Source organism: Cryptomeria japonica, chromosome 9, assembly GCF_030272615.1.
Source record: "Cryptomeria japonica chromosome 9, Sugi_1.0, whole genome shotgun sequence".
Classification (NCBI taxonomy): Eukaryota; Viridiplantae; Streptophyta; class Pinopsida; order Cupressales; family Cupressaceae; genus Cryptomeria; species Cryptomeria japonica.
This window is the reverse complement of record NC_081413.1, coordinates 573310337-573382425: the sequence shown is the minus strand read 5'-3', so window position 1 is coordinate 573382425 and position 72089 is coordinate 573310337. Positions and strand designations below refer to the sequence as shown.

The 72089-nt window shown below is 36.2% G+C and overlaps 1 protein-coding gene across 1 annotated transcript; it reads left to right on the top strand.

Annotated features, from left to right (window-relative positions):
• The first annotated feature begins 25728 nt into the window (after window positions 1-25728).
• LOC131062886 (uncharacterized) lies at window positions 25729-63723 on the top strand. Its single transcript, XM_057996623.2, has 10 exons — window positions 25729-26481; window positions 26712-27339; window positions 27612-27677; window positions 28035-28179; window positions 28276-28494; window positions 28593-28782; window positions 28864-29062; window positions 29159-29745; window positions 33769-33859; window positions 63456-63723. The coding sequence occupies exons 1-8, from the start codon at window positions 25956-25958 to the stop codon at window positions 29274-29276; spliced, it is 2091 nt and encodes a 696-aa protein (XP_057852606.2). The 5' UTR covers window positions 25729-25955; the 3' UTR covers window positions 29277-29745; window positions 33769-33859; window positions 63456-63723.
• Window positions 63724-72089: the final 8366 nt, after the last annotated feature.

Here is a 72089-nt window from a genome sequence, read left to right as displayed (position 1 = left end):
TATATTTGCAATATCATATTCAACCTCCCTTAACAAATGTTTGTCAAAAACTATAAACTCTTTTCGTATGCAAGGTGTTCACCTTCCTAACATGTTTTAGATTTTAGTTTAAAAGTCAAAAGTCATTAAGTTGTTAAACAATAAAAAACAATTGTATTCTGATTTTCAAGTTAATTATTAAATACAGAAAAAATACAGTCAAGGGTGTATTTTGATCCTTAGATAGACAATAATGTTCAAAATTGCTCAGCTTAGATCTGTCAGGTACTTTTGTCAGTCAAGACTCAATAGTGTTGATTGCAATAACAGAAAATTATTCATAAGTGCTCAACTAGGACGTCCGATTAGGATATATTTGTGGGTCAAGATTCAAAAGTTTGACTGTAAAATGGATATAAAAGAAACAATAGACGCTCAATTTAGAAATCGGGTATATTTATGAATCACAACTGAAAAATATTGACTCTAAAAGATCATTAAAGACAATTATTCATAAACATTCAACTTAAAAGTCAAATATATTTTTATTAAATTGGATTTTAAGTTTGAAGAGCAGGATTATGCTAGTGAATTGGAATTCAAATCTTCCTAATGCTGAACAATTTTTCCCTATCATTGTTAATCAGAATGTAGAAGTTTGTGCAATCCAATCTTTCTTCATCTTCTATTTGCAGATGACTAAACTATCAGTGAGTCTTTGGAAGTATCTTTCATGGAATCAGAGTCCATTGATTGTGTGTACACTGTACAGTTGATTGAATTGTCTGAAATGATTCATGCTCAATTTTATGAAAACTTTTGTCATGTTTTTTATCAACCTTTTGTGTACTGTAATTTTGAGTAAAGATGGCTAATGAAAGATTTTAAAGAGTTTGGTATGATGTGATTAATGTGTAGGTAATTTATATTATGAATATTTTGAAATATATTTTAAATATTATTTAATAAAAAATAGAAAAAAGTGTCAATGTCTTTAGAAAATTATTGTGTATGGTTATTAAATATTTTTTTAGATTTAATTAATATAGATAAGTGTAAAAAAAGCAAAATCAAATAATTATCAAATTTAAAAATAATAAAATTTGATAATCAAAAAATTATTTTGAGTTAGCAAAAACATATAATGTCTTATATATTTGAGTCTGTAGATTTAGATATAGTGTTGTGGATGATTTTTAACGAGGAATCAAGAGAGTGTGATATTTTAAGGGAAAACAATCATTTGAAGGTTTTCTCTAAGGGTATGGTGAAAAAGACTTTTCAATGCATCTTAGAACCTTTTGACTCAAACTATCTTGATAGAGCTTGTTTTTAGGCTTTTTACCCTTTATTTGTAGTAGTCAACTCTAAGGTACTAAAAATGTTTAAAAAGTTTTTTGTTAAAATTAAAAATTAATTGTTAATAATAAATTAGTTATTATATATTTGTTTTTTATTAGATTAAAATAGGAAACAAGGGTCTCAATCTTATTACAATGCAAGTTTGTAGGTAGAGATAAAAATAATGACCCCCCTTAAGGAAGTAGGCCACAATTATAGTCGAGTAGCAAATCACAAACAAAAGAACCCAAGGGTTTAACCTAAAGAATTCTACACCTAGCCCTATTTAGTCTCGCATAGTTCACTTTTGTATGAGACTAATAGATAGATTCAAAAAGACCTTTCTTTGTTTTTTGTATAACTGTCTATGAAAAAATATCTTCCTAAGTACTTATACCTAGGAGAAGTAGGTGAGGAATCTCCCACATGAAGTCAAATAAAGGGTGGATTACATGTTGAAGACACCACAAGACTAAGAGGGGGATAAATCAATCTTGATCAAAACTTACTTTAGGTACAATTCAAACTTTAAAACCTTAATCTAATTAGTAGCAACAAAAGATAAAGCAATGAACAACTATGCACAAGAGGACACCAGTTTTACATGGAAAACTCAAGAAAGGAAAACTATGGTGAGAGTGAGGCACAAGAGGACACCAGGTTTACATGGAAAACTCAAGAAAAGAAAACCATGGTGAGAGTTGTCTCACAATATAGAATAATATTATAAATTTGTTTTAAGGCTCATTACATGGGGAATCACATGCTCTCGGAAGGACTTGTTGAACTGAAGATCACTACCTTGGGGCAATATACATAAAGGTCTTGCATCTTGAGGTTCACTACTTCAAGGCAAGATACATGAAAATTTGAATTGCAATGAATATGCCTTCAACATCATTGTATCCATCAATCTCCCTTAGAATGTAGTTGAGCTCTCAAGCAACCATTGGATAATTCATCTCCAAAACTCTGACCACACACATAAACAACCTCATTTTTACATCTTTTCAATCCACACAAATCCATAATGATTTATCTTCTGCTTATATCATCTTCATCATCTCAAAACTCCAATTAGGTCAGCTAGAACAAGGGACAAAGAATGATTCCAACAAGTTGGCCACTGAAAAACAATTTTAGTGAAATCAGTTCAATATAGGAGATAAAGATGACCTAAACATCTCAAAACATCATTTAATATTATCCCAAACATCACACATGCTAGTGCACAACCTTTGGTGCAGGAGCACCCTAGAGACCTAGTTTTGGTCCAAAAGGTCAAAATTTGAATTTTATGTTTGTTTTGTGATCTTTCATGAAAATAAGGCCAGTTGAGGCCATTTTGATGTATTGAGACCTAATTTGGAAAATTTGGGGCTCATATGGTTTAAAATTTAAAAGCTGCAAAAAGTTGTCATTATTATCATGACAATTTTTGCAACTTTGAAAGTAACTTTTTGAAATGTGGTTGAAAGTTAGTTTTGAATAGTTTTGAGGTTGTATTCCACTTGGATGGGAATAAATAGGCCCTTATCATGCCATCCAAGGTTGTTCTTTTTGAAATTGAAGAGTTTGCTCAATAAGATTGAAATTTCTTATGCATTTCTAGATGTTGTAGTCTAATTGCTTTCATTTTTCAATATTAAATTCATCATGTTTTGATTAGAAACTAATTGGATGTGTTATATTACTGAACTACCTTAAATTTTTATTTTTTGACATTAAATTTTATTCAAATTTGAAGTAGTTATGATCATTTTATTGACTGCAATTTTTAGATTATTACAATAATAGTCATGTTGCAGCATTTATTTTGAATTGGAGTGGAATAATTGAGCCTAAATACTGAACTCATTTGAAAGGGGGGTGAATGAAATTTCATTTGGCACAAGTTTCATGAATTTTGGTTAAGTTTAGTGCAAATTATAGCATTTTTTATGAAATCTGCCTATGCAAAGCCATTAAAGGAGGGTTTGAAAGTCTAAAATGTAGTGTTTGACCATTCCACCCATTGCATGCCACTTTAACTTCATGGAATGGTTTTATATGATTTAAATTATATGTGTGTGAGCTTGGGAACTAGAGGTGGTTATTTGTGACTCTTTTAAGATGATGCCCTAGTTGAATTTTTGTGCATTTTCAATGCAAATGAAGGTACATAGAAGTTGAGTTTCAGTCAATTGATGTTATGGTTGGCCATGTGAAGGTTTTTTGAGCATGTGCAAGTCTAATGGGAATTTTTACAAGTGGTTGCAAGGGTGTGTGACGTGTGGAGATGATTTTCATTAAATCCTCCTAATTGCAAGGAAAATGAGGGTTTCTTGTTTTAATGTCTTAAAATGCATGACTAACCCAAGAGGTTGTTGATTTAGATGTTTTTATGACATATTGATCTTATATTTTTGAGGCTTTGAGTGAAGCTTACATGATTGAAGGGTAGTTTCTTTGTAAATTGGACCGATTTAGGCCTAGTTCAAGAGGGGACAATCATACAACCCCTTTAGTTTCTGAAACAAGTACTTAATATCTTCTGATGTGTTTGAATGTGCCTTAATGGGTATCAAAAAAACATTTGGGATCATGGGTATGAGGTGTCTTTGAAAATTTATGCCTATTTTTCAAGTTTGGAAGGTTGCTTGGCATTGAGGGTGAGTTGATGTTGGATAGGTTGAATAGGGTTTCATGGTTTGATCCATTGTTGATATTTGATCAATTTGAGTTGGTCTAGAGGTCCACCACTTTGCCTCAGTATCAACCTCCCACTTCAACAACAAGGTAATGTGTAGAAGAACCATGTATCACTTAACCAGTCAGCCCAAAAACACAACTCCCAGATAAATTCACTCAATGTGGATCCTTACAAGGCATAATAGGACCCAAATAAAACTCAACACAATCTCCAATGCTTCTGAAAAACCACAAAGGAATAACATGAGTAAAATAATAAGCCTTGTCAACCAAACAACCATAAATTACTAAGAAAACCAACTCTAGGCACAATGCAACACTAAATAGATCAACCCACATAATGTAGACCACATAGAGACACTCCTTGAACATCCACCAACACCTCCATAATTTTCTTTCATACTGCCAAGACAAAACAAGCTGGAAAAACTAAATTGATACATAGTTCTTCATACTTGAAATGCCAAGAAATATATTCACAAGATAATACATTCTCAAACATACTTGTGAAACACTTCATCGCTTTAAATTTGAACAAATACATTGCACAAACATTATAAGAATATCCACCAAGTTGCAATAGCATATGTATGCTAGAATAGTGGTGTCAGTTGGTAAACTAACTTGGTAAACTAGTTTAAACAAGGAAATCTTTGAAAAAGTGTCTCATTGTTCTCTATCTCATAAGATTCCTGAAGTCAATGGTTGCTCTCAAATCGTTAAGCAACTGACCTTTGGAATGACAACTCCAAGAACGAGTGATAATGGATAAAAATGGTCTATATTCAATGCATTCTAGATCTATAAGATTATAACAAAACTAGCTATGATGAAGATTATGCTATGATAAAGGAACTAGCATGCTATGATATTGATATTAAGCTATGATACTATGCTATGATATGGATATTATGCTAATATAATATATGCTAATGCTAAAATGATCGTAAATGCTTAAGCTTGCAAAGATAGGTGAATGTAAACTCTTGATAGTCAATAACCTAGATGCATAAAACTTGTGATCCTGATAATGAGAGAAATGAGGCCTATTTTATAGAAGAAATGGGCAATCAGATGGTTAAGATTGAGTAGTCTTAACAAGGGCTAGGATTGAATGATCCTCAATCCATGTTACAGTTTCAAACCAATCCTATGTTGACAAGTGTCATCATGAGAAGGCTTGAGAGGAGAGAGAAGAGGCATTAAATGCCTGAGAAGACATGGTGGTTACCTTAGGGGGTATGGTTAGGGTTAGTTTAGTGGATAAAGTTTTTATCAAAGGGATAAAATCTTATGCAAGGGTTAAAGGATAATCATGGTCAAAGCAATGAATACTTGAAGAGACCCATGGGTTAAAAAGGATGGCTAAGTTAGAGAGAAAGTCTCTAACTCAGGGTTGAGTTTGAGTGAACCATAAATGGTTATGTAAGAGCCTTTAATGGTTTGGAATACTTTAGAGGTTAACCATTTGAAGACAAAGCCTTTAATGGTTATTGAAGACTTTGGAGGTTTTTTGAGAAGTGGCCTTTTTCTTAAGGAATGTGCAAATGTTTATGAGGGGGATTAGACTAAAGTGGAAGTGATTAGAAGAATCTAGAAGGGGTTTAGGCATGCAAGTGGATTTTGTAGGAGAATGCAAGTGGGAGGATTTTTAGGATTTAATTAAAATAAAATTTATTTATTTCAAGTATAGGTTGCAACTTACATTTGATAGATTTAAATAAATATTGATTTATTTAAATGTGTGGAAGGTATTTAATTAAATGTGAAGGGGTATTTAATTAAATAAATATGATTTATTAAATTTAATGCTACAATTTGGCTAAATGAATTAAATCAAATAAATTGAATAATTTATTTAATTAATAGCGGAAGAGGGTGAATTAATTAAATATTAATTTAATTATTAGAAATTTGAAGAAAAAAATTAAGTACCTGAGAAAACTATTGGATGAAGGAAGAAAGCAAATGGATGATCTTGATACAAAGCTAAATAGAAAAATAGAGGATTGTACTAAACTTGAGAAAGAAGTGCATAAGCTAAAAAAAGGAATTGGAGGAGGAAAAGGAACAAATTGACAAAAGCTTGAAGCTGAAAAGTGGAAGTGAAGTTATTGATGTTGTACTTAGTGCTTAGAAACAAAGCAAAGACAAAGAAGGTTTAGGATATGAAGAAGGAGAATGTTCTAAAGAGAAAGAAAAGAATAATGATCCTTCGACTCAGAATATCTGGAAGTCTCCTTTTGTTTCTAAAAGGTACACTTTTAAAGCTAATTGTTTCAATTGCAATAAATATGGACATAGAGCTAGTGAATGTAGAAGTCAGATAAGAAATCAACCTATTGTGATAAGATGTTATTCATGCAACAAGTTTGGACATAAAAAAATGAGTGTAGGAACATGATGATTTGGAATGGACACAAATATACAAATGTTGGACAATCATTTCATGGAATATGATACTCCTATAATAGATATGGGCATAAAGCATTTGAATGCAGAACATCTAACAGATCTGAAAGTGATGGAAGGTATGGAAACTATCATTAGAGAAGTCCAATTTTCTACAATTGCATCAAAGTAAGGCATATGGAAAGAGGTTGCAGAAACATATCTAATATGTCCTTCAGATCAACAAAGAAAGTGGACATTAACCTTGAGAAGAAAAATATGAAGAAGATGTGGGTTAAGAAAATTGATGAAAAGACATAGCAGAATACAAAAGTTGTGTTAGCATCGACTGATGGTGCCATTTCCTCTAGAAACTGAATTTTCTTGCTAGACTAAGGGGGAGAATTTTAAAAAAAAAAACAAAAAAACTTATACCCCCTCAAAATTTGGAGTAGTAGGTCAAAAGATAGTTTTCCAATGCTTTGAAATGTTTTTGGTGCTACTAGAAAAAGGAGTAAAAAAGGCAAAGTCTTTTTGGGGAAGTGCACTTTTCATTAATGCCTATTCGCTCGAAAGAAAACCCTAAGTCTTTTTTGGGAAGCACACTTGTCATTTGATAGAACAAAGCCTAAGGAATTTTAGTGTGAAGAGGAGCTTAGTTTGTTGTACAAAGAAAACCCTGATTCTACGATATGTCGATTCTAGTTGTCATTGATCCAAAATTGAAGCATCAGCCAATGTTGAAGTCATATTCATTAATCACGACCCTGACCGATAAGGATGAAGCATTTTCTAAAGTTCCCACTCATTGTCTATATACTAAATATGTATGTGCCTACATCCATGCCAAAATAGAACGGATGAGTCATCTAAAATTCAATGACTTATGGGAAAAAGTAAATGAGAAAGATGGTGTGACTATGAAGAAGGAATACAAAAATATTAAAGTTGGTGGTTTAGATGTTTGGAGAGTATTTCCCAATTTTTCTAATGAGACCAAGTGGATTAGAATAATTTTGAGCCACATTCATGGAGACACAATGTATCTTAACAAACCCTACTAGATTACGAAGGATGTCCTCTGAACCTTGATCGTTCTATGTCAATTGGGAGAAGTTTCGGCTAAGCGATCTATGAAGAATGATACTATTACCACTCCAACAAGAGAAAAATATGATGGAAGAGTAATGAATATTGAGAATATTAATAACCTTGGATTGAAGCTCGCAATAAATTACTTGACGTACAAAATCTACTTTCAAAACTGTGAAGGTATGACTATAGCTATAGCAATTCATACAACCTTCCAAATTGTGGTATGTAATGAATCCTTTGATCTTTGTGAACTTATTTAGAGCGAATTAATGGAGAACCTAAATAAAACAAGGAAGAGCAAGTACCCTTTCAAATTTGGTTCATAAATAATCTGTCGAGCTTTCATGTTTTTGAATGAACTCCCTGGAAGAGGTAATGTTGTATGGGAGAAAACATGTTCGTTGAGAATGCAGATAGGGAATTATGTAAGAAAATGTATGTTCAATGACGAGAAATACCTAAGGAAGTTTAGTGGTTGGTTTAAGGAGTTGTGATCGTCTATGCAATAAAGATATGGGTTTTCATCTTAGTGAACCAATATATAGAGAAACATTTACTTTTGTTATTAGTAGGGACAACTACTATACTATTGCAATGGAACCAAGTGTTGGATGGATTTTGAAGCTGCCCTACGAGGTATATGATGAAATGGCAATAGGGAACATTGAGAAAGTGAGGAATTTGGACAAGGATCCCAACAAGGACCAATTTGGAACTATAGAAGAAAGTGAAGAAAGTATGAGGAAAGAAAAATCTGCAAAGACCTTTAATAAAAGAATGTATGAGATATTCACTAAAATGGGGCTTACAGAAATTGCTCAGAAATATACTTCTCAGATGTCTAAGTTTGCATCCTTTCCGTCTCCTACTAAGCCTAGTATTTTAGAGGTATCTGAAAGTGTGTAAAGTGAAGATATACCCACAAAGAAGAAAAAGAAACCTAGGAGAAAAAAGCATACAGAAAAGAAGAGGAAATTGATGAAAGCACTAATGAGGAGGTATAAAAGGAAATATTTGTAATAAGTCCCTGGAAAGTGAAGTCTGAAGAGACTCCTATGAAAGAAACTTTGGTAAAGAAGCAGAAAAGAGGATTGTCCTCCAGACAAGGAAAGAGAAAGTCTATAGAGAAAGAGGAGAGTTTGAAGGTAGAAATCTTGAACTTGTAAAGTTTGGTTAATGCTTTAGTTGATAGTAAATCTTTGAGCTATGTTTTAGAAACCTATGATTAATTTGAACCCGTGAATAAAAGAATGTTACAAAAAGCTAGGATAAGATATATGATTCTATTTGAGAAAACATTGAATGAAATCAAAGATAAAATTTCAAAAGATCTATATGAAATCTTGGTAGAGAAAAGAAAGGATGTAATGACTAAAGAATCAAATTTTAACAGAAATGTTGCAATGGATAAATTTTGTAGTCCTCTAAGCAAGGAAGCTTTATTAAAGGTTTTGCAAGCATTGAAAACCCATTTTTGTACTAAGGAAATAGTAAATCTCATCATGGTTGATGATCTAGATGACATTAAGAGAATAAGGAGACAAACGAATGGTATAGCTGAGGAACTTGCAGAACAAGTTAAACCATTTCACTATCTTCTCATTCAGAGAAGATCTCTAAGAAAATTGATTTGGGTGAGCCTAGTGGAATTGGCGTTGCTCTGGTATCTGGAGAAGATGTGCTTATAAATAAATAATGATTGCTTCTAGTTATTGTAGATGTTTCTAATACAGAGGAAGAGAAAGAAGAAGAGAAAGAGACTGGGTGGGAGCCTAAGAATGCATTTGAAAACTTGGAAGATTTGTAAGCAGATAATGCCTTTGATTATTTATTAAAGTCATATGGAAGTGCTTCTGAAGGAGAGAATGCAAAGGTAGAAGGAGAAGGAAGACTTGAGGAATAAATGAAAGGAGTAGGGTCTAAAAAGACTATTAATTCTATATGTTGCAGCTCTTGAATCTGATATTTCACCTGAGTTGTTGCATGTTCTCATCTCACAAGGTAAATTAGATTTTTATATGTTATCTCCGTTACAAATGATATTACTTGGTAACTGTTTACTCTGTGAAGCTAGAAACAAGAGTTGTTTTTTGAGAGTTTTAGTTGAGGATATGTTAAAGTCCAGAAGTTAAAGTTGAATCTTAGAATGAGAAAGGGAAAATGAGAAATACATTCAATAAGTTAAAAGTTGGTGCAATGAATTTTGAAGAAAAACTTGCTAGATCTGCTGAATAGAAGATGACATCTCAGAAATTGCAATTACTATAGATCAAGTGCTTAGAATCTCATTTTAGGTTGAAGGAAAAGACAACCTCAATTGATGCTAGCATAGATCATGCAACAGAGATATTTACAGTCATAGTATCTTGGCATAAGGCCACTGAAGACATTCAAAAAAGGATCTTGGATACAAAGCTAACGATATTGGATATTTTGAAGAATTTTGATCCTGAATAGATGAAGACGGTTCTGAAAGGATGAAAATTTATTAGTTAAATAAGGATTTGGAGATATGGATTGTTTAGAAAGAAGTAATTAAGAAATACTTTGACACGGTTAAAAATTCATATATCTTGATTGTTAAAGGTGTTAAAGAATGTAAAAATATTGTATGTTGCTATCTCATCTCCATCAAGTTGTGAGGATGTTGAAAAATGCATTTTAGAAATGGAAAGTCATATCATAGTGCTTGACTCTATAGATATAGACTGGAATGTTGTTCTACAACAATTGTAGACAATGTATGGTGGAGCCATCACTCTGGTTCTTCATAGTGCTTAATTTCTTTCTAGTTGTATATTTAACCTTTGTGTATATGGATTATGTTTCTTAAGGGGAGCCTCTTGTATCCTTTGTCTTTGATGGCAAAGGGGGAGAGAAAGAGCAATTGTTTGGGAGGAATGGATAAGATGTAAAGACAAAAAAAAAAAATTTGATAGATGGATTGGCAAGTTGATTGGTAGGTGTTGCCATCAATGACAAAGGGGTAGATTGTTAGAAATATGAATTTATCTTGTCATTGATGCCAACCCCTTTGATCTAGAAGTAGACCAAAATTTAGAAGTACACCGGAAGCAAAGTTTTAGGTCTGAAAGTTGTGTTTTGGTCTAGTGTATTTTTGTTTTGATCCGGAAGAGTTTTGTGTATAGATATTGTTATTGGAGCGTATTATAAGACCCTTTCATGTATCGGTCAATGATCTAGGTGTTTCTTTTTCGTCCAAAGCTTATTGGTTGGTTTTGTTTTTGGTTTGGATTAAGATCCATACATTTCATATTTTGGGTCCAGTTGTATATTTTAGGTTAGAGGTGTACATACGTGTTTCAACTTTAGAGCATGTAGAGTGTGATCAACATGTTGAGTATGATCAAGCTAGACAAGATCAATAACATGGTGTGGCTCCATCAGGTAAAGATGACCACTCTAATGGGAGGGTGCAGAATTTGTTTTCAATTCAATGACAGTTCATTAAACAATACACATTCAAAGGTGTATAACAGTAAATTAAACAATCATGACACACACAAAGAACACTAGATTTTACGTGAGAAAATTTGTCATGAGAAAACATCCACCACACCAAAGATAGATCACTTGTATTACAACAATAATAAGATTACATACAAGCTCATATCAAACTCAAATGATTCTCTATTCAACAGTATACAGAGCAAGTCATTAGATACTCAACTACTTACTATAGTTTAACAACAACACGATCATACATGTCCAATATCGTTTCAACTCTTTGTCCAATTGATCAACAAATGTACAAATTATCCAACCTTGTTCCCAATTCAATCATAGGTATAAATTATGTTCAAATCGGTTCTCTCTGGTCTCACGCGACTCATTTTGGTTCCCAGAAGTTCAACTATCAACTCCCTTGGTTGTTGAACAGTCATGGTACACTCGACACATTGATCCAATCGCATCCGTACATGTTAGCAGTCCAAATAGGTCAACAATCGCTCAAACGTCCATCTAGGAGATAGGTTACCCCAAAAGTCAATCTCCACGGTGACAGACTTCATCGACATAGGTTACCCCAAATGGATCCTCCAAGCCAAACGACCTCTCATCATAATCATCAACACTATCAACATAACAAAAACTTGCTAAAATGATAGTATAAGTCATTCTGATGACATACTGTCAATCCTCCTCTATCGACATTGGTATGTCGAAACACAATCCCATCGAAATCCCTAAACTATCGAAATTGCACAAAATGGATAAACAGACATTATAGACTTATTCCAATTTAAATGCACATTGGAACACTATCGGTACAACTATACTAATCAAGACTCATCGACCATATTTATACTATTGGAATAGCATGAAAACTTTAAATCAACAGTAGAAACTATTATGATTAGCTGGCCATCGGCAACTTGGTATCCCGATAACTCTTGTCAAGGCAAAAACTAACCATTGATAAATTAACCTGATATGCTTCCACTAAGTCTAGAATAACTTTTCAACGAATAATTTTTAAAAAAAAACTGAAGTATTTCGTCGAAAGTTCGATGAACATAGCTATCGACATATGTTATACCAATAAACAAACTTCCTCAGAGATGACCTTTTTGGCATAGCTGTACCGATCATCAAAAGGATAGTTCTATCATAATAGGTAACACAGTCAATATGACATTTAGAGACCATCCCGATAACACAAGTCATTCTGATAACTTGAAAGGGGTACACCAATTCTCAAAGTTATTTTGATTAGTTATATGCGTCAAAATTTTGACTAACATAGACCGACAAATCACAAAAATTTGCGATGAGGTTGTTGTACATGCGACGTTGTTTTCATCGTAATGACAACAAAGGTTTGCTCCACCTCGTCGAAAAATGGATAATAGTTGGGTCGATTTTCTGATGAACACCACAAACATTTTCCTTGGTGTTGACCGACGATTCTGGGTTGTGCCTCATCGACAAATGGATGACAGTTGGGTCGATTTTGCGATGAACATTGCAAACATTTTCCTTGACAGTGACCGACAATTCTAGGTCGTGGTTTCGACGTATAAGAATTGATCATTATTGCGATGAAATTTAAGCCAAGGTTTTGTCGGTAAGTTGACAATATTTTGTCAATATGTCACCAAACATTCGTCAAAATTTATAGTCAAATATAGTAGTGGAGATAATGAGGGGGAGATGGAAAGATAGAGAGATAAAGATATAAAATATGATATATAGGGAGAGAGAGAGAGAGAGAGAGAGAGAGAGAGAGAGAGAGAGAGAGAGAGAGAGAGAGAGAATGCAAATGAATCTGTTTACTTCTATTAGAGTTTTAGAATCTTCTTTTGTAGATACATTGCTTTATTTTTACATTGTTTCTATGATGAGTTAGTAACTTCTTATATACAAGATAAACCTCAAACAAAACAAACTTAGGTGAAAAATAAATATCTATATATATTTATTATTTAATTATGTATCTATTTTAATATATTAAATGCATACTATATAACTAGACTCAAAATTAGCATATTTCTAACCACCTCTCTAAATAATTCTTGTAGATTTGTATAGATCAATCTAAAATAGATCATAATTTAATATATATTAGATTAAATTAAATAGTATATATTATGTAATATAAAATAATAAATATATTATAATATTTTATATATAATATATAAACTAAACAAGCTTCAGATTATTATTTTTAAAATAAAATTAATAATATACTCTATGTAAAATTTAATCATGATAATATTTTTAAATATAATAATTTACACTATATAAAATAAAATTATTATATAATTTATATTATGTCAAATATTAAATACAATAATAATATAATTCTACTATATATTTTTGAATTTGTATAATATGAAAATATTATATACTAATTATGTATATATTTGATTAAATATTTTTTATTAAAATATAATATTATATTATTTCAATATTTGTATTCTTCTAGATTAGATCATGTAGATATGTTTTCCTAATGATGGATCGCAGAGTTTGATTGAAACTGTAGGCAAAAATATCTACATGATCTAATCCATAAGAAAAAAAATACTCAAATCATAATGAATTATGTAAACTTCATGAATTTGGTATAATATTATTTAAAAACAAAATAATTTTATTAAATATAATTTATATTGTATGAAATATTATTATTATAATTATAATTATATAACCAATTAATTATAATTAAATTATTTTCTAATTATTTATTAAATCTTGTAAATTTGTATAATTAATTTAAATTAATATCATAATTTAATATACCAAACAAAAATTATCATAATTTAATATGTATTAAATTAAATTAAATAATATAATATATAGATAATAAAATATAATTATAAAAATAAATATATATTAATATAATTATAATTACCATAATTAATAAAAAAGTTAAAAAATATTAAATAAAACAAAAATAGTAGAAACACGTCACCCAAAATGTATTAAAAAAATATTCCCGTATCGTAAGTAAAAAAGCATGTTTATATGTGGAAGATATAAATAGCTATAAATACTTAGCTATTTGCAATAAATTTAGTGTAAGGTCCCGAAAAATATCGCACAAAATCATGCAAAGTTAATTTCTGTAATCAAATTTCCCTTTCATCTTGTGGGGATTCAAGAAAGTTTTGATCTTTTTTTTGAAGGGAAAAAGCACGTCGATGGCAGAAAATGACAGTGACGGAATTGAAAAAAACAATGAATGAACAAGATGTCTTTAATCATCTTACATTCTATTTTATATCTATCATATCAAGATTATTACCAATTACTTCTATAAAATGAAAATTTCCATTCAAGTTTCTCAATCTTTCCATAATCATGCATATAATAAGACTTGATTAAAAGCTAGAGTTTTGTCTAAGAAGGTGATCTTTTCTACAACTATACATGACAAAAACTTGATTAAAGAATGTGATTGAATAATTTAGTCAATAAAACATGTCCTTGTTCATATTGCATTGTGAACTTGCAACATGAATTCAAAGGATAATATATAAGACAAATTAAAATCAAACCAAATTTACCTCTTTTCTCATGAACCTTCACTTACAAGTTATACTATAATACGTAAGACAAAATGCAACTCGTAGGAATCAATGGTTTTCTATACAATTAAATTAAAGCATGTTTCAATTACCTTATTTTATCAAAGATCATCACATGCAAACAAAATTGCACTAGTCTTCAAAAATGTAATTTTGAAAGATAATAAAATATATAAGGATAGAAACTATTTTCTCAATATTCTTATCACTTTTTAGAAGCCAACTCATTTTCATCAAACTTGCAACTTGTAATTACAATAAAAAAGACAATAGCAATATTCATGTAAATATATTGGTGCCAATCAAAGCTTTGTTGGGCCTCTCAGATGTTATCTCTCTTTGTCTCTTCCCCACCTATAATACACAAAATAAAATAAAATAATAAACAAAATAGACAAATGATACTCTTCCTATGTCATTAAATTGTGCTCAAAACCCCACTTTACCAATCGATTTGCTAGTTTTTTAAAATGGAACTTCATAGACCAATGGTCACTTGTGTTCTTCCTACTTAAGGCAATAAAACCTCATGTTGTATTTTAAAAGAAACAAATTCAACAATGATTAAATAGAAATTTATCTTTTAACTTGGAAGAACTCTCCCATCGCTTATGGCAAGCAGTTGTTCCGCTGGGTAAACCGAAATTGTTACCCTTGTCTTTGTTATCTCTATTTTGAGTGTGTCGAATGGGCTCGGATGCTTATGCAATGTATGTAGGAACTAGACACAATAAAATGCAAGTGTGATGTTTAGAATTGTGATTCCCGCCCCCATCTTCCGCCCACTTATTTACTACTAAAGTGGACTGCCCTAGTTCTTTAGAATAGTAGAGTTTTTTTTTTAAGAAAAAATAGTGCTACTTATGATGATTAAATAGAAGCTTATCCTTTAACTTGAAAAGGGTCATTCTGCTGAGGGAAAGGCCAAATGTAGTGAGCATAGCAAACTACAAAATCGAGTGAAGGCCATGGAAACCACTTTCTCGCAACGATCGATTTGGAAATAGATGTGAGAAGTGGGAATGGTTACTTTAGGTCGACGATGGGTACCAATGGGCATTCATGGGAAGTGGGTACACCAAGAGAATAAACCCCCAATGTGATAAGTGGGAATCCGATTGGTTATAGTATTTCCAATGTCGTACCAGGACTTCTATTATTTAAATATGAAAAATAAGAGGATTGGTCATATTATGAACGTAATATTGGTCGATGTATATGTTGGCATATGTGCAGAGTATGATGACATGGTCATGTTGTATGTTTCATTGATGTCAATATGTTGAAGAGTGAACCGGTATATTGAAGTAAGCAACTAGCAAGAGAACTGGTATGATGTTGTGAACCGGTATATGTGAAAAAGTGAAGCGGTATGTTTGTCCAAGTGAACCGGTATGTTGGAATGTGAACCGATATATGGAATGTTGTGTATCAAGGTTTCATATGGTGTGACTACCGGTTGGTAGTCTCAGCTTTAGGGTTTTCAGTTGAAGTGTTCCAAGCCTGTGTGATTCAACCGATGACATCGTGTGATGAGCTAGCACTGTAATGAAGAATAGATCATGTTGCCACATCAGCCTTGTGCGCATGAAGGATCTTGCATGAAGGAGATTGATCCTATCTACCTCGGGAATGCACGAAGTCTCTGTAAATGGTGGAGAACGCGTGATGGGTTATCAGCCTCCAAGAAGCGATGAAGAACGAACGATGGAGAACATCTTGAGATCTGTTCAAGACTATTGTATTCAATGCAAGGTGTTCAATGGTCAGGATTAAACCAAGTGAATTGCTTAACCTAAATGTTTAGGGTTTAGGGTTTATGCTACCGACCTATCTGTTTCCTATAAGGTCGATGTTGTTTTTCATGTTGAGGTTGTTGGCAAATGTTGTGTGTGTATCTAAGTGCAAAGATACATGATTCTTGCCAGACTAGATAAGAGAATAGATACCTGCAGAGTGTGATTGCAAAAGAAAGGAACTAAAGCGGATCTGCATTGGCATTGAGTGTTGTTACCAGATCATTGTAATACCCGTTGACCTCTAACCACTTCAACAGTTGGAAAATCCCTTAACAGGGTAGCTTTAATCGGCTTACTGTAAATCCTTTAACAGGGTGACTCAAAATCATTGAGTTCTTAAAATCCTCTAACAAGGTAACCTTTAACAGGGTTTAACCCTTAATAGGGTATTTTATCCATCCCTTAACCGGGTGATCCCTAGCAGGATCGGTTCCTAATAGAACCTATTGTAACAGTCTTTAACCAAACTACGCTCCCAACAGAGCGGACTTGAAAAGGGTTCAAAGAACAACTTGTGGGTATTCATCCTCACCGTGGTTTTTCCCAGTTGGGTTTCCACGTGAAAAATATGTGTGTCATATGTGATGTCTTTTCATGTGATGCTTTGTTATTTTCTGTCAAGTGGGAAATCATGTTGAACTAGCAAGTTATTATATTTCTGATGGTAGAGTACTTGTTTATGTGTAAGGGTATAGTGGAAATGAGGTATTAGGTTGTATGGAAAGCTAAGGGTTACCGGTTTATGTCTTTCACATTCTTACTGTGTTTAACCAGTAGTAATCTAGTTTAGACCGGTGTTATTGCTTGCTAGTCAAGTGCAGTGTTTTCAGTCAAACCGATTCAAGGAAAAGTGTTTTTGTCTGTACTAATTCACCCCCCCTCTCTCAGTACCAGTTTGGTACTAATTGTTCATCATTAATTCATCAATTGGTATCAGAGCGTCCTCCAGGTCCTCTGTGTTGCAAGCTTAACCACTTGAGGGAAAGATCCTATTCTAATGATGAAGAGGGAAGGTCCAAAGTTTAACAGAGATAACTTTAAAATATGGAAGGACAGAATGAAGATATACATCAGAAGCATGGGTGCTCAACACTCGAGCTATGTTGAGAATGCTTATGTTATTCCTACTGGTACTCTCACCGATGATCAAAAGAGAGAGATTCAGGAAAATGAGCAAGTCATGGAAGCCTTAATCAACAGTCTATCTGACATTGAGTTTATTGATGTCCAGGATAAAGACAATCCTAAAGAAGTATGAGATGCTCTTGAGAATATATATGGCGGTGATGAGCATGTGAAACAAGCTAAGGAAGAGAGCCTTAGGGGAAAGTTTGAAGACATGCGGATGGTTGAAGGAGGGACCATTCAACAATATGGAATAAGAATCAAAACCATTGTTGGAGACATCAAGAGTGCAGGAGGCAAAATAGAGGATTCCACTGTTGTTAGCAAAGTCTTGAGATCCTTATTACCGATCTATGCAATAAGGGTTGCTGCTATTCGGGAGTTGAGGTCTATAGACAAGACAAAGGTATCCCTAGACTCCATCATTACAAAGTTGACTGCCTATGAGTTGAATAATTATGATGGCAGTACTCAGAAGACTGAATCAACCTTTAGAGCATCTTCTGCACCATCCAGAAAGGGAAAAGAAGCAAGCACCAGTTGTGAACCAAGACAAAGCAGAGAAATGGATGATAAGGAGATCCTAATGGAATTTGAAGCTCTTCTTGCCAAGAGACTTCCCAAGGGAACTGGTAAATACAGAGGTAAGCTCCCTCTGAAATGCTTCTCTTGCAACTAGATAGGACACATTGTTGTAAACTGTCCTAATGGTGATAATAAGGACAAACAGAAAAAGTTCAAGAAGTTCAAAGGAGGAAACCGGAGAAACTGTTTTGTAGCAGTTGATGAAGGTGTCACTGATGAGGAAACTGAAGATGAAGAAAGTGAAGATATTGTGTTTGTAGCAGTCAAGGAAGATGTGTCAGATAAGAAGGCTCTTGTCTCCCGCTTTGATAATTCCAATGAGCGGATCATTGATAGTGGGTGTTCTCACCATATGACTGGTGACCGGAGTAAGTTTCTATCTTTGGAAGAGTATGATAGTGGTGTGGTCCGTTTTGGTAATGATGCACTATGTATGGTAAAAGGCAGAGGGTCTATCTCTCTAAATGGAAAAAGCAGTGTTGATAATGTGTATTGTGTAGAAGGTCTCAGACACAACCTTTTGAGTGTTGCTCAGCTGAATGACAATGGACTCACTCTGGGATTCAAAAATAGAGTGTGCAGAATCAAAGGAAATAATGGTGAACTGATGGCCACCAGTATGGAGACCAAAGGTAACCTATTTCAGCTAAATGAAAATATCAGTACATGTCTTATGGCTAAGTTTGATGATAGCTGGATATGGCATCGGAGACTCTGCCATGTAAACTTTGATAACATTGTGAACAAGGCAGTTAGAGGATTGCCTGTACTAAGCAAACCGGAAAATCTTGTGTAGAGAGTGTCAACTAGGGAAAATGTCTTCCTCAACCTTCAAAGGTAAATCTTTCACTGCAGACAATTTACTTGATCTTGTGCATACTCATTTGTGTGGTCCTATGAAAACTAGGAGTGTGCAGGGAGATAGGTACTTCATGATTCTTACTAATGATTGCACAAGAATGATGTGGGTCACATTCTTGAAGGACAAGTCTGAAGCCTTTGGAAAGTTCAAAGCCTTCAGAGCACTAGTAGAAAGAGAAAGCGGTAAGAGAATCAAATGCCTTAGAACTGATCAAGGAGGAGAATTCACTTCTGGTGAATTCAACAAATATTGTGAAGAGAATGGCATCAAGAGGCAACTACCAGGCCCCCGGACTCCACAACAGAATGGCCTAGCAGAGAGGAACAACTAAAATGTGGTTGAAGCAGCTAGAAATATGTTGATCCAAGGGAAGGTTGCTCACACCTTTTGGAGAGAAGCGGTGAGAATTGCAGTCTACACAATGAATCGGGTACTCATCAAGAAAGGTAAGGATAAAACTCTTTATGAGTATTGGACCGGTAAGACACCAGTGGTGAGCTACTTTAGAGTGTTTGGTAGCAAATGTTATATCAAGAGGAGTGAACATCAGAGCAAGTTTGATGAAAAATGTGATGAGGGAATATTCCTAGGTTATTCGACCAAGAGTAAAGCTCTCAAATGTTTCAACAATAGGACTCAGAGAATTGTTGAAAGCATCAATGTTAGAGTTGATGAAACCTCTGAGAAACCTGAGGAAACTGACAGTGAGCAAGTAGGAGATGAACTGGTAGTCACTTTCTGAGAACCAGTTGCAAAACAACCCAATACCAATAATTGTGCTCCTACACCGGTAGATGCTGATGTTGATGAAGATGGGGATGAAGAAGAAAAGCAAGAGGAATCTGTTAAGATCATCCCTAGGTATGTTAAATTGAATCGTGATCTAAGGCAGATCATAGGAGATAAGGATGCATGAATTCTTACAGGAAGAAAGGTCAAAGAAAACTCTTGTATGATCTCTCAATTTGAGCCTAAAGCATTTAAAGAGGCACATAAAGATGAAGACTAGATCAAGGCAATGGAAGAGGAACTTGACCAGATAGAAAAGAATGGTACATGGTCTTTGGTACCTAGACCAGAGCATAAAAATGTCATTGGCACCAAATGGGTTTTCAGAAATAAGTTGAATGAAGATGGCTCAATGGTTAGAAACAAAGCCAGACTGGTGTGTAAAGTATATGCCCAAGAAGAAGGAGAAGACTATGGAGAAACCTTTGCTCCTGTAGCCAAATTGGAAGGAGTTCATATGCTTCTTGCATATGTAGCTTTTAAGGGATTCAAAGTATATCAAATGGATGTAAAATCTGCATTCCTAAATGGAGTACTTGAAGAGGAGGTGTATATAGAGCAACCAGATGGGTTTTCCCTATCAGAAGACATTGACATGGTGTGTAGGCTATATAAAGCCTTGTATGGACTAAAGCAGGCACCTAGAGCATGGTATGAACGCCTGCACTCCCATCTTGTGAAAATTGGATTTGAAAGAACAAGTGAAGATAGCAATATCTACTTAAAATCAAAAGGAGATCAGATTTTGATTTGTGAAGTATTTGTTGATGACATAATCTTTGGTGGAGATGACAAGATGAGTCATGATTTTGCCGATGAGATGAAGAAGGAATTTGAGATGTCACTAATAGGGGAGATTAAGTTCTTCATTGGACTATAGATTCAACAAATGAAAGATGGAATCTTTATCACTCAATCCAAGTATGTCAAAGAGGTGTTGAAGACCTTTGGCATGGAAGACAACAAACCGGTTGGTACACCGATGGTGACCAGTTGTAAATTATCAAAAGAGGATGACTCATCGTTGGTAAATGAGAAGGAATATTGATCAATGATTGGTAAGTTGCACTATGTAGTACATAGTAGATCGGACCTTGCACATGCAGTGGGCATTACTGCACGGTTCCAGAAAAGCCCAAGAGAATCCCACTTGGTTGCAGTCAAGCGGATTCTTAGATATCTGAAGGGAACTATTGATTATGGATTGTGGTATCCATACAGTAATGATTTCAACTTGAAAGTGTTTACAAATGTTGATTGGGCTGGTAATGTGGACAACTGAAAGAGCACAATTGGTGGTGCATTCTTTCTTGGTGGTCGACTAGTCTCATGGATGAGTAAGAAACAAAGTTCAATCTCTCAGTCTACAACAGAAGCGGAGTATGTTGCAGCTTTTATGAACTGCACTCAAACAATTTGGATGAAGCATGTATTAAATGGCTTCAAAGTTCCTGTATCTGAATCGATAAGTATATTTTGTGACAATACAAGTGCAATTAACATCTCCAAGGATCCGGTTTTACATTCTAGAACCAAGCACTTTGAGCTTAAGTATCTTTTCTTAAGGAAAAGGTTCAGAACAAAGAGGTTGTATTGGAACATGTTTCCAGTAAGGAGCAATTAGCAGACATATTCACCAAGCCTCTACCGAAGGCTACATTTACCTATTTGAGAGGTGAATTAGGGATGCTGCCACTTTAAGAGGTGAACTAAAGGTGTATTCTCCACATTAGTCAGGTCTTACATTGATATATCTTTTTCAGGATTGGTGTGTTGAAGGATGCTATTCCTCAGGGGGAGCAACATAGTGGAACAGGGAAGCTTGTGCCTCCACTTTGGCATTGTTGTCAAAGGGGGAGAAGATGTGAAGCGGAGAAGATATCTGCAGTATTAGGGGAGAAGATGTGAAGCGGAGAGATATCTTTGTATATTGCCATCAATGCCAAAGGGGGAGATTGTTAGCATATGTGTAGAGTATGATGACATGATGATATTGTATGTTGTCATTGATGTCAATGTGCTGAAGAGTGAACCAGTATATTGAAGTAAGCAACTGGCAAGAGAACCGGTATGATGTTGTGAATCGGTATATGTGAAAAAGTGAAGCGGTATGTTTGTCCAAGTGAACCGGTATGTTGGAATGTGAACCGATATATGGAATGTTGTGTATCAAGGTTTCATATGGTATGACTACTGGTTGGTAGTCTCAGCTTCAGGGTTTCCGGTTGAAGTGTTCCAAGCCCATGTGATTCAATCGATGACATCGTATGATGAGCTAGCACTGTAATGAAGAATAGGTCGTGTTGCCACGTCAACCTTGTGCGCGTGAAGGATCTTGCATGAAGGAGATTGATCCTATCTACCTCAAAAATGTGCGAAGTCTCTGTAAACGATGGAGAACCCGTGATGGGTTATCAACCTCCAAGAAGCGGTGAAGAACAAACGATGGAGAACGTCTTGAGATCTGTTCAAGACTGTTGTATTCAATGCAAGGTGTTCAATGGTTAGGATTGAACCGACTGAATTGCTTAACAGAAATGTTTAGGGTTTATGCTACCGACCTATCTATTTCCTATAAGGTCGATGTTGTTTTTCATGTTGAGGTTGTTGGCAAATGCTGTGTGTGTATCTAAGTGCAGAGATACGTGATTCTTGCCAGACCAGATAAGAGAATAGATACCTGTAGAGTGTGATTGCAGAAGGAAGGAACTAAAGCGGATCTGCATTGACATTGAGTGTTGTTACCAGATCATTGTAATACCTATTGACCTCTAACCACTTCAACAGTTGGAAAATCCCTTAACAAGGTAGCTTTAACCGGCTTGTTGTAAATCCTTTAACAAGGTGACTCAAAATCATTGAGTTCTTAAAATCCTCTAACAAGGCAACCTTTAACAGGGTTTAACCCTTAACTGGGTATTTTAGCCATCCCTTAACTGGGTGATCTCTAGCAAGATCGGTTCCTAACAAAACATGTTGTAACAATCTTTAACCAGACTAGGCTCCTAACAGAGCAGACTTGAAAAGGGTTCAAAGAACAACTTGTGGGTATTCATCCTCACCGTGGTTTTTCCCAGTTGAGTTTCCATGTGAAAAATATGTGTGTCATATGTGATGCCTTTTCATGTGATGCTTTGTTATTTTCTGTCAAGTGGTAAATCATGTTGAACTAGCAAGTTATTATATTTTTTATGGTAGAGTACTTGTTTATGCGTAAGGGTATAGTGGAAATGAGGTATTAGGTTGTATGGAAAGCTAAGGGTTACGAGTTTATGTCTTTCACATTCTTACTGTGTTTAATCGGTAGTAATTTGGTTTAGACCGGTGTTATTGCTTGCTAGTCAAGTGCAGTGTTTTCAATCAAACCAGTTCAAGGAAAAGTGTTTTTGTCTGTACTGAATCACCCCCCCTCTCAGTACCAATTTGGTACTAACTGTTCATCATTAATTCATTAGTATCCACATTGCTAATAGATAGAGTATCAACTACTTTGAATAAATAGTAAGGCGCAAGAACACTCAACATGTGTCATTAGTAGTCTTAAGAGTTTTCAAGGTCCTCTCTTGACCCCCCCGTTATATAGGAAGGTCGAGTGGATGTTCACCAATGAAAGCTAAGTCGGATCTCCACCCCAATATCAAGATTGTCTTAATAGAAAGGAAGGGGGTTTGGAAATAAAAAGATAAGTCCTTATCGAGCATCCCACCCTCCATATCATAATCCTACTAGAGCCTTGGATATTGGACACTAGTAGCCAAATCTTGTCTGGAGATTTATCACAATCTGCTTGCTATAGCCTTAAGGGTGGGAGAGTGCATTTGAAAGAGGATCGTGAATGTCTCCCCTTCAAATAGTAGGGGTGTTGATGCAAGTACATGCTTGTTTGTATCCCCCCACCCACCCTTCCCGACAAAGATTTCTACAAGCATAACTTATTAACTATATCTTCCCACCCATCCCCTGTCATTCATGTCGTTCATATGCAGGGTTAGTTCCAGCACACAAAGTAGTTCACTACGCTGCACTCCGCTCACCCCTGCAGTTCATGTGGTGCATAGGGATTATAGGCTATCTAGTGGTGATCTTGTGTAAGCTCTGTGATATATAAGAATCAATCAGGGCTCCAAAATTGCCTATAGTTACAGTTGCGACAGACATGGTACTGATGACTAGTCTATGAGTCAGCCGAGCGAGTAAGCATGACTCTTGCTAGTGCTTGCTGGTGGGATGGGTTGGATTTTTCTCATGCAATGATAAGGGCAATAATTGTTTCTTTTGATCGATTGATCTGAATCCTTCGAGTTCATCCCCATAAGGCGAGCATCTATGAGTGTACACATCATTGAAAAGTCCACTACCCTCTTTTAGAATAGTAGGACCTTAGAATAGTAGGGGCCCGTTACCCATCCTCAAACAAATTTAACCCCCCACAATAACCCTTCCCTCCCACCCCCCTACTATTTTAAGGGCTAGTAGACTGATTAATAGGAAGGTAGTTGGGTGGGTGGGAAGCAACCCCATCTATCCTCCCACCGACCCCTAGTGGGCAGAAAAAAAAGTAGTTCGAAGAGGAATGAATGCTCGAATACTATTATTTATTTATTTTATGACACAAATAAGAAAGTGTGGTGCTACTTATAGTTATGCCTTGATGTAAAATTAATAATATAAAATAATTTAATAATTTAATTTCTCACTATTTTACTTAAATAATATAATATCATAATTATGTTATAATATTAAATAATATAATATTATATAATCTATATAATCTACATCATGCTGTGACATTTTATTTAATTATGTTATTTTATTTGTACCTTCACATAATATCTCTCCCTCTTTTATATAGATTATATTAAATATTAAATACATATAAAATTATCTTGACTAGTTGAAAATGCATGCAATGGAAAGTAAGAACTAAGAAATAAGAATAAATTTAAAAAATGGCTTCCTCTTTTATATATATATAATCATCTTGACTAGGTGAAAATGCATGCAATGGGAAGTAAGAACTAAGAAATAAGAATACAAATAAGAATAAACCTAAAAAAGTGCTCCCTCCTTTATATAGATTATATTAAATATTAAATATATATAAAATCATTTTGACTAGCTGAAAATGCATGCAATGGGAAGTAAGAAGTAAGAAATAAGAATAAACTTAAAAAAGCGTTTCCTCTTTTATATAGATTATATTTAATATTAAATATATATAAAATTGTCTTGACTAGCTAAAAATGCATGCAATGGGAAGTAAGAACTAAGAAATAAGAATAAAAATAAGAATAAATTTTAAAAAAGCCCTTCCTCCTTTATATAGATTATATTAAATTTTATATATATATATATATATATATATATATATATATATATATATATATATATATATAATCGTCTTGCCTAAAATGCATGCAATGAGAAGTAAGAAGTAAGAAATAAAAATAAAAATAAAAATAAAAATAAACTTAAAAAAGTGCTCCCTCCTTTATATAGATTATATTAAATATTAAATATATATAAAATTGTCTTGCCTAAAATGCATGCAATGGGAAGTAAGAACTAAGAAATAAAAATAAAAATAAGAATAAACTTAAAAAAGCGCTTCCTCCTTTATATATATAGATTATATTAAATATTAAATATATATAAAATCATCTTGCCTAAAATGCATGCAATGGGAAGTGAGAACTAATAACTAAGAATAAAAATAAGAATAAACTTAAAAAAGTGCTCTTTCTTTTATATAGATTATATTAAATATTAAATATATATAAAATAATTTTGAATAAACGCATGCAATGAGAAGTAAGAACTAAGAAATAAGAATATAAATAAGAATAAATTTAAAAAATGGTTTCCTCTTTAATAGAATTTTTTTAAAATATTAAATAAGAACTAAAAAATAAGAATAAAAATAAAAATAAGAATAAACTCAAAAAAGCGCTCACTCCTTTATATAGATTATATTAAATATTAGATATATATAAAATCATGCATGCAATGGGATCTAAGAAATAAAAACTTAAAAAAGCGGCGGGGTGTATGAATTGATTTATTTTTCGTGTTCTGAATTGATTTTTCGATCGGGTGTTTGAGATTTTTCGTGTTCAGAGTAGGGCGGGGTGTATGAATTAATTGATTTTTCTTGTTCTGAATTGTTTTTTGGATCGTGTGTTTGAGATTTCAGAGTAGAGAAAATCAGATTGCTCAGTAAAGAGAGAAGGCAGTGTTACAGCCATGGCATCGAAAGTTGCAGATCCCTCTCTAGGATTTTTAACGAGAAAAGAAACAGAGGTGAAACTGGCGAGGCCAACGAGAGTCAAAAACAAAACCCCCGCGCCGATTCAGATCACCGCGGAACAAATATTAAGAGAGGCAAGGGAGCGGCAGGAGGCAGAAATCCGCCCTCCAAAGCAAAAAATTACAGACGAGAGCGAATTAGCAGAATACCGTCTCCGCAAGAGAAAGTCATTTGAGGACTTGATTCGGAGGGTGAGATGGAATACTAATGTGTGGGTCAAGTACGCATTATGGGAGGAGTCCCAAAAGGATTTTGCACGGGCGAGGTCTGTCTGGGAAAGGGCCCTCGAGGTGGATTACAGGAATTCCACTCTGTGGCTTCGCTACGCCGAGGTGGAGATGAAACACAAGTTTATAAACCACGCCAGGAATGTCTGGGACCGTGCGGTGTCGTACCTTCCGAGAATTGATCAGCTCTGGTACAAGTACATTCATATGGAGGAGATGCTCGGCAATGTTGCAGGTAAGTGAAAGTATCCAAAACCCTAATTTTATTGTTTTTGGAGTATCTTTGGCCTTTGTTATTTCTAATTGGTCCAGAATGCATTGCATTGCCAATATGATATATCCAACAACCTCAATATATACAATTACATCCGCTTTGGCTAATCTTGGACCTTCATGGTTCACTATATAGTTTTGTTCAAACAAGGATTGGGTTTTAAGCTAAACATTTGCCATTCCTGCTTCCAGGGGCTCGCCAAGTTTTTGAGAGGTGGATGAATTGGGAACCCGATCACCACGGTTGGTCTGCATACATAAAATTTGAACTCAGGTACAGTGAAGTGGACAGGGCCAGGACCTTATTTGAAAAATATGTGCAGTGTCACCCCACAGTGAAGGCTTGGATCCGCTATGCTAAGTTTGAGATGAAGAACGGGGAGATTCCCAAGGCTCGACGATGTCATGAGAGGGCAGTTGACCAACTTGGGGAGGATAGGCAGACTGAGGAGCTCTTTGTGGCATTCGCTGAATTCGAGGAGCGCTGTAAGGAGTTGGAGCGAGCAAGGTGTATTTATAAGTATGCCCTTGACCATATACCTAAGGGACAGGCTGAAAATCTCTACAGGAAATTCGTTATGTTTGAAAAACAGTATGGTGATAGAGAAGGTATTGAAGATGTCATTGTTGGCAAGAGGAGGTTTCAATATGAGGAGGACGTCAAGAAGAGTCCACTTAATTATGATGCTTGGTTTGATTATGTGCGCCTCGAGGAGAGTGTTGGCAACAAGGAAAGAATAAGGGAGATATATGAGAGGGCAATAGCAAATGTGCCACCTGCAGAGGAGAAACGCTATTGGCAAAGATACATCTACTTATGGTAAGTTGCTTATTTGTCGCCATATCTATTCAAATATTGTTCTTTTTTAAAGTTTCGCCCTTTTAATATCAAAACAGACAGTCTCGACTGCTTTGTGGCTAATCAAGAAGCAAGCTGGTAAAAACAAACAAGAATATATATTGAGCACTTTTTTCATTAATATTTACTATGCGTATCTAATGTGATATCAGCTCAATCCATCTACTTAAACTCATTGTAATATGCTGTTCAATCCATCTACTTAAACTCATTGTAATATGCTGTTTTTTAAGGATAAACTATGCACTATATGAGGAGCTTGAAGCTGAGGACATGGAACGCACAAGGGATGTATATAGGTATGGATATCTCAAATCAAATTTGCTTTTTGTATAGGTGCATTTTTTATAATAATAGAATGATTGATAATAATCTACATCTAAAATCTTCTTTCACTTTATAAATTTTTCAGTTTACTATGTGACTAAATCAATAATGCTCTTGTATTTTATATTTTAATTATTTGCAATTATCTTAAGTGCTTTCTTTCTTTAAACATATTGTATAGGTATGTTCCTGATGTGAATCACATGTGTTTTTAAGTAGGGAATTGATCTCCGAATTCCAAAATCTAGTAAATATTCTGTCAATCATGTCTTAAGAGGAGCTTGTAATTAAACCCTGAAATATGACATTGATTATGGTTGTTAATCCAGGGAATGTTTGAAGCTCATTCCACATAAGAAGTTTTCATTTGCAAAGATCTGGTTGTTAGCCGCACAATTTGAGATACGTCAGAAAAATTTGACGTCTGCGAGACAGATATTGGGCAGTGCCATTGGAATGGCACCCAAAGACAAGGTAAAGGATACTTAGTAATATAAAAAACTGATTTATTTTTAAATTATATTACACACATTTAAGTGGAAATTATTCATTAATTGTAACTTCTTGCAGATATTCAATACATACATTGAAATAGAACTACAACTCGGAAATCTTGATAGATGCAGAACATTGTATGAAAAATACTTAGAGTGGGCACCGGCAAACTGTCATGCCTGGACCAAGTACGTGGAATTGGAAAGGTCTTTAGGTGAGACTGAACGTGGTAGGTCAATATTTGAATTAGCGATAACTCAACCTGTACTTGATATGCCGGAGCTACTATGGAAGGTATGGGACACATAACAGCTGCAAACTGTTACTTTATGTGCTGATTCTGTACTCATCATTTGCAAATTTATTTTAAATTTTTACTGTTTAATTTGCAGGCTTATATAGAGTTTGAAATATCGGAAGGTGAATATGAAAAAACTAGACATCTTTATGAGAGACTGCTAGATCGTACAAAGCACTTGAAAGTGTGGATCAGCTATGCCAAGTTTGAAGCTTCTGTTGCTTTGGAGGAAGAATCTAAAGCTAATGAAGAACAGAATCAGCAGCGTGTTCTTCACACTCATGGTAAGTTATAAAAAAAATGATTTTACAGAACCTGTATCTTCTCTTTTGAAGAAGTTACTTATGTTTAATGGAATGTTTCAGGTGTTTTTGAAAGGGCATTTGATTATATGAGGACAACTGTCCCAGAGCAGAAAGAAGAGAGATCAATTCTATTGGAGGAATGGCTCAATATGGAGACTAGCTTTGGCAGTCTGGGCGATGTGAGTCTGGTTCAGAAAAAACTGCCCAGAAAGGTGAAACGGAAAAGAGCAATCATGTCTGAGGATGAAAGACCTACTGGGTATGGTTTTCTCGATCTGTGGTTTTCTTTTGTTCTTAAAGCCAAAGGTAACTTTTTATCCTGCTAACATATGCTATTACATTCTTTGCTTTGCAGCTATGAGGAGTACTATGACTACATCTTTCCTGATGAGTCAGACATGGCTCCTACCCTAAAGATATTTGAGGCTGCCCGTAAGTGGAAGAAGCAAAGGTCTGTTTCTGGTGAAGATTAATTGTATTAATGTTGTCCATTTGTTTCCGATCTTTGGAGTTTTGAAGCGTATTCCTGCCAATGAAATGAATGGTCTTGAGAAAGAGTGACGTAAGTGGAAGAGTCGCATTTCTCTTTAAGAGAATAATGGACACCAGTGCATTTGCCATGTCAACAGTGGCAGGCATATTTCACTTTCAGCACAGGATAGTTATCACAGAGAAATGGAAGGGTGAATACCAAGTGAAGATGCTTCCTTCTGTGAGGGAGCTCAACTTTTCAGTCGCAGCCAGATTTTGATTGAGACATGCAGGAAGCAGAGCTGTATCTGGAATCTCATGGAAAATGAGTCTGTATCTTTACAATTGTATGAAATGATGACAGAAATTGTAGAAGTCCTGGATTTTTTGTCACTTCAACTTCTGGATGTGACAGCCAAAATCAAATAATAGGTGGAGCTGGTAAACATTATACCTAAGTAGCTTACTATGGTAAGTATCTATGGTGTATGTGTATGAGAGAAAACTGAATGTTATTGGATGATTAAGAATTTCATTTCGCAAATTCACTATTGTTGATTTTGAGGCAGCTTTGGGCTTTTGAGTTCCAATGCATTTTAACTTCTGTTCTATTGTCTTAGCTTGGTTTAGTGCTTTTTGGATGTTGCTCAAAGCTCATGTTTAATTGATGTTGTGCATGATATTCTTTAGTTTGTTTTCTTTATGATTGGTAATAATTATGATTTTATAATTTTTATTGATATATTTGAAAAAGTATTTATTGCATATAACCAAAATGTCTGATAGATCAGACCCCAACCACCAGCACCCCTACCTATCCGCCATTACAACTACTGCCCTTCTGATCATATTGGCATTCTCAGTAGAATTGCCAAGATTGCAAAATTCAGACTCTGAAGAAACCAAAAAGAGTCCGACTACTTCTGCAAAACCTGCAACATACATCCTGAAACCCACTGAGCACCATACCTACACAGAACTACATTATATACACTAAAAACATATAGCAGCGAAGAAGAAACTATAATCGATGTACAGAGATATACATGAAAAGAAAGCATAATATTTTTTGACCACACAAAAAAAGCACCTTCAGACACAAGCTTGCCCTGCAGAAAACTAGGGCATATTTAGGGCAACACCACTTGGCCCTTCAACAGCGCTGCCACTACCACCTCCACACAATTCAGCATCTGTGCACTCGCACGACACCATTTGCACTCTGGCCTTGTGCTTTCCCGAGACCTTCCTCTTGTCTTTCCCTTGAATTCTTGGCTTCACATCATCTTCCTTTGCAGAATTTCTCACCAAAGTGCCTCAAGCCTCACCTCCTTTTCTCTCAGAAACAATTTGAGAGAGTCCCAGGGGATGTTTGCTTCCATACCTAGAGTAAAGGTGGCCTCCATACCTGTCACCTTCACACAACGCCAGCAGCCAGTACTGCCAAAAATGGGCCCAAAGCCTTATAAATAGTTGAATGCCTGTCCTGTCCCTACATTCTCCCATTACAACAAATGATTGGTATTAATTATACCCTTGTACATCGCCTGCCACATCGACCTCCTCCAGATTTCGAAAATCTTCCAAGTGGGTTTTGTGCACTTAAGCAAATCATGTTGCCCACTTGGACAACACTTCAGCCACCTCATTTCCAGTCCTTCTCACATGTGTAATCTTGTAATTACTGAAAAAATTTAAACCATTTCTGATTTTGGAGATGTATTTATTTAAAACCATGAGTTGGCTTCCCCTTTAATGATCGCATTAATAATAATTTGTGAATCCCCTTCCAAATGCAGATTTTGAACTCCAAACTTTAATCCCCATTGCACTGCCAATAATGCTGCTTGGACTTCCGCCTCATTATTGGTACCCTTTTCAAGCCTTTGAGAACCTATCATCACAATATTCCCAAGCCAATCCCTAATCACCACCCCTGCCCCCGAAATACCTAGATTGCCTTTAGAGGCACATTCAAAATTGGCCTCGAACCACCCTGCCTGTAGCATTTCCCATTTCTCAGTAGAATTCGAAGGAAACATCGGATCAACCCGAGAAGGCCCATGAATGGGCTGATATTCTTTAGTTTGTTATCTGTGCTTGAATTTTGAATTTGGGTTCAATGGTAGTCTGTGTTGTGATCACTTGTAATATGGATTAGATTTGCGGCACTTGGATTCCCATTAACATGCTTCGGAACCAGGATAATAAAGTCTCAGTGTTGCATCTTTTATTTGATAGAGTAGTACTGGTATGCATGGAGCCTTGTGTTGCACCCTTTGTTCCATAGTTCAGTGGCCAACTACCTGCCTGCCTGCAGAATAATTAACTTGATTTTTTGCTTTGCCTTGGGGTTGGGACATGCTGCATCTTATCCTGTAACAAAGAAGTGGGTTTGGATGGATGATAGGAGTTGAAATCGTTGACGAGAGAAATGGACATGAAATTGTTTCTGGACGTGTGGGACAAATCCATTGATTTGATCTGGCTGAACTCTCCACCCATTGGCTATAGTCGCCTTGGATAATATGTGTGAGCCCTTTGTCTCAGCAGTGGAAAATCTTAATCGGCTGCTTTAATCTCTGTTTGTTTGGGTGCGGTTGTATCTTTTACTGGCTGATCCTATGTTATTTTAACACAATGGAGTTGATGATTATTGCATTTGCATTGTTGGGCAGACTAATTCCATGCTTTCTTTGACTAGGTCTGAGATTCAAATTGATCTCCTGTATATTGGTTTGTGGTCCTAATCCCACACTGTATCAATCATTGTTAATACAATGAGAAGAATGGGTATCAGAGGAATTTCTCTTCCTATATGTATTTGTAGAAGAGAAAAGCATAGTGGATTTGTAACGAATAGGTGAAAAATTGATGTATGTTAATATATATAGTAGTGGAATCAAAGGCTTACTGTGTTGTTACAAGAATAAGGATTCAATTCATGCCCCTTGAATTTGAGTTGTATTGACAGGAGCCCCACTTTCATATTAGTAAAACATGCAATCTAAATGGAAAATCACTGAGTCCATCTTTAGTATGGACTTCTTGTGCTTTGAACTAACAAAACTTCTAAATTTGTGCTAGGTGAATGCATTTATTTGGTAACAACTTGTATTAAAAACATGAACCTCATACCCTTTATCTAGAATTCTTCAAAGTTTTGGGATTTAATTTGTCTAAACATGTAGAAAACCACCAAAGTAATGACTGCCAGGTTCGTTACCACAATCATAAAAGAAACTGCAGATGAATTCATTCTTGCTGTCATTTCAAAAAGCCATCGTATGCCATTTTCCTTCGGAATTTCCACCAATAGATCATAGGGCATGTAGAAAGTAATCTTCATAGTGTTCGGTTCCCCAAATCTTATCTTCATGAGATCATCCATTTTCAAAAAACAATGGAATGTTCTCCTCTTGCTGTTGCCACACGCATACAACCTAATGCCTACAAAATAGTGAAAAAAGAGGACATAATCATTATAGGGAATTTTCAGAATGCATCTTGCAAATATGCTAGAGAATCGCTTGACTTGAATTGTAATCATGAGTTAGGGCGATCGACACTAAGGAACAATTTCAAATTAATGGTGACTGCAATTGTCTGGTGGTGGATTGACAGGCTCGGCCAGTAACAAAATCAAATTCATGGAATGTGTTTAATTCTTATTCTCGTCAGCATTATGTGAAAGCAATGATTAACAAAAATGTAAATACTTGAAAAAAAAATTGTTCAACAATAAAGTAGAGCTGAAAGTAAATTATCAGTTAGCCAATAGGCTTCCCTGCTAGAAAATCTGCGTACGGAAGCTCGGCGATTTTGTCTCGTGCATGGAAACCAGATAATATGCCATCTTTCTGCCTGCCGATGTCTAAAACAAGTAACTGGTAAACAATTTTTGGGCAAAGTGATCAAAGTGTGTAAAAATCGGGTGTGAAAACAAGCCAGTTCACCAACCTCTCAATTCTCAAGTCTAGTCTCTTAATGAGAGAAATCTTGTCCCTATCTAATCCGCGTCAGCATAAAATATCTTGATTATCTTGCTCAATGTAGCGGAAACTATTCTGTTTGGCACTTCAAATTTCTACAGTGAATGAATTGCTGCCCATTTTTTACAATTGGCATGGTTATCAACACAACACAGTTTGTGCAGAATCTTGAGGAAATTCTTTTTCCATGGTTTCAGTGAGTTTTTATTTTCAAATTTGTAAGCGGCCGATTTAATTTTTGCTGTGTTTAATTTCACTCTAAAAAATAAATCTGTTTTTAGCTGTTCATTGAAGGCATTGGTTCTGTAGTTTTATCTATGGCTTTTTTCATGTCATTTGTAATACCTAGATTTGCATCCTTATTTGTTTCTTCACGAAGAGATATCTTGAACTATTGGAAACCTAAATACAAATTTAATGTTGTAATTTAGAGTTTTTGCGCTTACACTGTACACTGTTGTGAGTTATGAAGTTGTTAATGTTTTTTTTTGCTGTACTTCAGTGAAATTCACAATTACCAGAAGAGCACTTATATTTTGATCAGGAAGCTGCCTTTCCAAATGTTGGTTCAAGAAATTTCATTCGGATTCAAGGTATCAACAAGCATGCCTTTCTGTCTCTCTGAAAAGTAACGTTTTTAGTGCTTAGACAACTGATAAACATGGTCTCACTGTACGTTGGTAATGCAGTATCATTGATGTTAAAATCCCTTTGCATATACAAAGCCATTTTAACCGACCGGACTGGAAAATATTACATACAATACAGAGGGAAACATTATCACCAGGTTCGTGGGCCTTTTTTTACCACATTGTAGATTTTTTTTAATTTCAACTTACACCATGATGATATCATACTCACAGCCATCATTGGTTGTATTATTGAAAAGAAATAAGAAAGTGCTGAGGGAGTGGGTGCGGTGAATCAGTACTTTAGATGATAAAACAGCCTAAGAACAAAAAACTCTAAATAAGACTTAGAGATAGAGACACAAATTTTTATCACGTGGAAAACCCTTTCGGGTAAAAAACCATGGTTCACAATATTTCCGAACATTGGGCACCAACCCAGTTACAATATAAAGCACCAACTTTCAAGAGCATCGACTCAATGTCATAGGAGCTTCAACTCTAGCTTACCGAAGCTACAACCTCTGATACAAAAAGAAGATCAACTACAGACGATTTAAGTACAGAAAATGAACATGTCACTATGAGTTGACATGAATCAATCAAACATAGTTCAGATTTTTACAAACTTCCAAAGCATAAAATATATAAATATATCTGTCCGTGTACAAGCAATAAGCTGTTATATCACTGAACAGAAGCCAGATTCCAGTGTACTTCATAATATTTGAATTAGGAATGCATGTCGCTCATAAACTCCAGCCTTAGAAAATTAAAACTTCTACTCAGTTCACTAACACTAACATTTTTGAACCAGCTGAAACCCGATACTGCAAAAATCACACACATAATCATATCCCAGTAGCATACCTTTTAAAACTCGGCTCCATGTTTAATCAACTGAAAATAGCGAACACTAAAACCAGCTTCTCAGATTAAAAGTTGAGAGATCCAGAAATTAAGCACACTTCTTTTTGATACTATCAATCATCTTCTGAAGAGACTACACATCATCAACGAGCATCAACAATCTTCAAGGAACAAAACTTGCGCTACTTAGAATACCCCTCTAAAAAACGGTTACACATTTTTTAGACATCCACTTCCACACATACAGAAAAACAACGGTCATACACAGAGTTAACGTCTCTGTAACTACACCAGAATATGCAGATCACATACCCTAGGCATCTGAAGAAGGTACAAAAAAAAATCTTCAAAAAAAAAAAACGCGCCAACTGACATAGGAAGCATACAAACAAAAGACAAGGCATGAACAGTGATAATCGACATTATTCCTCCAAATTGACTTTGCTGAAAATGAATCTTCTGAACTTGAAAAGATACTGTAGGCATACGTGCCATTTGGACAAATACATCCAACAGAAGAAAACTGTGACATCAATGATGAAAAAATATAACAATCTCCCCCTTTTTTGACATTGATGGCAACCCATAATCTCTGAGACAAACTGAAACAAACTAACCAAGAAGCTCCTCCTGTCTCACATCTCCCCCTTTGACATCAATGACGAAACCAATCAGAATATAGAGCCGGGGCATGAAGAGTAGCATGAAAAAAAATCCCCTTGAGATCTTAAGAGAAAATCAGTGTTGGAGTGAAATCACTTCAAGTTTTTTCCTTAAAAATTCAAATGTCTCCTTTGAGAGAGGCTTGGTAAATATATCAGCAACTTGTTCTTTAGACCACACATATTCCAGCTTAACAATCTGATTAGCAACTTGCTCCCGTAAAAAGATGATATTTAATGGGAATATGTTAAGTACGAGAGTGCAAAACTGGATTTTGTGAAATATCAATAGCACTCATATTATCACATAAAATAGAAACTAGTTTAGCATACTCAACCTTAAAGTCCTGCAAGGTATGTTTCATTCAAATAACCTGTGTACAACAAGATACAATTGCTCTGTACTCAGCTTCAACTGTGGATAATGAAATAGAAGCCTGTTTTTTACTTAACCAAGAAACAAGACAAACACCAACAAAGAAAGCACAACCGCTCGTGTTTTTTCTATCATCTACTGAACCTCCCCAATTTGCATCAGTGTAGGCTGTTAGTATAAAATTACGACATTTGGGATACCATAAACCAAAATTCATTGTACCCTTAAGTTATTTGAAGATTCTCTTCACTGCTTGCACACGAGTGTTTTTAGGTGTAGCTTGAAACTGTGCAACATATCCAACTGCCTGCATAATGTCAGGTCTAGTAGCTATAACATAAAGAAAACTGCCTACCATAGACCTGTAATAAGTCTGATTAACATTAGGAGATCCATCATGTTTACTAAGTTTAGTACCTGTTACCATAGGAGTACTAACAAGATGACTATCTTCCATTCTGAACCTCTTTAACATCTCTCTTATATATTTGGCTTGAGAGATGAAGATACCTTTTTCTGTTTGATGTATTTGCAAACCCAAAAAGAAAGACAACTCTCCTAGCATAGACATTTCAAACCCTTTCTTCATATTGGCTGCAAATTCTTTGCACATACCTATACAGTCACTGCCAAAGATTAGATCATCCACATAAACCACAACAATCAACATGTGTTTACCTTCCTCTTTAACGTAAAGGTTGCTGTCCGCTACTCCTTTTTTAAAGCCCTGCTGCTGCAAGTACTTATCCATCTTGTCATACCATGCATGGGGAGCCCGTTTAAGGCCATGCAAAGCCTTTTTCAGTTTACATACATAATCATGTTTGTCAGACAAAACAAATCCATCTGGCTGCTCAACATAAACATCTTCATTCATATGTCCATTAAGAAAGGCAAATTTTACATCCATATGAAATCCTTAAAATCCTTTATAAGATACAAAAGCAAGAAAAAGTCCAATTGCTTCAAGACGTGCAATAGGAGCAAAAGTTTCATCATCTTATAAGGATTTTCACAACCAACTGGAAGCTATTGGTCGAAAAATGGAGGGAAAATATATGGTGGTCATCATAGTTGAACTACTCGCCAAAACCAAAAACTCGCCAAGGCCCAAAAAAAAACTCGGGAAAAACCCAACCAATACTTGGCAAAAAACTTGGGAACTTAAAAAATTGCTTAAGTTTAATTAGAAATGATTTTTTTTGCAAAATTCAATGAGAAGATGCATCCAATGAGTCAATAAATGAGAACACAAAAGAAACAAGCTGAATCTAGATATATTTAAACGCAAACTAGGTACAAAATTTCATCCTAATGAGAAATGCTGATGGCTAGAAGCAAAATAGTAAATAGTTTTTGTAGAACTAAAAGTAAATACATCAATACAATTACATCTTCCTCTTCCCAGCTCTAGTAAAAACTAGGGGAGAGGTAGAACTAGAGGGTCTAGTCTTAGAAGTCTGTTGTGGGCGTGCCGTGTGACTGTGCTTCCTCGCTTGGTATGACTAGCTCAGGTTGTGGCTCGTCCTCCATCCTAGATGTAGCTCTGCCTCTAGCTGCACCTTGCACTGGCAATGACTCATCCTCCTCATCCTCCTCAATGTCATCCAGTGTGAAACTAAATCCACCCCCTTCCTCCTCCATAGCTTGCCTCTCCAAATCATTGATGTCATCCTCTATAAACAATGAGGCTGCTCCTACATTGTCCAATCACTGTAAGGATCTATATCATCCAAATCAATTGGACCAGTTGGTTCTTCCTCTACCTTCCTTATGCGCAACCGCAAATTATATTGCACAAAGACAAGGTCATTGAAGTGTTTTTGGGCTAAGTTGCTCCTCTTCTTCGTGTGGATGGCCTTAAACAAGCTCCAATTGCGCTCACAACTGGATGAACTACAAGGGTGACATAAGATTCTGAGGGCAAAATTTTTGAGATTCGGGGTATTTCCACCCCAACTTTGCCACCAAGCATCTGCAAAATAAAATTAGGTTGAGGTTAGCACCCCTTGCGGGGGTCTGAGGGTGAGAAAGAGAGGGGTAGACAGATAGGTCTAGATCTTGGGGGAGAGAGGAGAAAGTGAGATGGAGAGTGGTAGAGAGTGGGATAGAGGAAGAGTGATAGGGAGATAGATAGGTCTAAAATTCGGGACGGATAAAGTGAGTGAGATAGAGAGAGTGAGAGAATGCTAACAGGAGCCTACTGATTACTGAAATTTGACCAAGTCTGAAAATTTAGAAGATCTTCTAAAACCTAGAATTTACTTAAATGTTATATTTCATGTATATATTCTGATGAAGAGAATGAGACTGACTTGAAAACAAAAATTAGATAATTTTTGACATGTTTGAACCTTTTTTTTAATGCAACCGAGTTTTTCTTAGAAACTTGCCAAAAACTCGGCGAGTTAAAGTCATAAAAAAAACTTGTTGAGTTTTCGGCGAGTAGTCCATCGATGGTGGTCATTACTTTGAAGAGTCTCCCATGTTCGTATGAGCATTTCATCGAGATGCTGAATATCACCTCCACCAATGTTGATCTCAAATTTGCAAATCTTTGCAACAAGTTGCTACAACAGCATCGTTGGAGAGAGTAGTTTGGGAGCAGTACCAATTTCACCTCCACAGAGCAAGCGTTCTTTGCAAAATCTTCTGCTAAGAACAAAGGGAAGGCTCTATTTTCTCAGTTGAAAGGCTCTAGTTCTTCTCAGTTAAGCAAGAAGAAAAAGAACGGTGAGTGTAATTATTGTCGTAAGTATGGTCAGATGAAGGTTGATTGTCGGTTTCGATTGGCTTCTGAACAAAAGATGTAGGGAGGGTCTCAACAAAAGGTCAACGTCGTAGAGCACTCTGAGTAGAAAGAATCTGCATTCTATGCTTTTATGGCCAAAAGAATTGCAGATCCAGACAAATCTTTTGCCTGGTATATTGATTCAGGGGCTTCTCGACATTTTACTCATCGCCGGGATTGGTTCACCAAATATGAACCATTTACTGACTCAATGATCTTTGGAGGGGGAGAAGAGTATACTGTTGTTCATAAGGGCAATATTCATATTCACTTTGGAAGGAGAAATTTAATATTTCTCGATGTCTACTATGTTCCAGGTATGGAACATAATTTTTTCTCCGTCAGCCAGATCATGAGGCATTCTCCCTAGTTGGATGTTGTTCTCAGTTCATCCACCTGCGGCATTATTGATAGGGAGACTCTACTCCAATCGCTATGGTACTTGAGGATCATGGTCTGTATAGTCTAGTTGATTTCGGTGATTTTTAGGAGCACGCTTTCATAGCCAGGAATAATTCCATCAGCAAACTTTGGCATCAACGTTATGGGCACTTGAATGTGCACTATCTATCTCAACTGTCTTGGGAGGGTTTGGTTGGTGGTTTGCCTAAGATCCAAAGTCAAAATCATGGAGTTTGTGGAGCCTGTCAAACTGGGAAGCAACATAGGATACCATTCTCGGATAATGATTCTTGGAGAGCCTGCAAGGTCCTTCAATTGGTTCATGCTGATGTATGTGGTCCAATGAACACTCCATCTGTTATTGGGTCCAGGTAATTTTTATTATTTGTTGATGATTTCAGTAGAAAAATGTAGGTGTATTTTTTGAAAAATAAATCTGATGTGTTCAGTACATTTTAGCGGTATAAGGCCTTTGTTGAGAAAGAATCCGATTCTCAGATTGTCAAAGGTCAAATAATCCCCGGGGGGGGGGGGAGTATTTTTTTGCTGACTTCTCTACAATTTGTGCTACACATGGCATTAAGTGCCAACTCACCACACCATACACCCCTCAGCAAAATGTTGTCGTTGAACGTAGGAATCACACCATTACTGAAATGGTTCGTTCTTAGATGGAGTCAAGAAATGTCCCCAAGAAATACTGGGTGGAAGCAGTTTATATTGCAGTCTACCTCCTGAATGGCTCACCTACACAGGCCATTAAGAAGATGACTCCAGAAGAAGCCTAGTCAGGACGTAAGCCTAAAGTGGGCCATCTGAAAGTCTTTGGTTCTACAACTCATGTATGGATTCCAAAAGCCAAGCGTGCCAAGCTGGACTCCAAGAGCCAACAACTTATGTTTATTGGTTATGACGACAATCACAAGGCATACAAATTGATTGATGTGGATACAGATCGTCTCATATTCAGTCGTGATGTTGTGATTGATGAGACTACTAGTCCATTTCTTCCTACTACTAGTCTTGTGGATTAGCCTATGAAGGTTTTTGATGAGGATGTTCGTCTTCCTCTTGGTTCCCCTGATCGGAGGGCTTAAGAGCATTCTGACTTTGAAGATGAGAAGTCTACCGGTCATGATATAGCACCACCTGATTTTCCTCAGGACTCCCATCTAGATGACTTTGCTCCAACAATCCCAGGAAATGCTATTTCTCCTATTCCAGATGTTGGTACTTCTATGGACTGAAATAGGCTCCTCGTGCATGGTACTCAAAATTGATCAGTACTTGGTTGATCATGGTTTTCAACACAATCCTTCTGACAGTAATTTGTATGTCAAATAGTTTGGTGATGATATTCTCTTTGTTGTCTACGTTCGATGACTTGATCATTACTGGAAATTCAACACATTTGATTGCCGCAATCAAACAGGATTTGTGTCAAGCTTTTGACATGACAAATTTGGGGCTTCTCCATTACTGTTTGGGTATTGAGGTGTGGCAGACACCTAATAGTATTTTTATCTCTTAGTCTAAATATGCTCGAAGTTTGCTTGACAAATTTCGGATGTAGGATTGTAAACTTGCCTCCACACCTATGGAGAAGGGGCCGAAGTTGTCAGTCAACTCCGATTCACCTCCGGTCGATGAAACAACATTCAGGCAACTAGTGGGTAGCCTAATCTATCTCACTGCCACTAGACCTGATCTCAGTTTTGTAGTGAGCTACATTTTTTGCTTCATGACAACTCCAAAAGCCGATCATTGGGTTGCAGCGAAGTAACTGCTGCGATATGTGAAGGGTACTTCGGATTTTGGCGTTCTGTATGGTAGCTGCAAGGATACAAAGCTAATTGGTTATATCAACTCGGATTGGGTAGGTTTCGTGGATGACCGCAAATCCACTTCTGGGTATGTATTCAGTTTGGGTATAAGTGTTGTAACATGGACCAACAAGAAGCAACAGGCAGTGGCTCTTTCCTCGACTGAAGTAGAGTATCAAGGAACAATTAAGGCAACATGTGAGGCAGTTTGGCTCCGTAGGATGCTTTCTGACATGCACTTGTCACAAGTAGGACCTTCTCCCTCGTACACTGATAATCAAGGGGTGCTCAAATTGGCCAAAAATCCAGTCTTCCATGAACGCACCAAGCATGTTGAGCTTCATTGTCATTACATCCACAAGCTAGTAGAAGACGGATCAGTTCAACTGCAGTATGTTTTGACAACGGATCAAACTGCAAATATTCTCATCAAGTCTCTGAGCCTAGATAAATTTGTCAAATTTAGGGGTCAACTTGGTGTTGTTGACAGATTGACCATTAAGGGAGGGTGTTAGAATAATATATCTCTACATAGTTAATGGTCAAGTTAGTAGGTAGAGGCTGTTAGACATCTTAAATGTCTACAGTTGTAGGTAGTTAGAAGTAGGTGATTTCATTAATAACTACAATGCTTTATAATTCCTATATGTTGTAATATTTCTCAGTTAATATACATTGCATTTTACCAGTGAATCTCTGATTTTCACAAGATTATCTTCTCTTTTTATAAAACAGGGGCTACCAAAATTTTTAAAGTACCTTACAGTTGCTGGTTTACTTTTCCATAGCTCATAGGGAGTTTTATTATGCTTTGATCTCAATAAACCTTTGTTCTGAATATAGACTGCTATATGAACAACCTCTCTTCAAAAAGCATCAGTCATTTTGGCCTCATTCATCATGCTAGGAGCCATTACTTGAACTGTTCTATTTTTCCTCTCAACAACACCATTTTGTTGAGGTGTTCTGGGTGTTGAAACCTGCCCTTTAATCCCATTTTCTCATAGAAACTGATAAACTCGTAAGAAATGAATTCATCACCATTATCAGAACGTAAACACTTTATTTTCAAATCCTTTTCATTCTCAACTAAAACCTTAAAAGCTTTAAATTTTTCTAAAGCTTCAGATTTCTCTTTCAAAATGGTAACCCAAGTCATGCGAGAAAAATCATCTATTACTAGCATAAATAGTTTTCACCTTGTAAACTTGCTGTCCTAGTTGGTCCACATGAGTCAGTATGGACTAACTCAAGTGGTTTAGTGTTGGATAAGTTTTTAGATTTAAAATTGGTTCTAGTTTGCTTAACCATCTGATAGTCTTTGCAAACAATATCTGTTGGTATTTCAAACTTTGGCATGTCTCTAATAGCTTCTTTCTTGCTGATTTGAGCTAGATTATCAAAACTCATATGCCCAAGTCTTTTGTGCCACAAACATATTTCATCTAGCTGACTCAAACAACATTTTTCATCATTAGAATCATCTAGAATATATAAATTATTTGCTGCTCTAGTTGCATTTGCAATATGCTTCCCACTTTTACTAATGACAACAATTTGAATTAAAAACAAGGTCATATCCTTGATCACATAATTAACTTGTTGATAGGTGTGCTCGTTTAACCACAGGCAATGACATAGATCATTGTTGCCTTCCCAACCACAGACGATATACTACTATCGTCTCCCCCGAGCACTACATTTCTGGATAATGCGGATTAACTGTATATTCAATCTGCCAATGTATTGACCAGCTTGTCTTGTATTGAACTGAATGTGTGTATTCGATCCTAGTGAATGAGCCAGCCTTATCTATAAATATGTGGATCGTACCCCTTCTTGAATAGTCATCCTCCAATAAAGGCGACTATTCAAATATGAAGAGAGACGTCTCTTTAATAGAGGTGACTCCTCCTTGAGTCAACCTTAAGAGACACGTCCTCTTAATATTTAAATAAACATCATTTAAAGTGGGCGACAATTCTTAATGAGCATCAACTTCTCAAGGAATATATTTCTTGCCGCTACATACCTCAACACTCCCTCTTAGCTAGGGAGATATCTTCTCAGATACTCATGTCATGGAGTGTTGAACACAAGATGCCACTGAGAGGGGGGGTGAATCAGTGGTTTCCAAAATTTAGCCTTATAATCCTAAGTGTGTGGGTACCGGTTAGTAGATCTAACACTAAGTAAACATACCGGTGAGATAGGAGGATGTCACAAATGCAACCACACACAAAAGAAACATCACATAACACCAAATGTACAAGGAAAACCCAACATGGGAAAAACCTCGGTGAAAAATGCTACTCGAGTCTACTGCTCCAATCCAGCCTCATAATAAACACACCGGTTACAAGATTTAGGGCACCAACCCCAAGAGCACCACCCCTGCTTTTAGGGCACCAACCCAAGGAGCACCAACCCCTGATTTAGGGCACCAACCCAAGGAGCACCAACCCCTGTACCGAGCTCCAACTCAGTGATCTACAATGAACATTATCAAATACAAAAGTAATAATCTGATTACAAGTGAATCTTGTAACTACAACATACACTTCACCTTGCTGGTTTCACTTCTCCTCTGCCTTACCGGTTGACTCCTTCTCTTCCTTCTGTCACTTTGCCTCTATTGTGTTCTCAGTCGGTTTTCTGTGCTCTCCTTTCTTCTTCTCACTTTCTCTATTTGCTTACATTCACCTATTGCTGCGAATACACCGGTTCAGACTCCATCGGTTTTCTGTCTTTGCAACTGGTTACCAGTTCCCTGTTCCCTGTTCTCTCTGTCTCTTCTCCTTCTGCTCTGCTTATGGTTTGTCGGCTCTCTTCCGACACTCACTCTCCACCACTTCACTCTCAGCAACCTTCCTACTGGTTCTACCACCACCGGTTGTCTTCACTGATGCACACTTGTAGTTTTACCGGTTACTGAAACCTTACCGATTAAACCCTTGTTAAACCTTCTAACTAGTTGTTTCTCTTCTACACTTAGTCGCTTCAGTGTTTAGCAGTCAAATAATCCGACTGATCAATCCTTTTCTTGCACACCCCTCTCACTTGATCGACATCATCAATCATCATCAGTCTTTGATCAGCATATATATAACAGAGCTTTCCCGCCAAAACGTGAGTTTGAACTTTGGCGCGCTAGGGCTTCTTCACCAACCAATTTGGCGTACCAGATCCAATCAAATTTTCTTTGATCATGTCTTAGAGATGATTGCTTGCACATCACCGCCAATATCGTGCCTTCCAGTGCACGTCTTCTATTTTTAGCAAACATGGCTTTGTTTCTCGACCTGCTTCTGTCAATCACATTAAATGATCTCCTTGTTTCCTTCTCCAAATCTGATCTGCAACTGGACGTCCTGCTTTGATCGTTGCAACACAAATGTCTACCCTTTGATCTGCCTCGAGTCATGATTTACGCAGCCGACTTTAATGTCGACCTACTCACCAGCTACCTCACTGACTCACCTTTCATCTTTCACTGTATGTTTGACACCAGGTTTCTACGTGGCAATCTCGTCGTTATTCAGCTCTGCATGGTCCACTATGTCGGTTCTGACTCAATCACTGATCATTATGCACTACCGGTGCTTACCCATCGGTTGACTAACCGTGCATGTACATATCGCCTTACCGGTTAAACCTAACCAATTAACCTTCATGCCTTCACCTTCTCTGTCTTACCAGTGAATCACATTTGCTCGGTCTTCAAGTGTATCGGTCCTCAATAGTTATCTAGGGTGACTCATCATGTGCTTCTTCATCTTATTGAGAGCACTTCACTTATGTCTCTTAGTTCACTTAGCTGCATGCCGGTATCCTTGTTTACCGGTTGGGACTCTTTATGACTTCATGCTATCAACCTCCAACTATTATGCATCTGAGGTAACACCTTTCTCCAACTGCATCCCGATAACTCTATGTGTGCAACTGCAGAGCCTCATCTTCATCTGACCGGTTCTCCTCTCAACCAGTTTGCCAAGATGGCAAACACATCGTCTCAACTCTTCCTTCTCTGTCCCTGTAGCACATCATGCCTTCTCTTTTGATCCAGTGCTCATCTTTGATCTCAAACTTTGGAGGCTTCCTCATCATCCACATTAGTCATCCGGTCTATGCATCCAATCACCTGCCTTTGCTTACTCTGACTATCTTATCCCAGAGAGTCATGATGTATACCATGTATGCTATGGGATAAGCAGGGTATTACCACTTACCGGTGGGAAGAATAGACAATTGCACTTCAACTGCCAAACACTGGTGGAGGAGGATCTATGTCACTTGTTGGTAATAATGTGACTTCACTGAGGAGAGGATACATCTTCAACTTGACATATGTCCTAGTAGCTTTTCCATATGTCATCTTTGCTCACTGAAGCAACACACTCTTTGTCAACCTTCTCTTCATCCGGTGGGAGTCCTGCTAGTTGACAACATACTAGTGTACCGGTTGCACTGCCAACCCTTCATTAGTTCATACTGCAGCAAACTTTACTGTTCACAAGCTTTTCGGTTCATATCACTTACCGGTCTCTTCTCTCCCTAGCTTGTTCAGTATCAACTGTCCACTCTATCGGTTGATAACACTGACAACATATCAACTATTTTCTCATACCGGTTGTCTTGCTATACCGGTAACATGCTATATCAGTTGACATCAATGACAACACAATGCCAACATGGAGTCTCTCAACATGACAATCACAATGGCTATATCCATTAGTAAAAAAAGAAGGCTTGTTATGGAGTCTCTCAACATGATATCATCATGGAGTCCCTCAACATGATGTCCATCATGGCTACTCCCATGAGTGGAAGAAAACAAGAGCACAAGTGCCCATCACAGAGTCACTCAACTTGATGTCGTCATGGAGTCTTTCAACATGACGTCCACCATGGCTACTCCCAGAGGGTGGATAGACACAAGTATAAGGAATTCATCACAGAGTCTCTCAATGTGATGTTTGTCATGGAGTCTCTCAACATGACATCCACCATGGCTACTCTCAGAGGGTGGAACAAGGGCTTTCACCTCAAAGTTCCCTCTCACAGAGAAGAATGCATTAACAAGGGCTTGCACCTCAAACATCTCTCTTACAAAAAAAAATGCATTAACAAGGGCTTGCACTTCAAACTTCTCTCTCACAGAGAAGAATGCATTAAAGTACATCTCAAGAAATCACTGATGCTAAGCCTCCCTCTCAGCAAGAGCTTTAAGTACTAGTATCAACCTCCTGACTTTCTCGTCCAAAGTGGCCTTTGTTGGTTTGTCAGACTCCCTTTGAATGTTAATTTCTCCTCTCCGAAGAAACTGATTGTAACGACAATCTGTAAGGGTTTTTCCTCTTCGAGAAAATCCTCCAAGATCCAAAAATGTTTTAAAAGCTGACAGCTGTAGTTGGATCTCAATGGCTGGTGTGTTACTCTGTCAACACTTCCTTGACCACTAGAATGGGTGCTAATGCACATGAGAGCCCATTCAGTAAATCTTTGTACCTTGCAGCAGCCTCAGCCTTTAGTACCTCATCACCATTGCACTCCTGAAGGTGCTCTCGCAACCTTTGGGCCATGAGGGCGACTGTGTCTGCCAAGCTCATTGTACGACTTCGGCAAGTTGAAACATATGAAGCAAGAAATGATGTTCTAAGAGTTGCACGTGTAAAGTCATGATCCCCACTTTTGATAAGTTTCTTTATCAACTTTGTAACACCCGCAAGCTCTTGCTGGGTAATTAAAAACCAGATAGAATCCAGAGCGATACACAAGGCATCGTTCAACTTTTGGGTGTCTGCTAAAGGAATTAGACTTTCTGCAAGAGCCCAATCATGTGAACTTATGACACTCTGGAAAGATCGGCCTAACTCGGCTTTATCCTACCTGAAATACTTTAGTACATTTGGTGGTGGTTCATATAGGTATTGCCCTCTTGAACTTCCCATTCAACGATGCCCCATTGAATAATATTGAGTAGATGTTATCAAGTGCAATGCATTTAATGAAAAATTGCTATTTTCCCACAATGAGGTATTGACCTTAAGCGATTGTAGACTCCAATTTTATCATTTCATTTGATCAAATTTAAGGCTGATATTGCTCTCATTTCTACGATTTAATCCTCTAATGGTATTTGGCAATACGTAGCTGAATATGCCTACCTTTGATTGAATTCTATTTGGAGGCGATATTGATACAAACAGTGAAGGCGAATATCAGGGTGGCGATTCTCATCATTACCACCACAGATCAACACTGAAAGCTCCAACGGTAAAAGCATAGCGATTTTGAGTATCGACACTTCTATTCGATTGTTGTATAAGCCAGGATTAGAACTTGCTCTGATACCATGTTCATGAGTGTGCTCGTTTAACCACAGGCAATTAACCAAATCATTGTTGCCTTCCCAACCATAGACGATATACTGCTATGGTCTCCCTTGAGCACTACATTTCTGGATAATGCCGATTAACTGTATATTCAATCTGCCTATGTATAGACCTACTTGTCTTGTATTGAACTAAATGTGTGTATTCGATCCCAGTGAATGAGCCAACCTTATGTATAAATATGTGGATCGTTTACCTTCTTGAATAGTCGGCCTCCAATAGAGGCAACTATTCAAATATGAAGAGAGACATCTCTTTAATAGAGATGACTCCTTGAGTCAACCTTAAGAGACACGTCCTCTTAATAATTAAATAAACATCATTTAAAGTGGGCAACCATTCTTAATGAGCATTGGCCTCTCAAGGAATATATCTCCCGCTGCTACATACTTCAACATGACTGACACTCAACAAATCGTGCTTTAAACCTTTAACATACAAGACATTCTCAACCTTTATTTCTCCATCATTTAAGACAAGAGTACCAATACCTGCAACTCTTGCTGAAGAGTTACCTCCAAATTTGACTTACCTCCATTCATTTTTCTAAGAGACTGAAATTTGTCTTTGCCACCAGTCATATGCCTGAAACAACCACTATCAACATACGAAATGTCTTTCTCATTTTTTGCTAAAAAGACAGTTTGCACAACTAAAGATTTTTCTGAACTTGGCTTTTCCTTTTTCCTCCAAAATTTGACACTCTCCTTTGCTTTCCCTTTTACATCCATCTTTTTAGATGAACTTGTCAAAATATTGTCACAAAATTTTGCAGAATGACCAAGGTAATTGCACTTATAACAAACATAATTATGATTCCTCAAAGGAGCAAAAGGATTTTGATTCACAAAACTAAAAGTTCTTCTAAGAAATATTCTGCAATTTATAGCCTTGTGACCAAAATAGTTGCAAGAAAAACAATAACCATGAAAGTAAGCATTATTATATCTAATCATATGAGCTTGTCTAGTATTAGAAAACTTATTGAAGTTACCATTTCTGTTTTTAGGAATAAAACCAGCATTAGGCTTATGTTGTTCACCTTCAGAGGACTTAGAACATTGACTTTCATCATAGCCAACTCCACTCTTGTCAAGAGATTGCTTTTGAGAACTCAGCAGGCCATCCAGAGTCATGGTACCTTTTTGAAAAGTGTTCTCATTACTAAACTGCTGTGAAGATTTTTCTAACTTTCTCAATGAGACAACTTCATTTTCAAGCGTCTCACAAACAAACTCCTTGTCCTTGAGTTGTTTTCTGAGGTCTTCTTCAATCTTTTTGGCTTCTTCAATCTGCCCTTTAGAGATTCTCATCATAAAAAGGACTTCATCATTTATAGATTCTCCTTCACTAGCTTCTGTCGAATTGCTTTCCTCTTTCAAATAGAGACTTCTTTTGGAGAGGCGGAACTTTTTACTTTTCTTCAAGAATTTCTTCTTGTTGTTTTTATGATAATTTTTATAACAGCTTTCCTCCTCCTTCTCATAAGGACATTTTTAAGCAAAATGCCCCTTTTTGCCGCAGTTAAAACAAGTTAAAGATAGCTTGCCTTTAAACTTATTAGAACACTTACTTGATTTTCTCACAAAATGAGCTTTCTTCACCATCACTATCTTCTTCTGAATTGTCACTAGATTCAGGACTTTTCTCTTTGCCCTTCTTTGATACCTTGAAGGCAGTTTCTCTTTTAGAAGACGCTTCAACACTTGTTCTCATTTCGTAAGCCGTCAGAATCCCATGCAACTTGTCAACTGTAAGCTTATCGAGTTCAACCATCTCTTCAATCGCTGAAACTTTAGCATCAAATCTTAAGGGCAGCAATCTTAAGATTTTTTGGACAACAACTTTATCATCCAACTGTTAATGTTGTGTAGCTTCGGTCAGATAATTCTGATCGTCAAAATCAAATGCTTAAGTGGCCAATTGGCCTTAAGCATTTGATAGTTGCTTTATCCTTGCAAGTTATGTTAAATTAGCTTATATGTATTGTCACTGAAGTATTTGTAATTGATGATTGGATTTAATTAATACTCATATATTAATATATATTATAAATATATATATGTATCTGTATATCTATATATACAATAATGTTTGTGATTTACATTATTGATATATATGTATATATAATATATACATACATTTTTGTAATAAAGAAAAAGCTGATTATTAAATATGTTTATTAAAACCAATAGTCGATATAATCGACTTGTTACATTTAATTGCTTGACAAACATTAGTCGACTTAAAGTCAAATTGGTTAATTATACCATCTTGCATCTTAGCGTATTGTCTTTAATGTTTATCGGTCTAACCCTTACGGGTTCGTGGAGACATGTCTCCGTAGGGACATGTCTCTACGTGGATGCTATTCCACATAGAGGCATGCCTCCACACCATTGTATATATGGTGTATAGCTGCGGTTAAGGGACAATATAGAAATCGGAAATATTGAACCAGCCGACCTGCACAAAAAACGAACATTGCTGTTACATATTCATTGAAATACAAATCATAAATTCTGACTGCTGTTTCTTACTTGCTTATATTCAAAAGAGATCAAATCAATATATGATAAAAGTACTTTGATAAATAAAATAACACTTAGCATTCTCAAATCTGATAAAATTAACATGGTATCAGAGCCAGTCTAAGGAAGATCATATCAGATTTAAATCAAGAATAGAAATTATATTGAAATCACATATAAACTCCCCTATCTCTTACTTACCTCAAAATGGCAAATGGGGTTAGATTTGAGGACCGCCTTGAAGGGGCATCAAATTTCGTTTCATGGAAATTTAGAATCATGACTACACTAAGAGAACATGAATTAGAAACCTGTGTACACAAAGATTCATCCATGCCAGAAGATGAAGATGAGCAAAGACTATGGATTAAAAACAATAACAAAACCATGAAGATATTGGCAGATCACATAGTGCCTATCATCTCCAAATTGGATACAACAAGCAAAATGTTTTCAACATTGGGAAACATGTATGAAATTAACAACACCACCAGGGTACTATCCTTAAAACAAAAACTTCATCATATAAAGATACATAAGGGTGAATCTATCATCTCATATTTCATGAGAATTACGGAATTAAAAGACCAACTCTCTTCAATTGGTCATACTGCAGATCGTAAGGAGCTAACCCTGTTAGTACTAAATGGACTACCAGGATCACGGGAAGGATTCATACAAGGAATCAGTGCTCGTGCCGAACTACTTGATTTTGATAGATTAAAGACTGATTGCATCCAGGAGGAATCAAGACTTATTGTAAGGGGAGATAATCAAAACACTTCAAATGAAGACATTTGTGTTCTAAAATCTTCCTCACACAAAAAGGGAAAGAAAAGAAATTTTAAAGGGAAGAAGGACAAAGAACCACAAGGAAACGAGATATGACCAAAGTACAATGTTTTAGATGTGGTGAATATGGACACTATGCCATTAAGTGCCCAGACAGATTAAAGACTCAAGTCTCCATTGTAGAAGTTGGAAAATCAAGGGAAGATGAAAAATAAAAAAAGCTTGTATTCTACTCTGCTCTTTCAAGTCAAGTTTCAACAAACCCGAATACTTGGGTAATTGACAAGGGAGCATCCAGGCATATTACTAGATTCAAACAACATCTTGATAACTTAAAAGAAAATTCAAATGAAGAAGTAACCATTGGGGATGATTCAAGCTACCCTGTGAAAGGAATTGGGACCTGCACCATAAATCTGAAATCAGGGATTTCTCTTCAACTCTCAAGAGTACCAGGAATAAAAAGAAATCTAGTGTCCATTTCAACACTTGAAGAGAAGGGTTATAGAGTCACCTTCATGGAAGGAAAAGTCTTGGCTTGGCCAAAGAATTCAACCATAAAGAAAGCCTACACAATTGGAGTAAGGAACCGATGCCTTTATAAACTATGCACGTCTCTCCCTCAAGCTTTGTTACATGAATCACCAGACTCAAATGAAATCTGACACAGGAGGTTAGGGCATCTACATTTCCGAGCTCTTCCCACAATTGAAAAGTTGGTGATTGGTCTACCCAAATTAAAACAAAATCATGAAGGTATGTGCAAAGGATGTGGTCTTGGAAAGAACACAAAGGTATGTTTCACTCCAGCACTAGCAAAACTACAAATATATTAGAAATTGTTCAATATTATTTGTGGACCAATGTTTGTAACCTCCTTAGGAGGATTTTTATATTACATTATTTTTGTTGATGACTATTCTAGGAAGACATGGATCTATTTCCTAAAATGTAAAGGGTCAGAAGAAATCCTTATGAGATTTAAGGAATTCACAGCCCTAGTAGAAAATCTATCTTGTAAGAAAATAAAAATCTTAAGGATAGACAATGGGGGGGAATACACTTAAGAAATATTTAAGATTTTTTGTAAAAATGCTGGGATTAAGAGGGAGTACACTGTGCCCTACAACCCCCAACAAAATGGGGGTAGTATAAAGGAAAAATAGGTCTATTGTAGAAGCTGCAAGAGCCATGATGTATGACCAAAATTTAAACACCTTTTGGGCAGAAGCATCTAGCACTACTGTATACATTCAAAACAGGAGCCCTCACTCTCTCCTAGATAATAAAACTCGGAAGAAGCCTTCTCTGGAGTTAAGCTTGACATAAGCCATCTAAGAATCTTTGGTTGTCCTGTATATATTCATATACCAAAAGAAAAGAGGACCAAGCTAGATCCCTCAGACAGAAAAGACATTTTTGTAGGTTATAGTGAAACCTCCAAAGCTTACAGGATTTATATTCCAAGTCAAAAGCAAATCGAACTAAGTAGAGATGTGATATTTGAAGAAGATATTGCCTTCATGGAATCTAAAAGCTCTCGAGATTTAGAAGACCCTCATCCTCCTCAAAACATGGAAGAAGATCCAGTTCTTGGGATTTAGAGGGAGACTCCAGAAACTATAAACAATGATGATAGTGAGAATAACTCAGATCCTCAAAATCCTGTCCCCCTTGAGAATCGTAAAAGGCCTCTTTGGGCCAGAAAAATGATTCAAGAAGCAAAAGATTATGCAGCACCTCCAGGGACATTCAGGGAAAGCAAAAGACCCCATAAGCTCTCTAGCTATACTGCACTAATGAGTGAAATCATAAACTCAGAACCATCCAGTATAAATGAAGCCTTAGAAAGACAAGTGTGGAAGGATGCTATGTTTGAAGAATATCAGTTTATCATTAAAATGATGTCTGGGATATTTATTGTACCTCGTCCCAAAAACAAATCAGTAGTATCCTCCAAATGGCTATTTAAAATCAAGCATGCAATAGATGGTAGTATTGAAAAATAAAAGGCAAGATTTGTTGCCAGAGGATTCTCTCAGAAAGAGGGAATAGACTATGAAGAGACTTTTGCCCCTGTTGCCAAATATACCTCTGTGAGAACCATCATTGCCATAGCAGCATCTAAAGGATGGAAAATTCACCAGATGGATGTGAAAACAACATTTCTAAATGGGATTTCTAAAATATGTGAGTACAGGCAAGCAGACTGTAGACATTCTCACCAAACCTTTGTCTAAAGCAAAGGTTGAGTACTTTCGTAAGAAACTTGGCATGGTTGAAAATGTAAGTTAAATTGAGAATCTAATTTTTGGTCTATTGTACTATTTCTTATTTGTCACGTGTGAAACTATATGACTATTTGATCTTGTGTGGCTCTGAAAGATGACAATTTTTCAAAGTTTCACTTATTTTGGTTAATACTGTAGAGTGACGACTTCAAAGTACTCTAACCTCGCTATCATGAATAGATATCATGAGACTTGATATCTGCAACTTTGTCATGATAGTTTGCATCTTTGCAGGCATTATGATTGATATCATGAGACTTGATATCTTGAGAAATCATAATGATTGAGATGATCATGGTGAATATTATGAGACGTAATATTCATGGATAGGCCATGATTTATATCCCCATGATAGGTATCATGTGACTTGTTACCAGTGCACATATCGTAGATCTTGGATACTCTTTGAGAACCATGACAAAATATCTATGAGACGTGATATTTGTGGTTATCTCATGATTCTTTGATGTCACAAGAAGGTGATGTCAGTTGTTTGGGATAGAATTAATCCTCCCTAGCTAAGAGGGAGTGTTAGTGTTGTGTAGCTTTGGTTAGATAATTCTGATCGTCGAAATCAAATGCTTAAGTGGCCAATTGGCCTTAAGCATTTGATAGTTGCTTTATCCTTGCAAGTTATGTTAAATTAGCTTATATATATTGTCACCGAAGTATTTGTAATTGATGATTGGATTTAATACTCATATATTAATATATATTACAAATGTATATATGTATCTATATATCTATATATACAATAATGTTTGTGATTTACATTATTGATATATATGTATATATAATATATACATACATCTTTGTAATGAAGAAAAAGCTGATTATTAAATATGTTTATTAAAACCAATAGTCGATATAATCGACTTGTTACATTTAATCGCTTGACAAACATTAGTCGACTTAAAGTCGAATTGGTTAATTATACCATCTTGCATCTTAGCGTATTGTCTTTAATGTTTATCGGTCTGACCCTCATGGGTTCATGGAGACATGTCTCTACGTGGATGCTATTACACGTAGAGGCATGCCTCTACGTAGGCATGCCTCCACACCATTGTATATATGGTGTATAGCTGCGGTTAAGGGACAATATAGAAATCAGAAATATTGAACCAGCTGACCTGCACAAAAAACGAACATTGCTGTTACATATTCATTGAAATACAAATCATAAATTCTGATTGCTATTTCTTACTTGCTTATATTCAAAAGAGATCAAATCAATATATGATAAAAGAAGTACTTTGATAAATAAAATAACCCTTAGCATTCTCAAATCTGATAAAATTAACACCAACTTCTCTCCGAAGCCTTTCAAAGAGTTGACCACTTCATCTACTCTTAAGAAATATGCTGTTATGCTCTCCTCCCCTCGCATTTTGAGACCTTCAAACAACATTCTATGTGTTTGTAATTTTGCATTTTTAACCATCTCATCCCCTTCATAAGCATTTTGCAGTTTTTCCCACATGGCTTGATCAGAGTCACAATGCATGACTTCAACAAACTCAGATTCAAACAAACCACACAAAATGGCATTCATGGCTTTGACATTGTTCTCAAAGGCCTTCTTTCCATCAGGATCTGTGGGTGGTTTAGAAGGAGGTGTGTAGCCATTGACAAGACTCATATAGACATCAAAACCCAGAGACATAATATAAGTTTTCATACAAACACACCAAAAAGCATAGTTTGACCCATCAAACAAGGGAGCTCTATTGGTAGCTAGACCTTCTAGGGGATTCATATTAAACTATCAAGATCTAATCGTTAGGCTTTTAAGCTTTGACACAAGATTACTGGTTTTGATAACAATTGAAAAAAAATAAGAAAGTACTGAGAGGGGGAGGAGGGGGGTGAATCAGTACTTTAGATGATAAGACAACATAAGAACTAAAAACCAAAAATAAGACTCAGAGATAGAGACACAAATTTTTATCACGTGGAAAACCCTTTCAGGTAAAAAACCACGGTTCACAATATTTCAGAACATTGGGCACCAACCCAATTACAAGATAAAGCACCAACTTTCAAGAGCATCGACTTAATGTCAGAGGAGCTTCAACTCCAGCTTATTGAGGCTACAACCTCTGATACAAAAAGAAGATCAACTACAGATGATATAAGTACAAAAAACGAACATGTCTCTATGAGTTGACATTGTTGTTTTTTTCTTGTCATTGATGTCAAAGTTTGGTTACTGGTTGTTGGGTTAAGCTTCTTATCTACTTGGTTGTTTGAGCAGCTTGAGTTGCCTGTGTGCTTATTTGTTTTGGTCAGCAGTCTGCTTTATGCCACTTCTGCCTATTATGCCATGTCATTTTGGTGGGACCAAACTTTTCCTTAAAGTTTTTTTTGTGAATATTTTCCAGCCAGCGATATCATTCTGGTGGGACCAGATTTTTCCTTAAAAAATTTTTTTTGTGTGAATATTTTCCAGCCACTGATATTATTTTGGTGGGACCAGACTTTTCCTAAATTTTTTTTTTGTGAATATTTTCCAAGCATGGCTGGACGTTAAAACTTTTTGTGCCACATCATTTTCTTTTGCGACACATCATCAGCTGTGTGTCAATTATTTGAATATTCTTTGACCATTTTTGGCATACGTGGTTGAGTGTTAATATTTCTTAATAGGAGTGTTGGCAGCTTGTTCAATCATAGAAACGGGACTCGCCCAGACTCGGCAAGTCCGAGTACGAGTCATGCTCGGCGAGTCCTAGGGACTCGGACTTGGACTCGTCCGAGTCTGGCAAGTAAAATTGCCAGACTCGCCGAGTTGGCGAGTTTGGCTCAAACTCGCCAAACTCGATAGAAGTAGGGAAAATTTAACCTCTGAGTCTAACACTGATTGGATCGACCAGGTAGATATAGAGGCTGAGACTGTAGCCATGGTAGAGGAGGAGCGGAGAGCACGAGCACAGACAGGAGATTCAGAGGCAGATAGTGACACGGATGTTCCTGATGTTGGTGAGCATGGCATGGTGTCACGGTGAACGGCTATGGCTGTCTAATCATCCAGGACCTACCTTAGACGCCTTCGCAGGGGGCCGGGGCCGGAGGGTGCAGGCTCCTTTGAGCCATAGGCTTGTAGTTGTATTTACCTTTGGTATTTGTATGAAACATTTGATGATGATCATATGATGACATGGATTTTTTATTCCATGAGTTTTGTAATATTGTATACATTTGACAATATTTATCTATGTTTGTTATTTCCTTTAGCTACAATTTGCGTTTATGCTTATGTGATTGATGTATACTTGTGTATGTAATCAAATGAGCCGAGTTTGATGATGTTATTGTGTCTTTAAGGTGTATTCAATAAAGGGTGCCTGAAACAAGTTTTAAATCTTTAAAAATCTCTAAATTTCTTGAGTTTTTCACTTTCCCGAGTCCAACCAAGTCTGGAGCCGAGTCCCGAGTCCGAATCTGAGTCGGCCTTGCCGAGTCCGAGCCGAGTTCGAGCCAAGTCTGAGTCCCGTTTCTTTGTGTTCAATTAAGATGTATAACGTATTTTCAGAAATCGTGGGGAGCTCAGCATGTTTGCTATTCATTTCTTTATGGAGTTTGTGGGTATTTACTTCTGCAGGGATCGTTTATGGCAGTTTGTGGAGAATTTGAATTTTTCAGGCAGGCATCGAATCTTTTATGAGTTTGGTCTAAATTTGGTTTTGGTGCTGCATATCGTTATGACTTTTGAATTAATAGAGCACTCCTTTTTATCACGGGGTAAGATATTTTGGAGCTGGGAGTTATGTCTTTTTTGGTAATTTCCGGCACTTGGTGGCATCCATAAATAAATCGAATATTTTTTGATATTGTGGGGGTTGAAGTGATGCACTGCTGAGAGAGATTTTATTTTCTGAAGTGTGCGTGTTTGGAGGAGTAACAGCAGGATTTGCTCAAAAACACTATCGTGTTGACTCCCATTTTTGGCATGGTTATCAAGTAGAAAGATGGAATATAACAGTAGTTCTGGGTCGTAATTGAATGAGCTGCAGGTTACGTATTTTAGAAATGGGAAGAGCTATGAGACGGGTTTATAGTATGTGTCATTTAAAACATAAAATTGGATGCTCTTGTTCTTTGTGGAGAAATCTATCTTCAATTCTGCTTTTCTTTGTGTGCAAATAAAAAGGGAGGTGGTAGCATTAATGAGTTGAGGATGATTGTAATATGCACTCCAAAATTCATGTTCGAGTTTTTAGAATGAAAATAGATGCTTCTAGAAATTGTGGATATAGTTGATGTAACTGTGAATAGGAAATACGGTTCATATATTATGCAGCATTCTGAAGAGGTTGAGCATTCTGCCTTCTGTATCTCTGAATTTCCTTTTGCTTTAGAGAAGAGTTGGAGCTCTCATTTGCAGAGGGGTTGGTGCTGAGAAGAGAGTTGGTGCTCTTTCCATATTTTATTTTGTAATCTGGGTTGGTGCCCAATTGTTCAAGGTTAATAAGAAGTCTTTATACTGTGGTTTTTTTTACCCGAAAGGGTTTTCCACGAGAAAAAATTCCGAGTTCTTGTCTTGTGTTATGTTTACATTTTTATATCTATATGTTGATCAGTTTCTAGGTTTGCTGAAGTTATTGAAAAGTTTAAAACACTGATTCACCCCCTCCCCACCCTCTCAGTGTTTTCTATGTGCTCAACAGACATGAATCAATAAAATGCTAAGTTGCCGGTTCGGGTTCGAAGAACCGGTATGCTGGTACGGCAAAATTTTGAAAAGGGGTTTGGGTTCGTTTGGGTTCGTTTAGTATAAAAACAATTAAAACATATATATATATATATATATATATATATATATATATATATATATATATATATATATATATATATATATATATATATATAACTTATTTTTATTATAATATATATTATACAATATAATATAATATATAATATATAATTGAATTTCAATTTATAAAATAAAAAAACTTAAAAATAAATAAACCCCAATAGCTACTTTGACTGCTGCTGAGATACTCTGACCAAGGGCTGTGGCATTGCAGCTGAATCAGATGAAATGTCAGCAGCAGGAGGCCAAAACAAAGCACATGACATAATAAAAATTTCGCCCAGCTGAGTGACCAAACCGAACTACGAACCGTATACGGACCACGAACCACGAACCGTATTTGGGCAATACGGGGGCCTATATAGCTGAACCTTGTAACTCAGATAAAATGTAGTTCAGATTTTACAAACTTCCAAAGCACAAAATATATAAATATATCTGTCTGTGTACAAGCAATAAGCTGTTATATCACTAAATAGAAGCCGGATTCCAGCGTACTTCATAATATTTGAATTAGCAATGCATGTCGCTCATAAACTCCCGCCTTACGAAATTAAAACTTCTACTCAGCTCACTAACACAATAGCATTTTTGAACCAGCTGAAACCTGATACTGCAAAAATCACACACATATTCATATCCCAGCAGCATCCCTTTTAAAACTCGGCTCCATGTTTAATTAACTGAAAATATCGAACACTAAAACCAGCTTCTCAGATTAAAAGTTGAGAGATCCAGAAATTAAACACACTTCTTTTCAATACCATCAATCATCCTATGAAGACACTACACATCATCAACGGGCATCAACAATCTTCAAGGAAAAAAACTTGCGCTACTTAGAATACCCCTCTAAAAAACTGCCACACATTTTTCAGATATCCACTTCCACACATACAGGAAAACTGCCACACATGTTTGTTCAAGTTGTGCCAGTATATTGGGTATTTGGATAAATGATTCATGATATGAAAATCTTTCATTTCCCGTGGAAGATTGCATTGGGTTTGTGGAGTTGTCAGCATCATGGCAAAGCAAAGCTCGGTTTAAGAAATGTGTCTATCTTAGGATGATTTGGTGCTATCATTGATCTTAGGAGTAGATTAGATTTCTCTCAAACCTCATCTCTTTTATTTATTTTTTCAATTCAAGCGAATTTCCACGTTCTAGCTGCATTCAAGCAAGAGTTCATGTAAAACGTAAGTTCCCTTATGATTACAGCAATATCATATCAAACCATTGAGCTTATCTACATGTCGAGACCTGACGTTTGGAACCTTGGAGTTACCTCAAGTGATCACATAGCTTAGCAATTGAAGAGATTTTGTTCAAGAGAGGATAAGATACCTGTTATCACTTAAACCTGCACCCTTTTCTAAGCTATCAACTCAACAGGCTTGTGACACATGAGAACATTCTCAGGCTGTTGGTAACCTATAATAAGAATGGACCTTCAGAGAAAGGGCTGGCTCCCTTGATACTTCACCTAATCTATCTTACTAATGACTTTGCAGAGAAAAGAGTAAGGAGGAACAACATGTAAATGAAATTTAATCCTAAAGGTGATGCACCGAATGATTTATGAAGTTTACATAAATGACAACACAGAAAAAAACAGTAACAAAAGCTTATTCCTGCACAACTCAAAACCCATAAACTTTGCATAAACAATTTTATAAGGAGGCTAAATACTCTCAATCCTGGTAGGAGAAAGGATGTTTTTCTCACAACTTGAGACTGATTATATTTTTTACACAACTTATAACTTGAAAATGTATATGTAATTCTGCATAAAGGTACAATTATGAGACACAATTATAAGGATAAAGACATCACATGAAATTGCATGAATCACTAAGTACAAAATTTCAGAAAAAAGAGAAGGCTAACACTGTTCTATTACTGACAAAAGTTGTTACAATGCTGTGTATATCTCTAAAAACTGAGTTGCAAAATATCACTTCTGCTAAAATAACTCTCTCTCAAATTACAAGTAGCAAGAAAATGAATAATAAGAACTAACTTAAAAAATGAAGTTAAGACCATACTTATGCTTTTTAAATAGTTAATGAAAATAGCAACAAGAAACTGTTTTGGGTCAGATGGCTCCAAGAAGCCAAAAATATAGCAATTAAATCTTCTCCAAAAGAGCTCCAAAGTGTTGAAAATGTCAACTTTGACCATATCCAACCATAAAAACGCTCCAACTTCCCCTAAATTGACTCAAAACAGCCCTATATTCCCTCCAAATGTCTTGCAACTGCTTCTAACTTCCCTATATCTTTGCCCATTTCTCGTAAGTTGCAATAAAATCACTCATAACCCCCTTGACCCATTCCTAAAGCATAAAGCTCTATTACATTGCATAAATATATGTAGAAGTGATGAACTTTTATCACTTAACACATTTACATTATAAGGTTCGATGCAAAGTTACTAGGCGTATTATGATATTGTTGTTTCAAAAGGGAAATAAAAGCAATATATTTTAATATGTAAGGCAAAAATGCCTAAGCCATCAAACACTTAGGGTAAATAAAACCCTAAAACAAAAGCACTTCATTTCATTTGTTGTTGCTGCTGTTGTATGCTCTTTGGGTGCCGCCACGAGGGTTTCTGGATGGAAGTTTCTGAGGAGATTTTATGTAGGTTGAAGGCATGATGAAGCCATTATGGTAAGCTTTGTCCCAATGAATAAACATTACTTTCTGTTAAACTTCTTTTTAACAGTGAATGGCTTCTTCATATGGTCCTCACAGAGATCACTGTCTTTTGCACAGCTGAAACTCCTTTGATATTTGAAGCTTCCTTATTGTTGCTTTGCCTCTGATTCTTCTATGACGATTTGCTTACTGTCATAAAGCCCTTTTTCAATATGATGACTGTTATGAATCTTTTTCTGATGGCCTGTGGTCATTTTGCTGTTCCTAACCCTTATTCACACTGTTCTGTCAACTTTCATTGGGATATTGTGGCTAATTATTGGTTCATCTCTATCACATGATCAACCCTGACCCATTTTTAGACTCACGGACTGTATTTGGTTCTAAAATGATTCCACTTATTTTGATTTCCTTCTATCATACCTGTGACTGCCGTCACTGTCATTCTTCTTTGTGTTTTGTCATGAGGTTTTGTAATGGTTGTGTCTTGAAGTCTTTCTTCATGCTCTAAAGACTGTTATCACCAGAATCTTCATGCCCTTTTGATCTGTCGATCCTTGGCAGACCCTTGTGAGTATACTTTCAGACTTTATTCACTGCTTTGGTAGCCCTTTGGCCTCGGTAATGGCATATTGCAGCTTATGTAGTACAGCAGTAGCTCTTGACAGTCTTTTGAATAGAGATCTGCTCACTGTTTTGGTCTGAGACAAGTCATTCATAACATTTGCTTTTCCTTTGGTAACTGCTCTTGTGGCTATGGCAAGTAAGATTGACCTTCTATCACAGCCCTTTTTAGTTGTCTTAACAGAGACCTCCATCATTGTGTTGTGCTCTCTATCATGATCTGAGGTTTATTATTTGTTCTAACCTTTGTGTTCTCAATGCATTCCTTTCTCTCTTGGCAGTGACCTGCTTTTATGATGGCTCTCCAGGATGTAAGACTGTTGTATTCATTAATTGCTCTGTCATAACTTGGCTCTGTCCTCATAAAGGATTGTATTTATGCTTTCTTGGCAGATATCTCCTTCATGTTGCTCTTTGTGACTAAAAGCTCTCTTCCTCATTGGGCAAAATGCTATGAATCTTTGTCAATGTTGTGTTCAAATCATGCTCTTGTATCAATGATTGATCTATATTGTTCAATTCAAGATTTGCAGAAACTTTCCTCACTGTTCTATGCTCAGTAATGCATATTTTTGCTCTTGAAGTTTGATGACCTTGAACCTTATGATTGCCATGATATATCACTATGAACTGCTTTTTACACGTTGTCATTGGCTGCATTTCTCAGTGTTCTCACTTCAGTAATACCGCAACTATGAATGATAATCTGTAATCTACTGTCACTGTCTTGTATGCCTGACCATGCTTCTTGTTGCTTTGATGTCTTCAGGTATGCTGCAGAGAAGCCTATGGCTGTCTGTTGACTCATGGCTCCATTCATTGATTCTTTGACTATCACTGACTGTAACTCTACTTGTGCAATAGCTATAATGATCTCCATGAAGGCCTTTGTGCTATTGGCTGCTACCATTGATTTCTTACTGACTGGTAATGGTGATGGCTGCCATTATTGAGCTCTGTAACTGTAATATGTCAAACTAAACCCATAACCCTATCAAAAACCTCATCACTGTTATTACCATCCTGGAGCTATGCTCGGGCAGAATGAGACCTAATTCTCTGTCTCTATTATCTTTACATCTCACATATCCATTTGCTATGAGACTTTGTATTTGACTGAACTGAACCTTTGTCACCGTGTATTGTTGTGCCAAAGTCACTGTCAAAACCCTTTTCATTATGTTATTCGCCTCATGATCATAATATTTGATCATTGCTTTGTTCTTACCAGCTCTGTGTTTGTTCAATATAACTGTCTTTGGCATTGGTAGGCAATGTTTTGATTGTGATCATATCTATCGTAGCACTATTCTCCTGAAACTCTGCCTTATTGAATGTACTTGACAAAACCCTTGGCCTCTATGCTTGGCTTAATGACTCTTTAAAACATACTTATTCATTGGCTGTCACTGTCCTATATGCTCGAATAGGTCTTGGCTGTGATGATCATGCTTTATGATCATATCAAGTCAAGTTTACTGTCAAACTTTTGACTGTGACTTTATTGGGGACTGCTCTTTATCTGTCATATTTATCAGTATGCTTTTAGACAGTCTTCTCTTGTATATTTTGACAATAAAAATGCTTTTGATAGACTGTTGCTTAATCTCTGATTTCTTGATGATTTAAGCCTGCACACTGCTTTATGACTGTCCTTCTCTATTCATTCTTTGCTTCTCTTTGCATTTAAATACCTTGTCATGGTGGCATAATAGACTGGTCATACTTTGTTCAAAACCCGTTATCATTTGGTTTCAATATCTCCCATATGGCTGTGATTCCTTTGTGAGCACTGTTTTGATACTTTCATGACCACTGTGTCTTTAAGACTTTGACTGTGTTCTTTTAAATGATGGCCTTTGCTGTGACTTATCACTGCCATTCTACTATCATCTTTGCAAAGACCTTTTTCAATGCATGGCTGCCTGCTCTTAGACTGTATAGACTCTCCTTACTGTGTCGGCTATCATGATCACAGTCTCTGCTCTCTAATCTTTAAAAGGTTGTACTGATCTTAGTCATGGGGTTATTGATTGCTGCTTACACTGATAAAGACCTTTTAACTAGACCCGTGTCTGTTTCTTGATGAACTATGAAACTTGTGATTTTGTCAATACTGCTCACTCATTGATTAATCAGTCATTTGTTGTATGACATGTCTCCATTGTATGATTCTTCTTGATGTCAATATAGTTCCATTAGGCACGAACTTTTTATCTATAACAGTGGCCACATTGGCCTACTGTTGTGGATGATGAATTCCTGCCTAATGAAGCAATATTGACATAAGCGCATGTTGGACTCAACCCTTGTGGGAGCCTCATTTTACTCCACATGCTGAAAATGGATAAAATGAAACAATATGTGCATGTGACAGATGCGTTTGATAGCTCTTTGTTTTCTTGAACATCTATGACATGCTAGCTGTTATGGTGTACATGAGGATCAGATTATATGTTTATAGATGCATGTGCATATATTGAATGTTGACCCCTCATTGCTCTAACAACACTCTCTTTGTCAGATGCAGGCACCTAGGAACAGCAAGGAAACAAGAGCTGGATGCAAGACGGGTGGAAGACTAAAGATGATACAAGGCAACTCAACTAGGACTCGCCATTCAGGCAATGACGAGTCACCCTTCTTTATATGTGCATTTATTTTTCCTTGCATCTACAAATGTATAATGTTTTCTTTCATTTGCATTATAAGAGTTAGTCTCACGGCTTGTGTGAGACATTATCCATTTACATTATCAATAAAGATTACCTTTTTTTTAAAAAAAAATTGTGCACTCTCTCCTATGTCATATGCATCTGCATAATGCAATGTGATAGTGTAATCTTCTGTTCTTTCTTTATGCACATGAATGTAATATAGCAGAATTAAAATGTACCTTACTCTTCATTTGAAATCATACAAGCTCTATCTTTGCAAAATTAGGTAACAATACCTTGGTATTTTATTGTGTGTATGAAGTGCATAAAACACATCAACACAGCCCGCACTTTGTTGATAGAGTATAGACTTAGTTACCGTAAAATTCTGGAGTTATTATGTTACTTGTGGAAACCCTGTTGCCTAATTAATTGTCACCCTTTTACTTGGGTTGGACGCTTTCAGATCTGGGCACAGATCTGTCCTTGGTATTGCTGGAAGTTGTGTTTCCCTCTGCCTGGTAAGATTAATACTGAAATGGCAGCTGCTTTCATGGAAAAGTATCATGAGGGTTGAGGAATGCATGCTTTGCGACACTCTTACAATTTTAATAGTGTGGCATAGACACCTTTTTGTATGGGTATCACAATGCTGAATTTTTTATTGAAGGCATTGCTACACTGCATTAAAATAACATGTATTTTATGATTGTTTGTTAAGGATGTATGGAGAGATTATACGCTCTAATCTTGTCTTTGGCAACCTAAAAGACCATTTTGTCTCACTTTAAGAGGCAGAGCTTGTTGAGAGTGCAACTCTAAGGCGTTCAACTTCCTAGAAATTGCTTACTCATCAAGTTGTCAGGTGGAGTGGATGTGTCTAGTCAATTACCATTGGTTGTCATGATGGATTTTTGCTCTGCCATCGTGGGATTATCTATTCATATTTATTTTGGCAACAGGGTTGCTTTCGATCGATTTTTTGATTTTGGATTACATTGTCATTGAACTATATCTTTTTAGACATTCATGCCATTTAATAATTCAACATGCTTGTATGCGATCACTTGGACTGGTTGAGGGGTTAATAATTTCTGAAAATACATGATTAAAAATACAAATATTTTGTAGAATATAACTAGAAGAGCCTAACAGGTCTCGGAGATGAATGTGTATGGATTGGAATGACTATTTTTTACAATTTATGTGCACAAGCTGCAAAGCGATTCAAGCTATAATTTTTATTTGCTTGATTTGTTTGATATTTTTTGGTATAGTTTTCTTTCAGACTGATTTGTGTTTCCAGTCATGTTGTGCTAGCTTTTCTAGAGGCAGTAGAAGCATATTTGTTGGGGCTATTTGACAATACAAACTTGTGTGCCATCCAAGCCAAGAGGGTTGCCATTATGCCAAAGAAACTTCAGCCTCCTGGGAGAATCCATGGTGAAAGAGCATAAACTCTTTTGATCTGGCACAGATTTGCAACATTATGATTTTTTGATTCTATAAACTAGCTTCTCCTGTATAGGTGTTGGACTAAACTGTTACATTATGCAATTATATATGATGTTTGAGAACTAAAGAGAGACTTGTGCTTTGATATAGGCTCGTTCATTTTAGTTTACTTTTAATAACATGTAATGCCTGTATATTTTGTAGTGACTTGTCAGAAAGATTGTTTGAAATCAAAGCTGAAACATAATGTAATGAATTTTTTTATGTATCTACATTACTAAGTATGAAATGTTTAAAGGATATCATCATTAGTAATCATAATTCTAAAATTAGTTGTTATTGATTTATAAAATAGATGACATGTAGATTTTTTTGATCACGGTTCTTTGAAATTTGGATGTTGTTTCCAAAGTACAAATACAAAGCGTGAGCCAAGTTATTTTGTGGAGGATGTCTTAACTAAACAAGGGATTTTACTTTGAGAACTTCAATAGTGGGAAAACCAGTGGCAGTGTCAATTAATCACAATCTCCTTCCTTCAATAGTGAGAAATTTACAATTGTAGAGCATGAAATTCTTAGTGCAATGCTAATTGTTCTCTTACCTTTTTTCTACCTCCATTTTCTCCTTCGACTTCTTATTGACATTCTACAGCAAGCTCTGGAGTATTCAAGTCAGCATCATATTCCTGACTATTTCTCTCGACTCTTTACTGCTAAATCTCTTACTCATACATCTCACTCAATTTTACACTCCCTTGCTTAGCCTATATATAACCTTTACCTCATATTTATTGAAGTGTTTATAGGTGTCCACTCATAGACCAAAGGAATCTAGGTTATTGGAAGGAGTCTAATTGTCTAAAAACAGTGAAGAAATCCATCAAATTATGTACTAAATTAAATTGTACAATGCAATGTGTGTATAGATCTATATTTTTATATACTTTATTAAGTAAAGTTATAATTCATATATGTTTTCCCTTCACTTTCCTATTGCCGTATCCCTTGCACCTTGGATCGCTGCAAGTGCTAGTACATAATTATATAACAAATACATAAAATGAGTGTAGATGAATAAGAAAATCAATTTCATATACAAAGTTATTCCATCTTTATAAGAATTTTATTAAGAATGTTTATTATGTTATGTATATCTCACTATATTTGTTATAATACATAATTATCTTATTCATGACTACAAAATTTTTCATATATTTGATCTTTATTGCATCGTGTGCCTAGATATTCATTTTCCATATCACAATTGGTATTTTTCTGCTCGTGATTAATCCCATGAGATGCCATACCCATTCAAAAATTTAAATATAAAGTTGTCAGTTTGTGTCCATTCCATTCTCAACCATGAGTTTACTTGGTACTATTTTGTATGATTATCATTATGAAGTGTGTAATGTCCCCACTCCGAAATAGAAAACTTTATATTTATGGGCGCACCACCCATGTGATTGAAGAGTCCAAGCCTCACAATTCTCCCCCGTTGTCGACTATGCAATTTCCATTTTTATTAAATATTAAATATTTAAGAAGTTTTAATATTGAAGCAAATGTTCCACTACAAGATCAATATCTTATTTTTCAATTCCCGCCTTACTATTGTATTCATTTAGTTTTATTATTTATTAGTTTAACCAATCATTGCAAAGAATTAAATTTTTTGAACAAAAATACTATAGTCTAAATTTATTTTTTATACATATTTATATATACTTGATCTTATCCCTATCTTATGTGCTTATGTTCTTATAAATTCACCTCATTTTTAGCCTATGTTTCCATGTATTTAATCCATACCTCAAGATTCTACATCAATAAATCTAGGTTCAATCCCAAATCCACATATAGTCCAAGAAACTCAATACTTAGAGGATATTCATTTCTCGTACTATGAAAAGTTAATTATGTATGTCACAATGTTAATATTCCCTCCTAAGATCAAGTCGTGCACACCATTCCTTTGGATTTAATTTCTTAAAATAATATTCATTACATATTTATGCAATTGCATACCCAATTATGATTTACATAGGTTACGTGTGTTTAGTTTGTTGCATGTACTTAATTAATCTAAGTTAATAAACAAAGGTTACATTTACCCTTTACACTTTCTTGGTGAACCTATCTAACGGACACCACACTAGGATTTTTTCTTTAGGTTTATACTGTCATTTATTTTTGAGGTTTTCAAACTTATACTTTATAATTGCCATATTATTTTAAAATCTTATTAAGGTTTGTATTCTTATTCATTAATATTTCATTCATATACCTTCCTTTTAAGGATTTATACCTTATTGTGTGATTTTTAATTTGCCCACTCTACTCGCCCTCAAATACTTAGGATAATATTTTCAAATATGATACATCACAACTTTTTCTAGCTTCAAAATTTAAATCGAGAAGTAACTTGTTATGTCCTACAACATATTTGTATTGACCTATTTTATTTTTTAGTCAACATGTCACTTGATATCCTAATCTTCCTTTAAGAATGAATGCTTATTTAAACCCTAATATGGCTTCCAATTCTAACAACAATACAATATTTTCAAATTGTCATGTTGAGAATCACTTAGAGAGTCAACATGACTAAGATCATAAGGCACACTCAACTAAGAAATACCTCTCATTTATTGGGAAAATACCGATTGACACATTTACTTAAGCTAAATCTCCTCATCTGGTAGTAAATATCATTTATATAATATTATAAGGGTATCCATTTGACATGAATATTTAAGTCATGATCTTGTTTTTTCAATAAATTCTTATAATGGTGTATACTCTCACGTATCTTCATGTTTGATCTTGATCAAGCACACTTACCACTTCCATGGTTACTATTGTTTACCTAGTTTTGATTTTACCACTAGAATTCCTCCTACCTTTCTTGTTGTCTTTGTTCCTCACTATGTTTTACATCTTTCTTACATTCCCTCCACCATGCCTATGTCTAGTGCTTCTATTACTTATACTATTATATTCACATCTTATATTTCCACTCACATTGCCACTAGTGTCATACGCTCCACCCATTTATCCCATATCATACTTCCTTCCCAACATGCAGTCCATTGCAACCATACATCTCGCCCATTAACCAAAAAGTCTTATAATATCATCCATCAGCCCATAGATACGTTTTCACTCATTACCTCACAAACTCACTATATTACTTTTATTGCTTTGTACACTACGCTTGTTTTGCATCCACCATAGACATAGTATTACAAGAAACTTGGCCACTGTTAATAGAAAATTCAATGATAATAAGAAGGATTCGATAACATATAACCATTTACATTAACTTCTATTAGAATTTGAGGTTCTCACATATATCTATTTCTATCCCTTTGTCCTCTCTTTCTCTCTCCATATCTCCGTCTCGTTCTCTATCTCTATCTTCATTTACATATCTCTACTTTCTATCTCTATCTTCATTTACATATCTCTACTTTCGTCTCTAACTATTGGTAGGAATTGAGATACATATATTTAATTAGAGAATATGAATAAATAATACAAATAGTATATTTAATATTTTAATTACTAGTATATGTTTTCTTTTTGATCATTAAAAGGCCAAAACGATAATATTATATTATATTGAAATAATTGAGTACATAGTGAAAAAACTGGAAGCCAAGAACGAGGGATTTCTAGACCCGATTACTAGCAAAACCCTACCCACAGAGAGCTCCATATCTAGCTTCGAAAACACAGAAAGACCATAGCCAAAACTATCTAGACAAACTACCAGAGGCATACATATTATCCACACCAACATCAAATACCTATAAACACTAGAAATCCATGCATGTGGAACCAGTCATACAAAAAAGCACAATATAGGGTGGCTACTGAAATTACTTTCTCATCCCCTTCCCTTTCCCAAAGAGGTTGCAGTCTACATAAACACAGTCTGCATGGGGAGGAGGACATTTAGTAGCTGATGAAGGATCCATCTCCGAGCCTCTCTTGCCACCTTCCAAGATGAAGCCAAGTGCAGCAGGGATCGACAAGCCATCCATGTCCACACTGGAGGGAGATTCTTGAGAATGCCATAGCTTTCATACCCAACCATTTCTGTAAAAAAGTTGACATTCTTGAGAATGCCATCTCTGTTTCCTTCAAATGCCCTTTTATCTCAGATAATCAATAGGGGGTGTTTTACCACATCCCTTTCATTTCGATGACCTGCCTGAGGGTCCCGAGGGCTCCGATAGTCTACTGGGAAGGGCACCATCAAATTATCATCCACATTGTTAACTATAGTATTCAGGTCCCCAAGAAATCCAGCCCTAAAAACCGCCTTGCAAAGTTGAACAACCTCAAATATCAAGATACCCACCTTTAGAAGAATGGAAACAAATAGAGTCAAGATATCGCAGTTAACCCAATAACGATGATCACTTGCGTTGCCATCGTCACCCACAATCTTCTTTATAGCCATTAAAACTGCATCATCTGAAGTACTCAACACCTCCAACCATCTCGTCTTTAATTTCACCCAAGAACGAAATTTGTTGCTTAGAGGAGGTGAGATGCATCGCAGACTCCATCTCAGTATAGCGACTGGAAAGCAAACTCGGACTACTTTAGAGATAGAACTACCACAACCAAATTCAAGAGCTAGATGTGCAGAATGAATGTCTGTCTAGACCATGAAGCCCATAAATTACATGAGGAATTCTGGATTGTTCCTATTTCCCATAAGTGACAGGTCTAGTTCGCCACCTTGGGAAAATATCCATCCCACTTGATAGAATAAAAGGATAATCACATCGCATCCCTTAAAAACAATGATTACCAAAATAAATGCAACTTCCGGTATCTTACATATTACGTGGCAATAATCCTACCAACCTCGCCACTTCCAAAGATTCACTAGCTCATCATCCGACTAAGGATGCGACTAAGACTTAGGCTTCCGCGTTGTCATACTAACCCAAGACTTCTGTGGGCCCCATATTGTAGGCTAATTCAAATGTTTGAAATTAGCCTCCCGCCAACACAAATGCCCCAATGCAACGACTAATCAAATCAGAGAAAACACCCTATGCTCGAAGAGCTTGACCCTCAGAGGCAGTGATGTCCTTTAGCAAAACCCCGACCACCACTAATTTAGCCAGTTTATTTGCTTCCCCATTAGCCTCCTTGTAGACATGACTTATCTTGTATGCCTCAAATGATTTCAAAATCTCCTCATCTCTTTCCACAAAACAATCGAGCTTCCAATCGAGTTTTAGACCCTGCCTAATAGCATTCACAATGATGACAAAACCGCCTTCCACCTCAATGTGATTTGGGTTCAAATCTCTGCACAAAAGAAGACTCGAGATTAGAGCATTAAATTTTGCAAATTTGTTAGTGGAAATACTTAATGGCTTTGCCACTCTGCCGAGAACCGATCCTTCCCAATTCCCAATAATACAACCAGAGCTTGCAGGGCCTGGATTGCCCCTAGACACCCCGTCAAAGTTCATTTTGAACCATCCATGTCTAAGAGGGGACCACTTGGCTAAATTTTTGAGCTTAACGCTCTCCTTATCTCTCGGACAATTGAATACTAGAATCTGTAGGCCATTCCAACTAAATCTCATCTGACCATCCCATTCAGTGAAGACACCACATTTCGAGGGACAAATATAAGTCCTATGATTGACTACCTCAATAATGGCAACCTCCACTTTGTTCTTAAAGGAGTTGCAAACCATTGCTTCATCATGAAAAATTCTGTGATTACGCTCCTTCCAGATCTCTCAAATTAGAAGAGAGGGGCATATCTTCTAGAGGCATATGAGCAAGCTCGAGTTTGTATAAGCATGCCAGCCTTGGATCAATCTAACAATATCATTTGGAAGGGTCGTAATCAAACCTAACTTCACACACATCCACTGCCAGCACTCCCGCGCAAAGGGACACCTTAGGAAAATGCGGTCCACTGATTCTTCCTCTTGTTTGCAAAGGACACGTCTTGATGGGCCTTCAAATCCCATCTTTCTTAATATCTCTGCAATCAATATTTTCTTCTGCAGGGCAGCCCATGCAAATGTACTTGCCCTGGGCACACATTCTTTATCCCAACAAAGAGAAATAAGGATTTCAGATTTTGCCCTTTCTCTATCACTAGAAATCAGACTGTATCCATCCTTAACATTATATTCTCCACTTTTGGATGCTGCCCAAATCAACTTGTCATTCCCCTGTCTAAAATTAATCATTCTATTGTGGAGACTATTTTTAAGATCTATGATCTCTTGAAACAGAAAGGGGAGTAGGCTTAGATCCTTCCATTCCCATCTGAATTCCCATCCAAGAAGGTGAGGATTAACATAATCTTTGACCATACAACCCTAATGGGATTTTAGACAATCTTTGGAGATATCAGTATTAATTAAACTGTCAATGCTCAGATATCCACACCATTAAGCTTCCCAAAACAAAGCCTTATCAACCTCATGAATATCCCAAGAGAGACATCTACATATGATGGATCTACAGTTAAGCATGAATTTCCAGACTTTCGACCCTTTAGGAGGATTTCTGCACCTAACAGCTGCGACAACCCAATCACCATTGAGGTATTTTCCTTGAAGAATCCTTACCCACTTTAGCTATGGATTCCTAATCATTTTCCAAACCGGTTTAGCTCCCAAAGCTTTGTTTTCGTCCAAATGCTTCTACAGGCCAATGCCACCACAATCCTTGGGCTTGCAGATTTTTTCCCAAGAAATTAATGCCATCTTATGTTTTTCTGATAGGCCCTACCAAAAAAACCTTCGCATTTTCTATATGAAGTCTTTGTTAGCTCCTACTGCGAGGGCTAGGAAGGAGAGAAGATATATAGGGAGGGACGAGATAACAACCCACAACAAGACTATCCTCCTTGCCCATGATAACCATCTTCCTTTCCATGAGCTTAGTTTTTTGTCCATTTTGTCCTTCAAAGGGTCCCACAACTTAGTATTCCTTAGGAATTTGTCTAGAGTGAGACCTATGTATGAGCATGGAAGATCCCCTTTC

What these genes read in the sequence shown, in the direction of transcription:
- LOC131062886 (XM_057996623.2), top strand. Translation starts at nt 25,956, where the DNA reads ATGGCATCGAAAGTTGCAGATCCCTCTCTAGGATTTTTAACGAGAAAA. An exon ending in GATGCTCGGCAATGTTGCAG is followed by an intron (nt 26,482 to 26,711) that starts GTAAGTGAAAGT and finishes TCCTGCTTCCAG; the next exon opens with GGGCTCGCCAAGTTTTTGAG. An exon ending in GAGGATGAAAGACCTACTGG is followed by an intron (nt 29,063 to 29,158) that starts GTATGGTTTTCT and finishes TTTGCTTTGCAG; the next exon opens with CTATGAGGAGTACTATGACT.